Source organism: Mus musculus, chromosome 3 (assembly GCF_000001635.26).
Source record: "Mus musculus strain C57BL/6J chromosome 3, GRCm38.p6 C57BL/6J".
Classification (NCBI taxonomy): Eukaryota; Metazoa; Chordata; class Mammalia; order Rodentia; family Muridae; genus Mus; species Mus musculus.
In genome coordinates this window covers 117,060,258-117,132,346 of record NC_000069.6, presented here as the reverse complement: position 1 = coordinate 117,132,346, position 72,089 = coordinate 117,060,258, and the positions used below count along the sequence as shown (strand labels likewise).

General features: G+C 41.4%; 1 long non-coding RNA gene and 2 pseudogenes across 1 annotated transcript; all 3 read left to right on the top strand.

The window, feature by feature from the left end:
• Gm18430 (predicted gene, 18430) lies at positions 30,842–31,514 on the top strand (annotated as a pseudogene).
• 1700061I17Rik (RIKEN cDNA 1700061I17 gene) lies at positions 54,582–71,825 on the top strand. Its single transcript, NR_038029.1, has 9 exons — positions 54,582–54,954; positions 55,120–55,349; positions 63,288–63,375; positions 64,522–64,628; positions 65,197–65,528; positions 69,860–69,896; positions 70,665–70,867; positions 71,002–71,243; positions 71,476–71,825. It is a non-coding gene; the product is annotated as an RIKEN cDNA 1700061I17 gene (long non-coding RNA).
• Positions 57,532–58,235, top strand: Gm17896 (predicted gene, 17896; annotated as a pseudogene).
• Positions 71,826–72,089: the final 264 nt, after the last annotated feature.

Sequence of the window (72,089 nt, the reverse complement as noted above, 5' to 3'; positions counted from 1 at the left end):
CCTCCATTTTGTACAACTATGACAATAACAAAACTAAAGTAATTTGACTTCCAGACCTAAAGGTTTTTTGTTTTTTTGTTCTTTTTCAGATTTCTGCACCACTTACTCTGCAGACTGCAGTCACCCACTAACTAGAGAGATATTCAGAGATCTTTGGACACTCTTTTACCTGCCACTCACCTTCTGTCCCAAACCACAGGCAACCACAGCACAAAATAGGACAAGTCTCCTCCCCTAACTCGTTTCCCTTTGTCTGCCCTGTAACTATTACAGCCTTCAAGTAGACTGTGGCTCCCATTCACTCTTGGACTAGAGACCACCCACTTCTAACATCTATGGGAGTGAAGACTGCGCCATTGCTAGACCCTTGTCGCTTTATGCTCCTCACTGACCTTCCAGGCTCACCTAGGGCCAACCCAGGTGAAAAATCAAGGAGGCTTTGAACAGGCTCCCCCATCTTCACCCAGAAGTTGAAAAAGCACCATTTTGCCAATCTTAATATTAGTGACTTTAGTGCAAACCTTTGTCGTTTTATAAATATTAAAGTTATCACAGTCAAACTAATTTAAGCTGGACTTGGAAATATTTAAGCGTCATATAAAGTACTGACAACTATTCTTAGGACAGTGTTTTGCTCTTCTCTTCCTAGCTATAGCCCTCGATCCTCTGGAGCTACAGCTGCCATGCTAAATGTAATCCAGTTTAACAACACTGTCACTCTGAAATGCAGAGAAACCAGGCTTCTCTTGCCTAAGCCCTTCAGTCCCATCCCCTTAGCTCTCCTTATCTTAAAAATCAACCAACTCATAGGAGTAAGTACAAGGGCTAAAAGTATACTTATGAACAAGGGTCCTTCCTGCGTCCCTGTAGGTTTATTTACCAATCCGATATCCATCCATTCTATCACAGAGTCATCCTAACAACTTTGAAAGTAAGGTCTCCTGGTCTTCACGTGTACTCTTGCCACGCTTATCGGCCCTAACAATAAATCAAGCTCCAGCTGATGGCTGCCGTTTCCACCCAAGGGACATGGCCAGACATAGGTAATAAAATTCCTGTAGGCAGGCTATTAAAGGATCACTTATTTTCATTCTTTGCCCATATGACAAAGAGCTGATGAAACAAGCTAATACACCCATTGAAACGAAACCTTCCTCATTAGAAGTCTGCATTTCAAAGCAATGTAAAGGCCACATATAAAAATAGCAGGTGTGAAGGGTCTTAAGCCATCAGCAATTCAAAGACCACACACTCGAAACTATTCTGTAAATTGGAACTAGACATATTTCATTCTCCAAGTGAAAAATATTTTTGACTCACCAAGGGAAAATGGAAGACTGACAAGCCAGCTAACAGGGTAAGCTCAGATCTAAAGAAACAACTCAAATTACCTTCAGTTACAAGGGATATCAAGTTGAAAGTCACAATTTAGTTTCTGGAAATGGGAAATTTTTACCAATTTCTCAATGTTTGGGGGACTTTTACGTGGTAAAGCATTAAGAAAGGAGCAGAATAAAGAAATGTGTACAGACTTCAGAACAGAAATACAGAGAGATTTGTCTGACCTGTCAAAGTTTAATAAGGTGACAAAAATAAAGCAGACCTTTTCATTCAGTGCTAAGATAAGCAATGTTCTGGTGAGATCAAAAAAATATTTCTGAAGTATTTGAGGACATGGGATTAGTATGAAGAAAATTCTCACTAAGACTTCTTATGCTTAAACATCTGGTTCACAGATCTTGTTGAGTGCCTGAGAAATAGGTGAGTAGACAGTAGTAGTAAATCTATAATGCTCGCTACTCCCAAGATGCGCTTGCAAATGCGATGTGTCTGCTGAGTTTATAATAGCCTTATTAGACGTCTTCTGTTTCTTGCAATATACACACAGAGAAAGTAAAATACAGAAGTATCGAGTAACTTCAGCAAAGCCCCACCCCCTCCCGCCCACCCCACCCCCACCCACCCATAGCCTTGTGAAAATAGAGGTCAGAGTTAGATGGTGTGATTCTAGGGACTGTGTTCTTAACCCAAAAGTGAGAAAGTAGCAATGGGATAACACCTGAGCCGGTCTTCAGCTGTGTTATCAGGAATAAGAAGTGCTGGAGGCTGTGGGAAAATGGAGAATACATTTATTGGAGATTCACATTCATTCTTAAGCTGCACTGGCCAAAGTAGAACAGGATGGACACCAAAGTCTTGAGGATTGAGTGGAGGTAGACAAAGATGGGCTTTTATGGCTTGACTACCAGATGCCAATCTCCCATTCATAGCATCGTAGAAAGAATAGAGACCAAGATGTGGACAGCGACTTGGGTTCCTAGGGAAGTGGAAGGCAATAGAGTTTTGTCAAAAGACTTTTGGAGAGAGATACTACCTGAACACCTAGATGCTCTGCTTGTTAATCCTTTTCTAAATTAAAATTGAATTGATGCTTAAAACACAAGGACATTATATATAACTGAAGTAATATATTATTGCAATGCATGTGTAATGTTTAAATCAGGTTAAACGCCTCTGTCTTTCCAAACATTTGTCACCCCTTTATGATTAAAACCTTTCTAAAATCCTTCCACCAAGCTTGTCTAATATCCCAGGTCACTCACCGCCTCATCAGAAGCACAGCAGAACTACTTTCTTCTCTAGCTGAAACTTAATACCTATTGGTCACCCCCCTACCTAACACCGTCTTTCCACCCCACTATTTCTACTTTCTGGTTACCATCATTCTTCTCTTACATCTATGAGACCAGTACTTTATGCCCCCGCATCTCAGTGACAGATGCGGTACTTAGTTTCTGTGCTAAACTGGCAATAATGATCTTCTAGTTGTCACAAGTGAGAGAATATCCATCTTTTGTGAGGGTACTAGATTCTCTTTTTCTGTTTATCAGTGGATGGAGATTTTGGTTGTTTCCAGTTTAGAGCACTATGAATAGTGTCTAGATAAATATACTAGCACAGTATCTCTGTAGAATTCTGATTTCATTTCCAATAGATATACACCCAAAGATAGGATTGCTAACTCATGTGGTCGTTCCAGTTTTCCACATTGTTTTCCATAATTCTGTATTAAATTATATTCTTCCCAGCAGTGAACAACTGTTCTCTTATGTCTTCATCCTGCCCAGTATTTACTGAGTTGAGTCTCTCTGATACCAGCCATTCTTACTAGAGTAAGTGATGTTGCCTTGGGATTTTGATCCACATTTATATGATGATTAGTGGTTTAAAAAATGTTTTCATGTACCTGCAAAATATTTGTATGCCTTAGAAAATGTCTATTTAACTCTGCTGCCCAGTTTTTAATCAGACCATTTAAAGGGTTCTGAAATTGAGTTTTGGGGTTTCCTTATCTCTTCTGGATATCAAACCCTTGTCAAACACACAGTTTGAAAATACTTTTTCCCCATTCTATAGATTGTCTCTTGACTCTGGTGATTTGCTTCACTGTGCAGAAGATCCAAAATAGACAGAAGCACTTTGGAAAGTGTCCCATGGGTCCAGGGAGAGCAGTGAACTGTGAGGATAACTACAAACAGAGGCTAGAATTGCTCTCGAAAATCCAAAATTCGCAAGGAAAGAAAAAACAAGCCTCTCCCTGTAAAAATGAGTACTACTGGACATCATTGTGTGACGGGGAAAGCTGGAGTATCTGGAAGGGTGGAGCCCCTCTGCCTCCTCTTCCAGGAACATCTGTAGAACTGTGCCCCGGGCTTGTATTCAGCAGCTAGTTAGTATTGATTTGTAGAGACAACATTTAACTTTTTCTATCAAGAAATGTACATGAAATGTGCCATGTAGGGGTACATGTGAGTTCATGTGTGCATGAAGGTGTATAGGCATATGTGTATAAAGGCTAGGGGTGGGTTTCAAACACCTTCTCAATACCACTCCATTTTAGTTTTTGAAGTAGGATATCCCACATGACCTGGTGTCTCCACTTCAGCCATACTGAGTGATGAGTATGTGCTAGGGATCTATCTACCTCCCCCTGCACAGTGCTGGGATGACATGACTGTACATGTGGATGCAGAGATCTAAACTCAGGCTCGCTCGCTTACACTCCATTGACTGAGCCATCTCCCTAACCCAGTTGTGAATTTCTTATTTTTTCAATTTTTTTATTAGATATTTTCATTTACATTTCAAATGTTATCCCCTTTCCTAGTTTCCTTTCTGAAAATCCCCTATACCCTTCTCCCACCCTGCTCCCCAACCCACCCACTTCTGCTTCCTGGCCCTGGCATTTGCCTGTACTGGGGTATATAATTTTCAGAAGACCAAGGGCCTCACCTTCCATTGATAGCCAACTAGGCCATCCTCTGCTACATATACAGCTAGAGACACTAGCTCTGGGGGATACTGGTTAGTTCATATTGTTGATCCTCCTATAGGGTTCCAGACCCCTTTAGCTCCTTGGATACTTTCTCTAGCTCTCCATTAGGGGCCCTGTGTGCCATCCTATGACTGTGAGCATCCACTTCTGTATTTGCCAGGCACTGGCATAGCCTCACAAGAGACAGCTATATCAGGGTCCTGTCAGCAAAATCTTCCTGGCATATGCAATAGTGTCTGCATTTGGTGGCTGATTATGGGATGGATCCCCAGGTGGGGCAGTCTTTGGATGGTCCATCCTTTCGTCTCAGCTCCAAACTTTCTCTGTAACTCCTTCCATGGGTATTTTGTTCCCTATTCTAAGGAGGAATGAAGTATCCACCCATTGGTCTTCCTTCTTCTTGATTTTCTTGTATTTTGCAAATTGGATCTTGGGTGTTCTGTGTTTCTGGGCTAATACCCACTTATCAGTGGGTACATATCAAGTGACTTCTTTTGTGATTGGGTTACCTCACTCAGGATAATATCCTCCAGATACATCCATTTGCCTAAGAATTTAATAAATTCATTGTTTTTAATAGTTGAGTAGTACTCCATTGTGTAAGTGTACCACATTTTCTGTATCCATTCCTCTGTTGAGGGACATCTGGGTTCTTTCCAGCTTCTGGCTATTATAAATAAGGCTGCTATGAACATAGTGGAGGATGTGTCATACCTCAACCAGTTGGAACATCTTCTGGGTATATGCCCAGGAGAGGTATTGGGGGATCTTACGGCAGTACTATGTCCAATTTTCTGAGGAACCACCATAGTGATTTCCAGAGTGGATGTACAAGCTTGCAATCCCACCAGCAATGGAGCAGTGTTCCTCTTTCTCTATATCCTCACCAGAATCTGCTGTCACCTGAACTTTTGATCTTAGCCATTCTGACTGGTGTGAGGTGGAATCTCAGAGTTGTTTTGATTTGCATTTCCCTGATGATTAAGGATGTTGAACATTTTTTCAAGTGCTTCTCAGCCCTTAGGTATTCCTCAGTTGAGAATTCTTTGTTTAGCTCTGTACCCCATTTTTAATGGGGTTATTTGAATTTCCAGTGTCCAGCTTCTTGAGCCCTTATGAATTTCTTATATCTCATGTTTATGAAAAAGTATTATTTATTCACTGTAGATTTATGGATTATTTTCCACTATAAAGGACTTCTTTGACTTCACCTGTATCTCATGGATTTCTAAGTAACCAAGGAACTCAGCCAGTTAGCGGGAGAGCGAGTAAGAGAGACACTCTCAAACCTCACTCTCACAAGGTCAATATACTTATTCTTCACAGAAATTTTTATAAGATCAAAAGTGGCTGGTCATAGTTCTCAAATATGTTAGGCAATTGCTGTCCTTTTGTATGACTGCTTGGTACCCATGGATGCGGTTGTCCTGTGGAAGTCATTCCCACTTCCATCCATGTCCTCTATAGTCTCTCCCTCTGCTTTCAGAAGGCATCTGCTTCCATCCGGAGTTCCTTCCCATCCTTTGTGACCTCCGCAGGGAACAGCTCGAGATTCTCTCCCTACAGATTTTCTCTAACCATCATAAGAGAGCTCTCACCGAGACCCTGAGGCTTTTGCACACAGAGGAGGTAACTAGGATCATTTGCACTAAACTGACTTCGAGAAGGGAAACAACTTCCATGTGACGGATAGCTGACCTGTTGTGTTATGTGCTTCTGAGTCATTAGCGAGCATTCAAAGCACAAAGCTCCTACTAGCGATTTAGTCCAGCAACTCGGCTTCATTTATGTTTAGCATAAGTTGGAGAGACTAGTGTTACCTTTCTTGTTACAGCTTCAAAGTTTTAGTATCTTCATACTTCCAGTTCTGAAAAACAGTCCCTCCTCTCCTGGCTCTGAAGGAAATTGCTGAAAACAAGAAGAAAACTCCAGAAATAAGGATACTAAAATTTAACAAAAACTAACAGGTCACTTTTACTTACTTTTTTAATAGATTTTTTTTTGAGACACAGGACTCACGTAGTACAGACTAGCCTTGAACTCTCATTGTGTACATAAGACTCGCCTTGAACTCTTGATCCTTTTGCCTCTCTGTGTGATATTAAAAGTCCAGTATTCACCACTATGCCTAGTTGTATGCAGGGCTAGGAAATGTATTCTGCCAAGTTGACAATTCACACTAACTTTCATAAGTACCTTGAGATACTGCCCCCCAGGAAACTTGATCCTCCTCATTCAGTTAGGAATCAAGAAAATACACATACAGACTTTCATGCAAGCAAACTGATAGAGATTTTTCTCAGTTGATGCTCCTCTTCTCATTGTATTTTAGTTTGTGTCAAGTTGACACAAAACTTACCAGGCCACGTTCTTATAAAAGCTATTCATCATAAAATACATTCTGAATCATATGGATTAGGGAGGGTGCCAAAACAGGATTTATCAATATTTGTACTTTTCCTTCTTTCCTAGTTTGTTTTCTGTTGCTGTGATAAAGCATTCTGACAAAAAGAAAATTGAGGAACAAAATGTTTATTTTAGCTTACACATCTAAGACTTCATCATAATATTGCATCTCTCTCTCTCCAAACTTGAATAAATAAATGAAATGAAATTCTATAGTTCTACCCAGTGAGATCACAGAATTCTGGAGGTCCCCGTACTTGTAGTCTGTGCCCTTGATAATAGGGTATGGCAAGGAATTTTACAAAGAATTTGAATAACATAGTGGCTATTTCATAGAATATGAGAACACAGAGTGATTTTTAAAAATTATTATTTGCATATTTCCTTAATATCCAGAGAAAACGGTATAATCTTTAGAAACCAGAAGAAAGATATGGTCCTTTGATTTCTTCCCTCTTTCCTGTCTTTTCTTTGTTTTAAATGTATTTTGTTAATTTTTATACATTTGAATTAAAAGAAATTGCATCACTTTTCTCCTTCCCTGTCCTCCCTACAGTTCCCCCCAAGTCCCCACCCTCCAGCCCCTGCGCTCAGACTGATAGCAGTTCTTTTTCTTTACTATTGTTACATACATAAATATGCATGTATATTTGCATAAATGCATGTGTACATCTGAATAAATACATAAATACAACCCTCTGAGTCTGTTTATATTGCCTTTCTCAGCAGTCATTAGAAGCCTGCGGTTCTTGGTCTTAGTGTGTGTCTTAGCTAGGGTTTTACTGCTATGACAAGATACCTTGACCAGGGCAACTCTTATAAAGGACAACATTTAATTGGGGCTGGCTTATAGGTTCAGAGATGCAGTACATTATCATCAAGGCAGGAAGATGACAGCATCCAGGCAAATGTGGGGCTGGAGGAGCTGAGAGTTCTACATCTTCATCCAAAAGCATACAGAAGAAGACTGGTCTCTAGGCAGCTAGCACAAGGGTCTTAAAGCCCACACCCTTAGTGACATACTTTCTCCAACAAGACCACACCTCCAAATAGTGCCACTCTCTGGGCCAAGCATATTCAAACCACCAGTGTGTCTTAGTCAGAATTTCTATTCCTGTGATCAAACACCATGATCAACAACTGGAGGGAGGGAACATTTTTTAAACTCTCAGATTATAAATCCATCATCCATACTAATCAAAAAGGGAACTCAAGGAGGAATGTGGAGGTAATAACTGGTACAGAGGCCATGAAAGAGAGCTACTCACTGGCTTACTCTCCATGACTTGCTCAGCCTCCTCTCTTATATCACCTAGGACCATCATCCCAGAGGTGAATGGCCCACAATGGGCTGAGAATTCTCAAACCAATCACTAACTAAGAAAATGTACTACAGACTTGACTATAGGAAAATCTTATGGAAGCATCTTTTCAGTTGAGAGTCCCTTTTTCCAGATGATTCTAGCTTGTATCAAGTTGACATAAAACCAGCCAGAACAGAATAGAACCCCATGAGATTTTTCTCTACTTCTACACTAATGCATTTACTGCCATTGCTGTTGATCAGGTTTTGTTTGTGTAGCCATTTCTATGAGAGACTGTTTCATAGCAGACATCTTGATATTCTGACCCTTACAGTTTCCTGCCCCTTCTTCCATGATGTCCCCTGAACCACAAAGAAGCTGTGATATATGTGCATCCACTGAGAGTAGGATCCCAACAATCTATTGATCACTACACTGTGTCCAGTGGTGGTTTTCTGTGCTGATCTTTATTTGCCATTAAAAAAAAAAGTTTCTTTAATAAGGGTAGTAGCAATACTTATCTATGGGTATAACGATAAGATTTAGAATATAGGTAGAGATTATGCTGGCGTAGCAAAGTGGCAGAAGTAGATTCTTTTCCAAAACTCATGACTCTAGTTTTCCCAGGAATTTAGCTAAGTTTCTAGCACCAGCTGCCATTTTGCTCTTTTGGGTAGACCCTAAGTCCAATTAGATAACTGTAGTTTACCACATGTGAGTACCACTTATGAACTTTATGGTATCATGCCTTACTGGTCACTGTAGTTCATAATGTTTGTAGGAATATTAACCACTTCCCTCTCTTGGCAGTGTGCATGGTACCTTCCTAGGAACACAGAAGCAAGTGCACAGAAAAGAGGCCTTCGGGTGGATGTGCTTTAATGCTCAGATGCCAAGAATACTCTATTATAGTAGCTAGGTAAGACGTAAACCCAAGCCTAACAAATGAATTAAAATACCTTGTATTCTTCACAGTTGATGTTTTGCCATGAAAAAAGCAGCCATTATATGCACTAGGTTAAGATAGATGGATGGATAGATAGATAGATAGATAGATAGATAGATAGATAGCAATCCAGATTTCACTAGAAATAGCTTCTGTGAAATATCTAGAATTTAAATGAGACTTTGCACACTAATCTAGAACCCGAGAAAGAAGCTACAATCACTTGTGTCTTACCTTACAAAGAAATTTTATTTCTTCTTTTTTAAAAAAAATACCTAATATTCTATCTAGGGAGATGGATCCATCAGTAAAATGTCTTCTCCATAAGCATGAAACCCTGAGCTTGGATTCCCTGAGTCCATATAAAACATGCTGGACTGCGTGATATATGTCTAGAACTCCAGTCTTGGAGAGACAGTGGGGAGGAGACAAGGAGATCCCTGAAGCTCATTGGCCAGCCAACCTAACCAAATGGATGAGTTCACGTTTAGTGAGATACAGTCTCAGGCACAAATGTGTCAAGCAGTCAAGGAAAGATATCCAACCTCAATTTGGATCCTGCATGAACACATATGTAAGCACCTACAAACACATGTATGCACATATACAGACCACATACATACACAACATACACAAAAACTTTTATAAAAAACCTAATGTTAATGATACATTATATCTACTATTTAAAGTGTATAATATTAACAATATAACTTAAATTAATAGAGTATGTATGCATGTGTGACCCAGTTCAAAATAGAAAGCATCCACCCAGCAGTCACACATACTCACTCGGTGGAACAGAGTATCTTAAAATTTAAGCACATGCGAGCACCAATCGTACAGATGATACTGAAACCTAAAGCTTCTCTAGATTATGGAAATAAACCCCAACTCTGTGAATGAGCTCCTCCTTCATATAGGGAAAAAGAGGCAATATGCTTCACTCAAGACAGCAGATGCCAGAGGCCAAAATAGCTACATTCACAAGGGAGATCTCTCTGTGAAATCAGCAGATGGTGAAAGCTCCCCAGAAAATGGAGCTTTTTTTTTAAACACTGGTCCCTGAAAAGAAAAGTAAGATGTAGGTAATTGGAAAAGAAGGTTATAAGGTATTTGAGGTCATAGGAACTGTGTGGTTAAAAAAAAAAAAAAAAAAAAAGATAAGTCATGGAAGGCAGGAGTGTATAATGTACCTCCATTGAGCAATCTGTGCAATCAGCCTGGAAGGAGGGATTCAATGCAAAGAGCCAGAAGCATCCATCTAAAATGCTTGGCTGATAATGAAATCCTCAAGTTTTTAAAGGAACCAAGTTACTATAAGGAAAAATATTTTATCACTTTTAATGTTTAGCATTGCCAGCGCATGGTGATTGAGAAGTGAAGACTGAATTCAGTTAGCATTTAGAAGTATTTCTAAGTTCTCTAGACAATGAGCCTCCTTTGCCCTAGGTATCCATGCTCAGTTTAGGGAATGTTTAAGCAACTATTCCTGAAAAATGCAATGCTCAGGGCTGGGTAAATGGCTCAGTCAATAAAGTGCTTACTGCACAATCATGAAGATGTGACTTTGACCCTCAGCATGAACACTGCAAAAAGTCACGAAGTGGTGGGACAGAAACGATTCAGCAGTTAGGAGCACCTACTGCTTTGGCAGACGGCCCAAGTTAGGTTCCCAGCGCCCATATCAAGTGGCTTGCAATAATCATCCCTAACCCTAGTTCCAAGGGATCTGGTGCCACCTTTTGGCCCCTGTAGATATCAGCACTCATAGGCCCATACACAGAAAGCCAGAAAGCCTGCATGTGCGCACGCACACGCGCGCACACACACACACACACACACACACACACACACACACACACTAAAAATAAAATTTAAAATACAATCTTTAAAAGCCAAGTGCAGCAGGATATGCTTGTAATTACAACAGTGGATAAGTGGAAATAGATTTTCTGGTCGGTCAATCTAACTCAGTTAGAAAGCACCAGGTTCGGGGGAGACAATGTTTCAAGTAAAAATAAAAACCTGTCTGTCTGTCTGTCTATCTGTCTGTCTTGGAAAGGACTACTAATGCTGTGATGAAACACCATGACAAAAATCAAGTCGGAGAGGGATTATACTTCCACACCACTGTTCATCATCAAAGGATGCCAAGACAGGAAAATGGGGCAGGAAGCTGGAGGCTGGAGCTGATGCAGAGGTTGTGAAGGAGTGCGGCTTACTGGCTTGCTTTCTTGTAGAATCCAGGAACACCTGGCCATGAATCACCCCACTCATAATGGGCTGCACCCTCTGCCATCAATAATTCATTAAGAAAACGCCCTACTGGCTTGCCTATAGCCTGATTTTATGGAGACATTTTCTTAATTGAGGTTGCCTCCTCTCAGATGACGTTAGCTTGTGTCAAATTGACATAAAACTACTCATCATATATATCTCTATCTGTCTGTCTGCCTGCCTGTCCCTGAACTGCTTGTTTCCTAGGCATAGACTAAGCATATCACAGACATTTTCTCCCATAATCCCAAAACACTCCTGTAATTATGGTCATCCTCATTGTGTAGATGAGGAAATGAGGCTTAAAGAAATTAATCGGCTTGCCCAAGTTCATGCCGCCAGTGAGGATGGAAACAAGGCCAAAAGCAGGTATTTCTGGAACTAAACTGCATGTTCTTAACCGGTTTTCCTGATGGTGTTCTCATCACTAATTAGTAGTTTCATGTTTGGAAGCTGCCGTTGGTCCTGGCCTTCCTTGTGCATTCTATGCTGCCACCATCTGGTTTCTTTTGAGAAGTTCAGGCTTTTCCTCTGCAGTTATTCTCAGACTCATTGGAATCCTGCATTCCCTTGAAGAGAGGGCTGCAATGTGTGTGGATTCGGTGTACGTGACTTAAAAATCTCCAGCCTTGTCAGTATATTCCCTATTACACCAGTGTGATGTGTTAGGGCCACTGAGATTTGAATAAAAATTAACTCAGTGACCAAATTGTGCTAACAAAAGACAAATTCAAAGCCAGACAGCCATGGTGTGGAAAGGCTGCTGGAGGCAGGGCAACCCTGAATGCAGGGAGTAGAGGGAGCGTCATGCACATTCTCTGCTGTTGATGAGGAGATGCTGGACTTAGTCAGGACAGAAGAGCTGAGAAGGAGACGCAGGCTCCAAGGCAGCGGATTTTCAACCTTCCTAATGCTAGCAAGCAGGATATCTGATATGCAACCCCCCCCCAGGGGGTGATGACCTCCAAGTTCACGACCGCTGTCTGAGGTCACAGGGAAGACATTCAGAAGAGTCAGGAAGGAGCCAGTAGAGATTCGTTCCTTAGTCATTTGCTTGCGAAGGCTTACAACCACAACCTTATGAAAAATGAAACACCTTCGCATGTGTAACAATGATAATAGATCCTTTGCCAATGCCTTGCTGACATCCGGTTTCTTCTGCTAGTCTTCATGCCCCAGGGTGTATGAAGCCTGGTTTTCCCTGTATGGGAGGTAAGAGCAAGACAGAAGCGTGTTTCATCTCTATGGCAAAGTGAGGCAACATCTGATGTAGAATGGGCAAAGGTCGGCAGTTGGAAGCTCTACATTGTACTCTGACCTCTCTGCCCTCTGAGGGTTTGGGAGCCTTGAAGCTGGCCGACCTGCCAGAGCTATACAGTTCATGCACCTTGAATCTCTTGTTTGAGAGCATAGCCATAACACTTATCGAGATTCTTAGAACAACAAGACATGTGTTTAATGCCTGCTCAACTTCCCAGCACTACATTTATTACTTCAATCAGGATGACTGCCTTTTCAAGACCAACCCTGGGCTGCAGAGTGAGACCGTATTTCCAAAACAAGCAACTCCAAAACCACCAAATCTGTTGTGTTGTTTCACTAACTTGCACAAGGATGCTATAAAGTGTAGATTCAGCCCTCCCCCTAGTACTACATAACCGACAAATGATCTAACTCATCAGTCCTTGTGAACATGCTAAGAAGGTAGAGTCTGTCACTAGGCCTGAGAAGCTGAACAGCATTCAAGGTCAAACAGAACTGTGAAGCTGTCAGGTTTCATCTAGTCCCAAAAGCTATTAACCACACTGCACTCTGACACTTGTTCAATACCTGGGTGCCTCCCACACCTTATACATGCAGGTGCACATGTGTGACTGCCCTGGGTGCCTCCCACACCTTATACATGCAGGTGCACATGTGTGACTGCCCTGGGTGCCTCCCACACCTTATACATGCAGGTGCACATGTGTGACTGCCCTGGGTGCCTCCCACACCTTATACATGCAGGTGCACATGTGTGACTGCCCTGGGTGCCTCCCACACCTTATACATGCAGGTGCACATGTGTGACTGCCCTGGGTGCCTCCCACACCTTATACATGCAGGTGCACATGTGTGACTGCCCTGGGTGCCTCCCACACCTTATACATGCAGGTGCACATGTGTGACTGCCTTGGGTACCTCCCACACCTTATACATGCAGGTGCACATGTGTGACTGCCCTGGGTGCCTCCCACACCTTATCCACGCAGGTGCACATGTGTGACTGCACAGTCCTGTGTCTGCCCCTTACTCGGCAGTGGTCTGGCAGGAGGAAGAGATTCAGAGTTCATATGATCAGAAGCCCATCATTCAGTGCCCACTCTAACACCCCCTCCCCCTTCTGTCTACCTGACGAGGAGGAAAGTTTAACACAAGATGACAACGAAACTGACGAGCGGGAAGTTTCAATTACCAGCGTCTGGGATGCGTAGAGTCTCTCGGAAGAGACAGGATTGGTCTTTGAGTTTCTATAGTGATGGTTGTGAATGTTTCAACTAGCCATGGTTGTACTATGACAAGCTATGACAGGCTACATAGCTTACACTGCAGAAATGCATTTTCTCATAGTCCCAGAGGCTATAACTCTGGGGTCCATGTATTGGTAAGGTTGGTGTCTTCTCAGGCTTACCCTGCCTGGTAGGCTGTCATCTTCTCCACATTTTCCTGGGATCACTCTTCTGTATGTCTGTCTCTATCATACTCTCTTAGGAATTCTTCCGTCAAATATGATTAGTACTTTTTTTAACATCCTAATTTTAGAGCTGGGTGGTGGTGGCACTTACCTTTAATCTCAGCACTCAGGAGACAGAGACAGGAAGATACCCATTGTAACTTATTTATCTCCACGAAGATCTGTCTCCAAGTACAATATACTATATAGATTCTGTCTTCAAGTACAATCACAGTTTGAGAACTGACTTGGACACTAATGTATATAGAGGGAAGAGAATGGCTTATAACTGTCATTCACAATGACAGTTCCAGGAGATCTAGCACCCTCTTCTGGCCTCTGCAAGCACCAGGCCCTCACACAGTGCCCTTACATACAAGAAAAACACTCAAACATGTAAAATAAAAATAAATAAATCTTTAAAAATACTTGGCCCATTACTTATAATTTAAAAACATCTGTCAGTTGGGATTATAGGAAGTTTTGTTCAAAGCAAGTTGATTCTAATTACTTTGTTTCTTCTTATAATCACATTCGTGATTACTACTCCCACATTAAAAATAAGATTTTTTTTCAGACAAGTAGCATTATTATTTTGTCTAGAATATCCTAACAACATCCTGAGAAGAACTATGTATGTACCAATATATTCAAACACTTGAAATAAATTCCTGTTTTTCAAAATAAGTAAGACTCGGTAATCAGGTTTTTAATTAATTAAATACCCAGGCATATAATTACCAATTTTATACATTTTAAACTCTAGAGAAAATTAGCATCAAGTAGCAATTATAAGTCTAGTATATTTATACTTTATAAGTTTTCATTTGGAATATTCTTAGGAGTAGAAAACAGTTCATCAAAAAGTAGATTTTTACCCTAAGAACTCAAACAAAGTAACAGAAATAGTCTTTACTCTAGGGTTGATGATGGACCTCGCTGTGCATTCTGGAATTTGTTTTGTTCCTTTCTGTAACATCCCAGAAATAACAAAACATCTCAGTAAACACGGGGTGATTTGGTCACTCCTGGTGATGGTTCCAACATCTCTAAGCACAGTGATCTACTACTGCCACAAAATTACTACGTAGCATGGAAATTTTGTCTAAAATTCTGTCATGTCATTGCCCCACTCACTTTAATGAGAAGAACTGAAGCAAAAGCCCAAAGTCATGCCAATCAAATGAATATTAGCTCAAAATCTCTTGTTAGACTGTCAGTTTTCGTGTGCAGTGAGCTGAGGTTAAACATACGCTAAGCCAATGTTTCCTAGAACATAAGGTCTGCGACCCACGCTGAAAAACCAAGGACATCGAACTGGCCAGCATTCATCCTGCATCCCTAAGAGAAGATAATTATTGGCCCTGAGAGTGAACAACACTAGTCAAAAGTTCTTCAGGTGTAGAACCAAACCAATATTGTATAGATGAAGGGCCAAGACGATGAGTCAATAACTATACTCCCATTCTCCTGGAAGAGGCTAGTTGTGAATTCATAGAAATATCATTTAAGTGTTTTATGTTCCCTTCTAAGGATCAATTAAGAGAGAGACAAGTATAAGGAAAGATCAACTAAATGCACAAAGTATTGTGTCTCTTGCCATGCAAAGGTTTGAATGGCCACCGATGCATCTGTTAGGTGGCCAAACTACATTAATTATGATTATAGCCAAGCCTCGATCATACAATAAGGAAAACAAATTATTCAGATATTTTGTCCCACCTAGCAATTCTTTCATCAAGCTGCAAACAATTGTCATCAACATGAAAATGCAAACATTTGATATGGAGAATCAGGTCATGTTATGTTGAGTCACTGGTAAAAAGCATTTGATCCTCATTGAAGGCTGAACGTCATGGTTATTTAACATTGGGGGCTGATGGTGGAGTGGGATTGATGCGGGGGTGGCTATCACTCACTGTATTAGGCTAGTACAGGTTTTCTGTGATTTCCTGCATTTCACAATGCTACTTTAGCCACCTAGAAAAGGAACAGAAACTTTCCACTTCTCTTCCAAGTTCTTATTACATCACATGAGACCCTCCAACATGTAATCTTAAAGTGTCCCTGTGATAACACTTTTAGAACACTGCATTGTTCTTAAGTTCTGCATAATGAATCCTTAAAGACTATAGGTTATAGGGTTTTAAACAATTGTTTAACTTAGAGATCTCTTTTACAAAATAAGGTGTCTTCGTTTGCTTCTTTCTTACTAGGATAAATACCATGATCAAAAGCAAACGAGGAGGAAAGAATTAGTTGGCCTTACAGGTTATAGTCCGCCATCCTGAAAAGCCAGGGGAGAAAAATGGAGGCAGGAACTGGAGCAGAAAACAAGGAAAGCTACATACTGATTGTCTGTCTTTTCTTTCTTTCTTTCTTCTTTTTTTTTAAATTTTTTTCTTTTATTGGATATTTTCTTTATTTACATTTCAAATGTTATCCCCTTTCTACCTTTACCCTCTGGAAACCCCCCATCCCACCCCCTCCCCCTCTCTCTATGAGGGTGTCCCCCCAACCATCCACCCACCCCCACCTTCCCACTTTAGCATTCCCCTACACTAGGGCATCGAACCCCCACGGGATTAAGGGCCTCTCCTCCCACTGATGTCCAACAAGGCTACGTATGGGGCTGGAGCCATGGGTCCCTCCATGTGTACCCTTTGGTCCAGTCCCCAGGAGCTCCGGAGTGTCTGGTCGATTGACACTATTGCTCCCCCCAAGGAACTGCAAACCCCCTCAGCTCCTACAGTCCCTTCTCCAACTCCTCCACTGGGGACCCTGTGCTCAGTCCAAAGGTTAGCTGTGAACATCTGCCTCAGGTTCTGGCAGAGCCTCTGGCTTTCTATGATGTGGTCAGCTTGCCTGCTTTTTGTTTTGTTTTTAAATATCATTTCACATTTGTCGTTATTTAAGGAGACATTTTTTGTACGTGCTAATCTTCATGGAACTACCCAGGTTGCTTTTTTAAAATATACAATGTAGAGAAAGGCGTGGGACTGCCCACTATGGGCTGGACCATCTGACACTAGTTGCTAATCAAGAAAATTCCCCCACAGATCTGTAACCTGACTAATCTTCTGAGGGCAATTCCTCAATGGAGGTCCCCTCTTTCTAGGAGACTCCAATTTGTAACAAGTTGACAAAAACAAACAAACAAACCTAACCTGCTCAGGACACTCCTGTAGGTTCCCGCTCAATAAACATGGAGATCCAAACCCTGTAAGGTATAGGGGTTTTATATGAAAAGCTTTTATAGAAACAAGGAATTCGGGATACAGCCACTGTTGCTTTCTAAAGTAGGGACTGAGGTGAATGAACATGGCTCACTTTGTACTCTTTTTCTAGATCTTAAAGATATTTCTCTTCAGCTGTAGAAATGGCTTTGAGATGTATCATGACCAACCCATTTATCCTGCTTTATAAAAAAGCAAACATCACCAAGGTTCTGCTTGCTAACTCAGAAACCATACATGTTTACAAATGAGCTGTTGCCACAACTTCTGTCTTGGATGACCCACTGGGAAGTGGGAGAGGGTGGGTTGGTAAGCAGGGGGAGAGGGAGGGGATAAGGGGTTTTCCGAGGGGAATCCGGGAAAGGGGATAACATTTGAAATGTCAATAAAGAAAATATCTAATAAAAAAAGAAAGAAAACAACAACAAAAAAAAAAAGAAAGAAAGAAAAAGAAAAAGAAAAAAAAAAACCAAGGGGTGAAGTAGTAGCATCTTCATTTGAAGTCCTCTAGAAGACTTCCAGGCTTCCAGGCAGCTAGGACAGGGATATAAAAGCTGATGCTCACAGTGACACACCCACTCCAACAAGGCCACACCTCCTAATAGTGCCACTCCCTGGGCCAAGCATATTCAAACCATCACATTCCACTCCCTGGAACCCATAGGCCTGTCAAACACATGAGTCTATAGGGTCATACCTAGCCATAGCACAATAAAAAATGTATTTAGTCCAACTTCAAAAGTCCCCATAGTCTATAGCAGTCTCAACGAAGTTTAAAGTCCAAAGTTCGAAGTCTCTTCTGAGATCCATCCAATCACTTAACTGTAATCCCCAAAGCAAGAGAGGAAACCCTCTGGGCAAACTCCAAACTCTGCATCTCCATGTCTGATGTCAAAGCAATCTTCAGATCTCTAACTCCTTTTTCATCTTTGTTGACTGCAACAAATGTCTTTCTCCTGGGATGGTTCCACTCCCTGTTAGCAGCTTTCCTCAGCAGATTTTCCATGGCCCTGGCATCTCAAACATCTTGGGATTTCAAGGAAACTTCAAAGACACAGCTTCTTGTTCCAGTGTCTGGAATCCACACATGATCTTCTGGGCTCCTCCAAAGGGCTTGGTTCATATCTCTAGCTCTGCCCTCTGTAGCACTCTAGGCTCTAGTTGACTTCATTCCACTGCTGCTGCTGTTCTTTGTGATCATCCTATAGTACTGGCATCTCCAATATACTGTCTACCCCTGCAACTAGACTTCACCAATAGCCTCTCATAAGCTCTCTTCAGGTCTCCTCAATTCCTTTACAAGACCCCTTTAGTCATGGGCCATAAACTGCAACTGAGGCTGCCCCTTCACCAATGGCTTTTCCTGGCCTCTCACAAAGCCAAGCCTCGGTTGCTCTCCATGATCCCTTCATGCCTTCAAAATCAGTACCACCTGGGTGACTTACACATGACCAAGTTCAGCTACAGTACAAGGTACAACCTTAGGTATGTCTGGAATAAAACTTCTTTGTGCTCTCAGAAAACACTTCCCAGATTTCACCTCAGTGATGTTGGTCTCTTCTTAATCATTGCTAATTTCTTAGCTCCAGCTAACCAGCACCAATTATCCCAGTAGTCTCCTTATCTTCTTGATTATAAAGCCAGAACCAAATGGATAAAGCTGCAGAATTCTGCTGCTTGCTAGGGCTAGAACATGACCCCTTGTTCTATTACATTATCATCAGCTTTCTGTTTTCCAACTCCCTCACTGCCTAAGCTTGACTGTCCTGGAACTTGCTCTGTAGATTGACCTTGAACTCAAGAGATCTGCCCAGCACTATCTCTTAGGATTAAAGGTGTGTACCACCATGCCTGGATTTAAGCTTTTTTTCTTCACTTAGAACTTGCTCTGTCCCAGGCTGACCTTGAACTCGGAAATCTGCTTGGCCTTGTCTCCTGAGATTAAAGGTATGGAGCACCATGGCTGGATCTAAATTTAGCTGTGTGGGATCTTGCCCCAAAGTATCACTCCCTTGATCTGTTATCTCCTAGAACACAGGATTCTGCTTCATTCTACTTCCTGGTGCCCCTTTTACGCTTGAACCGTATATTTTCTATGTTTCTTTTCTCAGCTTGCTCTTTCTCATTAAATTATTCTTCATAAGAGTGAACTTTACTAACCACACAACAGAATTTATGCCAGGCTGTTTTGAGACTTCCTTTTTCAGAGTAATTAATCTCTTTATCTTGGTCTCGGGGAGACTTCAGACAATGGCAAAAAGCAGCCACATTCTTCACCAAAATACCACTAAAACAGTCTCTAAACCATATACTAAAATTTTCCACTGAAGCTTCTTGGGCCAGGTCTGCACAGTTCAAATCACTCTCAGCAACAACGTCTTCCATATTCCTACTAGGATGGCCCATTAAGTCTCACTTAAAGGATTCCACTGCTTTCCAAATCCAAAGTCCCTCAATCCGCATTCTTCCAACCAAAAGCATAGTCAAGACTATCACAGCACTACCCCAGTCCCTGGTACCAACTTCTGTCTTAGTCAGGGTTTTACTGATGTGAACAGACACCATGAGAACTGGGGAAGTTGGAAGTAACTGCATCATCTGTCTCCACTAGATTGGCCAGTATTCTAACCTGACGGTTCTGTGTTGGCCTTATTCATTTTTCTGCTTATGCTCTCACTGTGGCTCCAGCCGCCACAGTTTCAAGTCCAGTGGGGTTGTCTTAGTGTTCATCTGGCTCAGCCTCTGATCAGTTTGATAGTGCACTTTTTAAAACCTCTCCTGCCCATCGCTTCCCACTCCCTGTTTTAATCCCTTTCCCCCTCCTCATTCTTGTTCTCTAGCCATTCCTCGGTAAGTGGTCAGCACACACATTACCTGGCTGGTGTGCAGAAAGATTTTACCTTCATGGGAAGCTGTAGAGAGCACAGCGTTTAAGAATTGGACCCTTAGGCAGGCATAGTGGTGTATGCCTTTAATCCCAGCACTGGGAAGGTAGAAAGGCAGGTGGCTCTCTTTGAGTTCAAAGTCACCCTGGTGAGATCTAGGACAGCTAGAACTGTGTAGAGATACCCTGCCTCAAAAGAAGAAAAAGAAGGAGAAGTGGGGGTGGGGGAGAAGGAGGAGAAAAAAGAGGAGGAAGAAAAGGAGGAGGGGGAAATAAGACCTGAACTCTTGAAGCTAATGCTCATACACTTGACACAGACAGGCATCACTAGCATCACTAAGATGGTCTGAACACATATGCCCTTCCAAATTCACACACTCAGAACCTACTTCCAAGGCGGTAGAAAGGAGGATCTTCAGGAAAGGTAGGTCATGAGAGCTCTAGCCTTGTGAATAAGAGTGTTTCCTTTAGAAAAGAGATTTGAGGGGGTCCCTTGCCAGTTCTGGCATGTGAACACACTGCCACAAGGCACCTTCTGTGGCACAGGAGACCCAACCAGATATTACAGCTACTGAAACCTTGATATTGGACTTCATTCTCTCTAAAAGTGTCATCAGTGGATTTTGTGGTTTATAAATCACACAGTATATGGTATTTTGTTATAGTAGCTAGATAAGAATAAAGCAATCTTACTACAGTCATATACTTTATTTCTCAAGAGTTTCATTTCTCAAAGCTTCTATGAGAAGACTCAAGTGGTGTTTAAAGGACTCTTATGGAGAACTGGCAAGATGGCTCAACAGGTAAAGGCACTTTCCACCAAGCCTAACCACCTGAGTTCTACCCACAGGTCTCACACTGGAAGAGGAGAACCAATCAAACTCCCCAAACTGCTGTCTTACTCAGGGTTTCTATTCCTGTACAAAACATCCTGACCAAGAAGCAAATTGGGGAGGGAAGGGTTTATTCAGTTTATACTTCCACATTGTTGTTCATCACCAAAGGAAGTCAGGACTAGAACTCATGAAGGGCAGAACCTGGAGGCAGGAGCTGATGCAGAGGCCATGGAGAGGTGTTACTTGTTGTGTCCAGCCAGCAGATCACAGCCTGGGTTCTAGCCTGGAAAGGCATTTTGGAAACCTGGAAGAGAAGAGGGGCTAGGTGGTGAGAGAAAGAAATGCAACTAAGACAGGCATTCTGATCAAAGCTCAATTTTACTGTTCCGCACGCAGTTATGAAGCAGGGGAAGGGGCCTGATTCCCGCCAATTAATCTTGGAGTCCAATAGCAGGGTGACCACATGCACGGCTCCGAACAGCAAAGCGGCAGGTTCCAGCAGTGGGCATGGTAGAACGATTGAGCCGGCAAGCTCCACCCCTGAGCAAGCAGGTTTCAGGCTGGGGAAGGGGAGACTACAGTTACTAATGGCTTGCTTCCCCTGGCTTGCTCAGCCTGCTTTCTTATAGAACCCAAGACTCCCAGCCCAAGGATGGCAACACCCACAATGGGCCCTCCTCCACTGATCACTAATTGAGAAAATGCCTTACAGCTGGATCTCATGGAGGCATTTCCTCAACTGAAGCTCCTTTCTCTGTGATAACTCCAGCTTGTGTCAAGTTGACACAAAAAACCTGCCAGTACAATTGCTGAGTGCTCATGCACTCATGTACACACAAACACACACACACACAAACACACACACACACAAATTATAATTTTAAAAAATTAAGAGACTTATCAAGGGACTAGAGAGATGGATTGGCAGTTAGGAGCACTTGTCACTCTTCCAGAAGATCCAATCCAGTTCCTAACACGTACATTGGGCATCTCAGAACCAACTGTGACTCTAGTAACCCCACCATCCTCCTCTGGCCTCTGGGTGCACTTCTATGTCTACACCCTTCATCCTTCCACAGATAAAAATACACATAATTTTTTAAAGGCATTTACCAAGTTCATAGCACAGCTATTTCAGTAAATGTTACTATTATTTCTAATTTCAGCCTTTGATAGGTAGAATTGGAAATGGGCCTATGTTAGAGAGCTTGACCAAAGAGTAGCCAAGAGACAGCTGGGTTTTAATTTGCTTGAATAACATGACAAATCAGAGGCACTGAAAAAGATCTTTGCCTTCTGGGGAAGTCAGGCTATACCCTCTAGGATAAATATGCCCTATTTTGTATAAAAGGAATGATCAGGCCAGAGTGACACCCATTTATTTATTTGTTTCTTTTCTGTGGCTAATTTTGTGTTTCAACAGTCATGTTCACCAATTGTGAAGGAGGCCAGTCCTGTAATGCCTGAAATACCTTTGAGGAAAAGTCTGCTGGCCCTTAATCTAATCCATTGCCTTCATTTTCCTGATGAGAAAATTAAACAGAATCATTTACTTTGGAAGATGGCAAAGGAAATTTCCTAATATGTCATCTTTGCTAGGGTACAGGAAACTCATCTTCATGGCAACTATTTATTGACATAAGTAAAACCTACCTCATTAGCTGGTTTTGTTCTTTCCCTGGCACAGCATGGGAGCCCCCATACAACATGGAGTTTTATTCTAGCACTGTAAATCTAGTGCTCACAGCAGAAAGGAAAGCCATTCCCATTAGAACCAGGAAAATCTGAGGTTAAATAAGAGATGGTGTATGTTCAAGCCAAAAGCTCAGTTTCTCTTGATACACAGAGTGGTGCTGGCTTCCAATTTCAACAGCATAGTGCATCTAAGGCTGTAGAATGGCTGTCATCCAGAAACAGAGGCTAAGGAGCCCAAGCTCCTCTCTCCCCTCTTCCCTCTTCCCTCTCCTCTCTCTTCTTTCTCTCCTCTCTCCTCTTCTCTCTCTGCTCCTCTCTCCTCTCTCTCCCCTCTCCTCCTCTCCCTTCTTCCCTCTCACCTCTTCCCCCTCTCCCTGCCCCCATCCTGCCTTTGATTTGCTTCGATATTTCTTGGAAGGAGCATAGGCCTTTAGAGAAGTTAAAATGTTCTTATTTCCCGTTGCAAAGCTTGATCGCAGTCAATAAAACTAAACAAGACCCGGAAAAGGGTGGGCCCAGCATTTTTATCCGTGGCCTGGGAGGGTTATCAGTGGATTTTCCACTAAAAGAAACACTTCAGGGCTTCGGGGCAGAGGCTTTAATTTGCTCTGATTACTTTCACATTTTTTCCTAATTCGGCATGAACATTGAAAACAAATGCCGCCCCTTGGAATGTTGACAGTAAAGTTAGACATCAATCTAAACCTCCTACAACAGAAGAGTGAGCTGGTCCCCTCTTCCAACAGTGGAATCGAGCAGACTGCAGGAAGAAAAACACCATTTTCTTCATATGTGAATCAACTGTGTTTTATTTGATGCCATAAAGAATATTGTTCTTGCAATCATGAAAAATGTTTGGGGGGATGCACAAGCAACCACTCTTTGTGCTGTCAGAAAATTCCTCCTTATCCCTGTGATGTCGCTCTTCTCTTGCCACAGGTCATTCAGGATGGCCAGGGAGCTGTTTAAAGTGTATTCCCCACCCTTGCAGCTGGCACAGTGAGCCAGGACTTCCAGGTGTCTCACCGGGATATGCGCATTTTCAACAAGCCTCCTATAGAATTTTCATATGCATTCAAGTTTGGAACTGTGCGTTTATGGACAGGGGAATTAGCACTGCATGTAAACTCTGCCATGACCTACCTTGCGACTTTCGATGCTTTACTTGAAGTAAACACGATATACTATTATATCTTGCCAAACAACAATGAATGAGTTGTGAGAATTAAGAAGAGCCTGAGGTGCCATGTCAGGGCAAGATATAAAATGGCCTGGAAGATTAGCACACTGAGCTAAAAATGACTGTTCTCAGATGCAGAGGTATATGTTGTTTGAGAGCACTGTTTTCTTTTTAAAAGTCATACTCAAGGATATGTATGCATTTTCATTTCTGAAAATATTACCTCCACTTTCCCCTATACGTTGGATAGGGTAGCTTGCAGTCTACTATGTATTTTACATGAGAATGAAAAACATCTCGGAAATGACCAATTTGCAGACAACTCACGCCAGTGCTCCCAGCCCAATACGCTCTGCACAATTAGCGTGTCTCTGGGGCAAAGTCTGACCTCCCCTAGATGAGAAAGCATCTAAACATTTGAGTGCTGCTACAAACTAAACTAATGAATATTTGATTCTTGCCAGCTGCTTCATAATCCCCCTCCTGCCTAAAAGCCTCGAGATTACAAAGTCCAATTTTTGCTTTCTCTGGGGCTTTGCACCCCACATGTACAACAGCCAAATCCCTCTGGTGTTTTCCTCACAACAGCAACAAAGACAGTGAAGGCAGCTGTAAATGAAGTCACTTCTAAAAGATAGATCCAAAAGTTTATTCATTCTTTTCTGCAAGAACATGCAGTTCAAACGCTGCTCTTGCTCTGCCATCCCCTTAGGGCAGCTGAAGTGTGAGGTCCAAACTGAAGCCAGCAAGAGGAAGTCACAGGAAGACTGGAGGCTGAAGAAACTGGGGCTGATAACACATACTTTATTCGCTAACATACAGGCCAATCGTCTGGCAGATACTGGCAGGTATTCAGGCACACATCAGCACATACAGGCCACAGGCAAGTAGTAAGAGACACACATGCACATCAGCATACAGGACTCTCAGAGGTAGGCACATCTGTCTATAGGCAGGCACACACAGGCAGGCTGGCAAGGATGAGACCTCTGACCATAGTTAAACCCATACAAAGGTGGCATTCTGCTGGAGATCATTGCACAGCAAATTACATCATTGCCTACTCTTGAGTTCCCCAGGCATCTGGTGTCACCCATTTTGTGCTGACTCCCAGAACCACCTGGATATCCAGCGTTAACCATCTTGACCCATGCCAAATAGCAACATCAACACCACATTGTCTAAATGTGACTGACCGTTAAGGCCCTCAGAGTCCTATACATAGCCCCAGGGACCAAGAAACTAAGGATCCACCAAAATTAAAGTAGATGTTCTGGGAAAAAATCTTTAACAGCATTTCAGGTTAGATTAAAAGAAACCTGAACCCATTAGTAATAATAATAAAATAAAATGTTTTGATTATGTAACTCCTTATAGACTTTGAATGCATCCCTTAGTGGATCATTTGTTAATCATTGTGTCTAGATGTCTTGTTAACATCTAGAAATCATATCAATAGAAGGGTTATGCCTTTAAGTTGCATAGTAAGGTACTCACCAAATAAGGAAGGAAGGGAGGGAGAGAGGGAAGGGAGAGGGAGGGAGGAAGAAGGAGGAAGGAAGGAAGGAAGGAAGGAAGGAAGGAAGGAAGGAAGGAAGGAAGGAAGAGAGGGAGGGAGGAAGGAAGAGGAAAGGGGAGGAGAAGGTAGGGGAGGGGGAGGGGAGGAAAGGAAAAGAGGAAGGGAAGAAGGAAGGAAAGGAAGGGAGGGAAGGAAGGAGGGAGGGAGGGAGGGAAGGAAGGAAGGAAGGAAGGAAGGAAGGAAGGAAGGAAGGAAGGAAGGAAGGAAGGAAGGGGAAGGAAGGGAGGGGAAAGGAAGGGAGGGAGGGAGGAAGAGAGACCTCAGAAGTCAAAGGACTCACTCACTATGTCTTTAAAACACCAAGTCCTTCCTTTTAAAGGACAGTCATCAACACTATCCTCATGCCAACCTTCCACATTATCAACTCGTCACACATTACCTTGTGGCTATTAATAATTACAAAACCATAGCTTAAAAGTGTACTAATTGTGTGTGAAGTTGGGATTGAGGGGCATCCTATAAGCCCATCTCTGCTTTTGATATCTATTGTAAATTTGTATTCCTGGAGAACAGAGTTGGCTAGAGTAACTCATAAGAAAAGCACAAAGAAGTCATTAGAAGTTGTTTTACCCCCAAGTACGGTATAAAATAGAAGTTTCGCAGAATTCAAACCCAGGCAGGGAAGATGGGCACTCAAAAGAACCTTTTATTCATTAATTTATTTATTCACTTTACATCCCAATATCAGCCCCTCTCTCCTCCCACCCCCCAGCTCCTCTCCCCCCATTCCCTTAATGAGATCCATGCTGTTTCCATGTTCCCCTCCCCCCTGCTGTGGATTCATTAGCTCATGGCTTACCCATACAAAGGATGGTGATTTAGGGTTTTGTCAAATGAAAAAAATTTACCTGTGCCGTGGTGTTTCACATCTTTCCTGGGGAGTTGTGGGCAATTTTCCACCGTGGTTAGCAATTTCTAAATTCTCCAGAGATCAAGTTGAATCTATGTGATCCCACCAAAATTGGCACTGTTGGGCTATGTGACCCAGCCTGAAATCCCAGAAAGTGAAATCCTCGTGTGTGTGTGTGTGTGTGTGTGTGTGTGTGTGTGTGTGTGTGTGTGTGTATTTGTACGTATGTACAGGAGGCATGTACACATGTGCATGAATGCATGTAGAAGCCAGAAGTCAATGTTAGCTGTGTTCCTCATTCCTTTCCCACCTTATTTTTGGAGGCAAAATCTTTCACTGAACCTAGAGCTTAGTGAAGGTGAGGCTGCCCAGGTTGCTCCAAGGATCCACCTGCCTCTTCCACCCTCCAGCAAGGTGATTGCAAATGTACACTGCTACACTCAGCCCTTTTTATTTTGTGGGTGCTCAGGACTGAAAACTCAAATAGCCATGCTTGCAGGGCAAGCCATTTTCTTACTGAACCATCCCCCTGGCCCCTAATTTCTTTAATATACAAAATATTTAAATAAAGCCAAGATATTTTGAAAAACTTCTCTTCCCTTGCATATGCTTTCTGGAGTGGAGATCTGGAGCCCAGTTATAGGCGTGGTACCTGGTATGACCTGAGCATCAGTTTCCAGGCCTCTACCATTTCAGTCACTGGAGAAGCATAAACAAATGTGAAGTCACAAGTCTCACTTTGTGACTTGTGACTGGGTTAGGGGAGTAAATAAGGATTAGAGGCTTTGGTGACCATCGGTCTATCTCATTTTTTTTCCCTTACAGAACCAAGACTTAACTTCTAGCATGTTCCCAATTTCTATGCTGTGGTATTTCAATAACAACAAGCCCATGATATTCACTAGCTGGACCAAACTTTCAACTTCAGTGCAAACTCTGAAATCTCAGCATGTGACTAAATCTCTCCACCTCCTTTCTTAGCCATAGCTCCTAAAATTGCAATTTGCCAAAGCACAGTTCTACAAGCCAACCAGACTCCGGATGAAGTTTGTGTCAGATTTTGGCAATTCTCTCTCCTATACACTATCCCAGTGACTGTGGTGACTCCAGACACTGGTGTCTGTTTCCTCCCACAGTAAGACTGCCACCTTCTCCTTGGGTGCTGTTTTTCTTTGGTAACTGGAAAGGCATGCTTGGGAGAAATATGAGGGTCCTGTGTTTCCCTTGTCTTTAGGGATCTCAGTATTGCACTAGTTGATGCTCATTTCCTGAAAAATGAACTTACTTTTTTGTTGTTGTTGTATTTTATGTGTGCTTTGGTGAGAGGGAAAAAAAAGAAGAGTCAGATGCAAGCTACTCAGCCACAGTGTGTCTTGACCTTGCTATGTAGTTAGAATGAACCTGGGCTTCTGATGCTCCTGCCTCTGCCTCCTGAGTGGGGGGTTTACAGGACGTCACTGACACATCTGGCTTCTGTAGTGCCCAGAGTCAATCCCAAGACTTTTTGCATGTTAGACAAGCATTCTACTAACCTACATCCCTACCCTGACAAGGTTACACAGAATTAAGTCCTTAGGGGATGCTGCTGCTTCTCTGCTTTTCTATATCCTTTCTCTTCCCTCTTTTCTTGCAGTTCTAACTGTAACGTAATGTGGATAATTTCCATAACTAGCTGTAATGCATCTCAGGGAGAATCCCCGCATCCTAGAGGACGACTCCATAGCACAGGGACGGCACCAAATCATGGAGGATTAGAATCTAGAATTCTTACCTTTGTAAGGCTCTGTGGAGAACATATGGAATCACGGTTGCCTAATTACCTAAGTGCGTACTGTTGAAAAAAAAAACCAGACAAGGTGTCCAAACACAAACACTACAAATAACACAGGAAGCACAAGTCAAAATTCTTAAGTTAGGAAGGAAGCTAGCAGAAACCAGTTCTTGCACATCTCATATCCCACGAGACCAGTCTGTGCCTTCAGTTTTGTTCTAGGTACAAATAGGGACGCCCTGTTTTCTCTTTTCAGTGGGGCTAACCATAGGGACAAAACAGCCTCACTGGACAGCTGCAGTGGAGAGGGCCATATTCACTGTCACGTAGGCTGTGCAACCACACAGTTTTCAGCCTATAGAAACCTCAAAGCTCCCTTAGACAAGCCATGATATCTCATCTTCATGAAAGAGAAAACCAGATCATCTCTTCATAGACAGAAAATATCTGCCTTTAATTTATTAGTTCACAGGTATCATGAAGGTTTTGCATCAAGCTCTTTGTTCCTGGTCAGAAATGGTCTAAGTGAGAGAGGTGTGTACTAATCCCCTATAGTTCCGAATGTGGCCCTCAATGACTCCTTTTCCTGATACCTTATTTTGGTAGTTCAGAGAAGAGAGAGTCAAAAGCAATACCATGTCCAAAGAAAGAAAATCTTCCTACAAAGTAATGTGTGGGACAGAATTTGAAGATCTGAGAAAAATAGCTTTGGAGTAAGCATACACCAATGCTAACGTATTTGGTTGTCTGCATTGTACATCAGTAGAGTAGTATTGTGTATCACGTTTTACATGGTGGCTTCCAGTCTCAGGATAGGGAGAATTTTAATCTCCACATTCCTTCAGTAAATACCAAACTAATTATTCTAGACATGGAGGCCAAAGCAGCAAAGATATTTAAATCCCCAGCTGATCTCAATACGCAGCCATAGCTTGAAAATCATGAACTGTAGCTCTTTGCAGTTCAGCTCTTCTGTAGAACTGAAGCATCAGTGATGTGGCTGAGCACCTTCCAGCCGGAGCTCTGTAAATCCGCCATCAAGTTCCTTGCATCTGTGTTCTCCTTCCTGTGCTCAAAACAAAGAGAACAAAGGGTTCTCTTGGAGCTTCAGCTCCGAGACACTACTAAACACACGTAGTCTCCAAAGTTTATACTGCTTCACAAGAGGTTGGCCATCTCTGTTTGCCCAGTCATTCACAGAGGGGTGAAAAGTGGGAATGGGGAAGGAGAGGCTATTAGCTGTCCAAAGAAAAGGATGAGTCTAACATGAACTAATAAGAACAAAGATGTTAGAAATGGAAAGAATCCTTTTTGTAATCAGGGGAAACACCTGTTTATTAATGCCTCCCTGTTGGGGAAATTATGTCTGAATGTTTTCATAATTGCAGATTCATATCCCGTATATGTTAGGTAATAATTTCCATGATTCATTACTCATTTGCAAAGACCGTTGTAGCTTCTTGCTTTTGCCCTGACAGTGCTCCGTTCTCTTCGTTCTGTCTCCTCCAGAACAGATGTCTAATGAAATATACCAGAATCAGCTACATGAGCATTTACTGAAGGCTTTGGGAAGAAGAAAACCTAGAGTGGGGTCCACCTGCATAGCACACTCACATGCTGTGAGCCACTCCATCTATACACTGACTCTTCCCACAGCTCTTCCCATGTCACAGATGTTCTATCAAAAGGTCTATGTGATGTGCATGATACTCCAAATACAGTGAAGCAAGAGGCCATATAAGTACAGAATGTTTATCCTACCAGCAACTTGGAAGATGCCAAACCACCCACTAAGGTCAACTAGCTTGGAATCTGAAGCAACGTGGCTCTGCACAATAAAAGTAGTGTAATGCGGTCAGCCTCCTCGGGCCTTCAACACAGTCCTTTTATATTCTTGTGAAACACAGCTGAATATTCAGGTCTTCCCATCCTTTTGATTGCCTCCAGTTCAACAGCGTGACCTTCCATGATTTTTTCTGTCTTGTCTCCTGCTTCCTCGGTCCTTACATTCTCTATTAGAACACAGCCGGTTCAGATGGGGAGGAGTGCCATAAAATGCTATCTTCTGGATGTGACATGGCTTCTCACCTCACATGCTCACAGTAGTGGCTGTGGTCACCTGAACATGATCAAGTCAGCAAAGACTCCAGCATACACAGAGCTGATAATCCCCAGGTCTCACACCTTACTGAGTAGCTATTGACAGTTAACAACTGCTGGGGGAGGGAGAATCATTCTTTATTGAGGATGTAGCCTCTGGTAGTATCTCCACTCTCCAGTGAAAGTACTCACACCCAAACACATATAGATAACACTAACTGGACTTACTGAGTTATAACAATTTTTTACTTTTATTTTTTGCAAAGACACGAAGTTAAGAGGTGGATATATTAAAGAGGATCTGGGAGAAGCTGGATGGGGAAATGTGAAGTAAATACCATATTTTGTGCATACATGAGAAATTCTCAAGAACAAATTTAAATTTTTTTCTCATTCATTTATTTAGTTATTCACTCTGCATCCTGATGGGAGCCCCCCTCCCCTTCACATGGCTTCTCCCCCCATCTTCCCCTCTCCTTCATCTCTGAGAAGGGGAACCAACCCACCCTGGCACCTCAAGTCACTGAAGCACTAGGTACATCTTCTTCCACTGAGGCCAGACACAACAGCCCAGTTATGGGAGCAGTACCCACAGACAGGCAACAGAGTCAGGATAAGCTCCACTCCAGTTGATGGGGGACCTGCATGAAGACCAAGCTGCACATCTGCTACATATGTGTGGGGGACCTAGGTCCAGCCATTTTTGCTCTTTGGTTGGTGGTTCAGTCTCTGCTGCTTGCTTCTGTGTGCCTGAATACCAAGGCAGGCCTTGTGACTTGGAAGGGGATGAGTGGGCTTCTAATCCCTGCATGAATGAGGCTGTATACCTCAATGAGATAGGAAGATGCAGGTGTGTCTGTCTTCAAGTGTATTCTGGAGTGAACTGTGAGTTTGGAAATTGACGAATGTGGATCCCAGTCATGTCTACATGGTGCCATGTGTCAGGATACTCTTGGGGCTTACTTCTCTGACTGTGCGCCTGGATTCCTTGGAGACCACTGTCAACTCAACTTTGATGAATGTGCCAGTCATCCATGACTCCGTGGAGGTTTTTGTGTGGATGAAAGAAACAATTCCTAGTGTGACTGCACAGGCAGTGGATTCACAGGGACACAACACTGTGAGACTTCGATGCCTCTTTGTTGGTCAAAGCCTTGTCACAATGGTATAACATGCGAAGACTCTTGACAGCTATATTTGTCACTACTGACCTGGCTGCCCAGGTGCCCTGTGTGAGACAGACATAAATGAATGCAGTAGCAACCCCTGCCAATTTGGGGGGGGGGGGGTTGTGCCCAGCTGTCCTCACAGAATCAATACAGACACATTGCAGGCCTGCCTTCCTCCTTCGATGATCATGGAGCCTCGGGTTATGTTTATGTCTGGCAGCCTAGATTCACAGACAGACTCTCTTTTGGTTATTTCTCCCCATAGAGAGTTCTCCCTATGCTGAACCAAACTCCTTCCAGACTTTCTTGTCCCTCTGTTTTGAGTTTGGGTTCCTATTTTGGGGAAAGGGTCTCCCTTTATATCCTAAGCTGGCCTAGAACCGGCGGTGATTCCTCTGCCTCAGGCTCCCGAATGCTGAGATTACAGCTGGCAGCCACGACAAGCAGCGCTCACAGATTTATTTTTACCTGTTCACATATTCCTTAGTATTCATTTTTACATTCGTGTTTGACATTTGGATAATATGTTTTGTTTCTTTCTCTGAGCATGCTAAAGGCCTGTTAGGACCACACAACCACTCAACCAGCCTGAAGCAATTCATCCATCTTCTGGAGGCACACTCGGAAACTGCTCTTGTTTTTCAGTCTTGGGTAGATTGGGTTTTGTTACTCTTTCGTCACTGACTAACCACAGATATACTGCTTTAACTCAACCATCAATTAATCCTTCCCACTTGGTTAGAGTCCAAATGCAGGAATTAAGGACGAGAGGGTGAGAGGGTAAGAGGGCCCAGAAAGGTGCAATCAGAGACAAAGTTCACTACCTCTGGGGCATCTTAGGTTACAACAGTAAGATTGCTAAGAGGGATCAAACTAAGTAGAGCATTTGGGTTCTTATAACAAATAGAATGTTTGAGAAATTACTGGTTAGATAGCATCCCATGTGTTCACCAACCATTATACCTTCCAAACTGCTTTTAATAATCACTTCTGTCTTCTTTGTGTAGAATACTACAGAGCAAAATGAAGTACACAATGAGTTAACAGGATGTACACTTCAGGCATACTGATCACTTGGTCAGTCTGTGAAAAAACAATGAGTGAAAAAAAAATATTTACAAGTTCAGAAAGACAAACCTGAGGATCTAGGTAGTGCATAGTTTGATAGTTCTTTAAGGGGAAACAGGGAGTTATACAAATGGTACTTATGGGTAATGTGAAATAAATCTGACCATAAACGAGTTTTCAAGTTGGCACTGAGCTATTGGCGTGCTCCTTCCCCTGTCCCCAGACAGTCCATTTCCATCATAGCTCAGCTTTTTCAACCATAAGAGGAGGAGGGGCCATGTGCTGTGGCATCCAGAGTGTGCCATTACTGGCTCCACCTTTCTCCAGTGCTCCGCTGAGGATGATCAAGCTCATTTTTGGAAGCATACGATAGACTATGAAAAGAAAGAAGTTAGAGAGTGGAGTATCCCACCTTCTCACTCATCCTCAAACTCACCCTGACCGTCCACTCAGGACTCTGACATCAGCATATGATGAGGGAGACTGGAGTGTGAGAGTCAGCTCACTATTGTCTGCTGTTTCGGGGATGGGGAGGGGGACAGAGGGGGACTGTGAAGCATAGCCTTCCTTTATGTAAAGGTTTGCTTCCCTTTAACTATAGCAAACCTTTAAGTATACTTACTTTCTTCTCTCCTATGGTCTTATGGATGACTTGCGAAAACAATCCTTCAATTCAGCCAGAGAATCAAGATGTTTTATATAATAGATGTATTTCTTAAGCATGCAGAGCCTTTCTTCTGCACATAACTCCTACCTAGAATTTTAGTTAATATTTCCTATTTCTCTTTAATGCCTGTGATGCTTTCAAGAATTATAATGTAGGTTCCCGTTACTTCCCACCCTCTCTCTATAGACTGTCTGGCCGTACCACCTTATAAGTTAGTTATATGGAACATCATATGACCTATGTTCATGTTTCAGCCTTACCTTTCCTTATTTTGGGGACCTTGATGAGGCGAACCATCTTTTTGAATCTCAAAGCCTTTACCTACCAAAAGAAGACAAGCCCGTGCTCACTCTCAGCATGAGAGGGTTCCAGGTGCGAAGATGTGCAAAGCTATTTAACTGGCACATCTGCAGCATGCTGTATCGGGCAATGTGAAGTTTCCTTTCCTGTAGTTCTTTCTGCCCTATGAGCCTACAACCACTGCTGAGATTTTCATTTCTCTTTCCCTTTTTTGTAGTATATATGCAGGTCTTTTGTATGTATAAATTTAGTTTTTAAGTATAGCTATGTTATTATAATGTTATAATATTATATTATTATTAAATAATTATAATCACAATATAATTTATTGTATTATAATTATAAAATGTAAATATTATAATTTTATAACTGGAAATTCAATCTGTGTATATTTAGCAAAATATAAATTTCTTAATTATATGTTCTACAATTACATATAATATTATGTGTCTATCTATGATATTTATATATATGTAGATTAATCAAGGTCCTTTAAAAATGGTTAATAACACCTGGTATAATAAATCTGTTATCTGATTCTAGACACATGTGTACAGTATGGGGTTGTTTGAAATTATTTCCAGTTAGTGCATAATGGCACTATGAGAAGGTGTGGTGTGGAATGATTCTCCTGTAAGAGAGAATTGTAATTTATTTAATCATTTCCCCTTTTTTTATTAGCGTTTGTTTTCTGGTGTTTTTGAGATATGGTTTCTCTATATAGCCTGACTCTGCCTCCTGAATGCCAGGATTAAAGGTATGTGCCACCACCACCAGGTATGTGCCACCACCACCAGGATTCATCTCCCATTTTTAATCTATAAAAATACTTGTTCAGCAAGTTTTTATGGTTGTTGCTGTTATGACGTTACTTGGTTTATTTGCTATAACAAATAAAATGGTAAGAATAATCTCTGTGCAAAAAATGTATGGGCGTAAGGGAGATTTCTAGCATTGAAATGGCTGAATCAAAGGCCATCGAGCTTTCTAAGTCCTTTGTAAACCTGTCTTCAGTTTCTGTTTTGGAAATATTGTACCATTTAGATAATATGCAAATAACTCATTTTATGGTAGCCTTTTGAAATTACTATGCATTTTAATCACTATTGATTTCATGCACCAACAAATAACATCTCCTTTTTTATAGTCATGATTACCAGAGGAATTGAAGATTTGTTCTGCTTATTGTTTCTAATTATTTCCATTTTGAATTATTTCTTCTCTTGCTTGTTTCACTCAGCATTTTCCCTATTGATCAGTGTTATATATACCTTGAGTATCTCTTTTATCATAAAAACAGTTCAAATTTTTCATCTACTTATTGACATTACTTATGAATTTTATCTCTGTGCTTTAAGATTTTTTAAAGTTTTATCTTATTTTATTTTATTTTATTTTATTTTAACTTATTCACTTTACATCCTACTCACTGTCCCTCCCGGTCATCCCTACAATCTTTCCCTGATCCCCCTTCCCCTTCTTCTCTGAGCAGGTGGGGGCCCCCTGAGTATCCTCCCCACACCCTGGCACTTAAAGTCTCTTAAAGCTAGGCACTTCCTCTCACGCTGAGGCCAGACAAGGCAGCCCAGGCTAGAAGAACATATCCCACGTACAGGCAACAGCTTTTGGGCTAGCTCCCACTCCAGTAGCTCTGATTCCTCATGAAGGTCAAGCTGTACATCTGCTACATATGATGGGAAGTCCTAGGTCCAGCCCGTGTGTGCTCTTTGGTTGGTGGTTCAGACTCTGAGAAGTCCAGGTTAGTTGACTCTGTTGGTCTTCCTGTGGAGTTCCTATCCCGTTCAGGGCCGGCTTTAAGTTTTTGAAACTCTGGCTTGCTAGGCAATTTTTCCATCAAGTCCTTTCCTAAGTAAGTAAAGGGGACCCCTGCTGTATGCAGGCATCAGTTCTCAATCCAGAAATCAAGGCAGCGGTCCTGATGATTGACATTCTTTCCAGAAGCCCATTTGAAATATCCGCTGATGCAGGAGTTGGCCCTGACCCAGACACTTCGCTATGAGCAACCAAGGTGGAGATCTTACTGCAGCATCTAGCCAAGATGGCGACCTAGAAATCTAATACTTGGAAGGCTAGTGTGTCATGTATCTGAGGGGTTGGAGTCAGAGGGAGTAACATCCATCCTGAGGAGAACTGGACAGAGGATAGGATCACGCCAGAATCGATGCTGTTGTGAGGAACTGATTTGCGCATGCCCAAGACAGAGGCGCTAAACTGAGAAATGAGAGTATAAAAGGGGTTGCTCTAGGATGCACTTTGTTTCCTGACTGGTTTCAGCTGCATGCAGAGTAGAGGTAATGTCTTACTTGCTTTACATTTACACTCTACACCCTGACTTCCCATAAAACACAAAAGCTAATTGTGGCTGTTAGTATTTATACTTGACACCAAATAATGTCTGGATCCCGTCTGAAAGAAGCCTTTTGTATTCACTGTAGCTTTCAATCATTGAACTTCAGAAACTGTAGTTCCCTCCATGGTTAAAAGTGAAGAGATTGAGGTAAAGAACAGTTGAGTAATTGGCCCAAGGTGAAATCATCAATTCCATCTAAGACAGGATGGTTCTAGAAATGGCACCTTTATAATATTCCAAAATATTCTATATTTATCAATGTTTATAAATAAAAATTTGAGAACAAGTGTTAACTTTAATATGTATGTATAATTATGTAAATATGATTTATTTGTATACAGATTTTATTATGCCAGGAAATGTTAGTGATCCCCCAAAGAAGAAATATTAGCCAATCTAATGCAACTCACAGCAGGGTGTTTATTCTATTCGAGCTAGCTCCACTCCCCTACCCCAATGCACCACAGTCAAACAGGATGGCTTTGGTGGAGGGGGAACCCTGAATGTCCATCGCGACCAGACGTTATAGTAAGCAACAAGCAGACACGTGCAAGCATCTCATTGGAAAGCTCCTGTGGCCTTTAGCATAATCGGCTGGTGCTGGGAGTCATATCATAAACTTAACTTCTGCTCCTCTCTGCACTGGTGGTCATTAGGCAAGGTTACTGGGGTTCAGGTTTGTGGGGGGAAGACCTGAAGACACTGATCTTGTCGAGGGTGTAACCTGAAAATACTGGTCTTGTTGGGGATTAGCCTAGAAACTAGAGCTAGGTTTTCCCAGGGGGGTGGGGGGGCACTTGGAAGCTAATACTATACCAGTCTGTTAGTTTACCTGAGTTCAAACCTAGGTCAGGTTCTCTAACACGGAGTCTGAACTTAAAAGATTTGGCATCTCAGTTTTTCTGTATTCTGGTTGCTAGAGGAGGGTTAAAATGTATGTAGAAGAGGATTGGATTATTTAGGTTTCTGGCTTTCCCCCATCATTGGTGCTTCAAGAAAGAATCTGAGAGGGGAAACACAAATGCAACATATCGGAGGCAGTCTGAAGTTAGTTTTGCATGGGGTTAGCTTAAAAGAGACACAGGGTGCATGTACAGTCAACGTAAGATGGGTCCCATACTTATTATTCCTACCATTCTATGAGCACCTGTCTCCAACAGATCAGGGGAGGGTGCAGAGCAGAGGGTGGACTACCAGAAACAGAATATTTGACCCTTCTTCCAATAAACCTTCCCAGCCAAACGGGCATGAATCTTTTCCCTAGAAACGATTCTCTGTGGAGTTTATCATGGCTGCAACTTCAGAAGGATAGGTGGCCAGGTCGCTGCTTGAGGTTCCACACAGTAAACAAGAGAGCGGGACTCACTGCCCGCAAACTGCTTTTCGCCTCTTTCCCTCTACTCCACCTTCCACAGTACTACTAGGTTTATTTTTGGTGTGTGAATATAGTCTCATCTTTCCCCCTTATTCTTCTGTGCATTTCCATCCCCTATGGGAGACAAGGCGGCTTCCTAAATTTTTTCTGAGGACAATTCTTGATGGTCTAGCTCACCTAACTTGTTAATCCCTCTCCTTGGTCCCACTTGAACTTTCATAGCATTCCTGACTATGGGATATACTTGTAAACCTTCAAACATGCTTCATTTTTCCTGCCCCCCACCTTCTCTCCCCCCTCCCTCTTCCCCTCTCTCCCCCACCCCTTTCCTCTCTCTCAGTTACTCAACTTCTCTCTTTAGATAACTCCCAGCATCCTTCATCCACAATAATGCAGACACAAATGGTCCACAACTTTTGCCTCATTTCAAATACTGCCTTCTGTGTTGCTGGATCCGGCATGGCTACATAAAGGGAGGTGAGACACAGCTCCTAGCCCTGGAGCATCGCCAGGCTGTTGATCCTGCGCCTGCGCCCTGTGCCGATGGTCATTTTTGCCCTGAAGCTGATATGCTGTCTCTTCTGTTTTACTTTCCATCTCGCTTCCTGGGGAATATACTGCCCCCATTACTCAGAGCTAATCACACCATAATAAGTGAAACAGATGAGGTTCTCAGGATGAGGATCAGAGCTGGTCATGAGGCTGTGGAGGACAAGGAGCAGACCTTCTGCTTGGCCCTTAGGGCAATGGGAAAGGATCGAGACGACATAATCACAGAGGACTTAAAAGCCTAGAAATTGCTCCTTGCAAGGCTTGGCCTGAAATTTGGAATTATGAGGAGATACAGTATCCTCCAGTCCAATGATTGCTTCATTTATTAGCCAGCATGAACTTGGGGACATCAAGGATAGAGAGTTAAAATGGTCTTAAGAGGAGGAGGCATGGATAGGAAAAGAAATCTATAAAACACAAGCAAATGATAGATGGGTTTCTTTTACAGGAGAAAGACTTGTATATGACTTAGAAATAGTATTGGAAGGAGAGTACATGAGGCTATGAAATTGCTAGGATGGGAAACAAAGACTAGAGAATTAAAGGAATATATATATATATATATATATGCATATAAAAAGTTAGTACTTTGTTATCCTAGCTACTTGGAGTTTTGGAGATGACCATGCCTAGAGAGATATTAGAGAGAGCTAACTGCTTTACCTGCGTACATTTTAAAACTTTGTAAAAAATTATTTCAACCCTAGTAGTCTGTCACCTTTCTGCTCTTACATGAAGACAGTCCCTAAAGACTGCTGTCTGCTGTATCAGGAAACCACAAGAGCTGTGCCCAGCTACCCATGAAGAACGGGCTGTGTAAAAACTATGGAAATGTGCTTTTGCTTTGTGTTTAGTTTCTCTTTTAAGGAAGCAGGGGTTGGGACTAAGGATCTGGGATTTATGTAAGTTTAGGGAATTCTAAAAAAAAAAAAAATGTATTAACCGTGTTCAAAGCCTTAATGATATGGCTTTAGTGAATAAAAGACTGGGTTCAGGCTTTCTGGTCGGGAGAAGGCAAAAGAATGAAAAGGGAGAAGGGAAAGAGTGAGAAGGAGGAGGAAAGGAAAAAGAAGAATGATGCAAATCCTCGGGCAAGAAGAGAGCACTTGAACAGACAGCTCTGCCCACTAGTGATTTCAAGTCCTTATTTGCTACGTCCACTCCAGTGAAGTAGGCTTAAAGGCCTGGAGGCACTCACGAGCAAAGAGTTTCAAAGAAACTATGCCTCCTGGAACCTTGGCATTCTCATAGCCCGTATACTCAAACCCTGTCCCCGCGTTAGTCTGACATATGGATCTGTGTGCTTTCTTGTATTATAAGTATTTAAGGATTGATTTTTTTTTTTTTTTTGACATATAGCTAAGCCTCCACCAGTCTTCCAGTGGTTCCTAGAAAATCCTTGAAGCCAACTGTGAGCTTGGAATTCAGTAAGAATGTTACCTATTCAGTAGCATTCAAATTCACTTCTAGTAGAGACAGCAAAACCAATTAGGCATTACAAAGAACAGAGATGGAAAGGCTCAGGGCTAGTCTGCAGTGTGATTACTGCAATGTCTCACCCAAACATGGGAATAAACAATGGCCTAGGAAATAGGTGGGTTTGGTTCAGGTTTCTTCACTAGTCCCAAAGGAATAGCATAATCAGGTATTTACTAAGAACCCCTGGTGGTGGGTTTAACAACAGACTAGCATTACATCAGAGCATTCACCTGGCTCCATTTTAAGAGGTAAACTGGGCCTGGTCCCCCCCACACACACCCGCCATCTTTTGATGTATGCATTTCCTTTTTGTTTTGTGTCACTGTAACTTGGTTGATGTGTTCGTCTGGCTTTTCTTGTTTTTCTTCTGTATAAAAAAGTCTGGTGTTCTTTTGGACATTCTGATCCAACACACTCTCTCGTGCCTGCGTCTGTCTGTCATTTCTCGCTGACTCTATGCCCATCTGTTCGAGACTCTGATCCCCACAGATTGAGGGGTGCCGACTGAGCCCAGTCCTTGGCACTTAGTGACTCAGTGTGGCTCCCATACCGCCTTTCTCAGGACCCTCTTTCTGGTGAGGCTGGTCCTTAGCACTGGATGAAGCCTCTCTGGCTGCTTTTTGGTGCTTCACAGAGCTTAATTATGCTATCAACCTGCAATCCTTGGCCAGGGAGCTATTCAGTCCTGTGCTTGTTTCTCGCATAGATTATGAGCTCCGTCCAGAGAAGGAACACAAGTTTTAGCTCTATCTAGCACCTCCAGCCACTGAATAGGCTGGTGAGTGGGTTGACAAAAGATTGAATAGATGTTTGTTTTTGTTTTTTTTTTTTAAAGACTATATCAAGGTCCTGGACCATGATATAACTTTCTCTTGTGAGGCTATGCCAAGGCCTGGAAAATACAGAAGTGGATATGCTCATAGTCATCTATTGGAATGATGAAACACAGGGCCCCTAATGAAGGAGCTAGAGAACGTACCCAAGGAGCTAAAGGGGTCTGCAACCCTATAGGAAGAACAACAATATGAACTAACCAGTACCCCCCATAGTTGTGTCTCTAGATGCATATGTAGCAGAGGATGGCCTAGTCAGCCATCAATGGAAGGAGAGGCCCTTGGTCTTTCGAAGATCATATGCCCCAATGGGGAATGCCAGGGTCAGGAAGCAGGAGTGGGTGGGTTGGGGAGCAGGGCTGGGGAGGCTATAGGGGGCTTTGGGGATAGCATTTAAAATGTAAATGAAGAAAATATCTAATAAAAAATAAATAAAAAGAAAAAAGAGGCAAAATCTTTTACCACTGATAATTTCCTGTGTTTCTATTGGTCCTTAAAATTAGCAAAGAGGAGCTGGAGGGAAGACAACTTAGTGGCTAAGAACACATGCTGCTCTTGCATAAAAATGGAGTTTGGTTCCTAGCACCTACATCAGGCAGCTCAGAGCTGTCTGTGACTCCAGTTCCAGGATATTCATCACCCTCATCTGACCTGCACATGCACTGCAGTTACTGCATTACCTATGCAAACACATACACATAAGTAAAAATATTTTTTAAAAAATAAATAAAATTAGCAAAGATCATACATACACACAAACACACACATTTATATATATATATGTATATATATATATATATATATATATTCCTTAAAACATGATTACAAATCTCTGAGACAAGTAATTCAATGTTCAATGAGAAAATAGGTTCTGAGAGATTAAAATACTCAACAGAAATTACACGGTTTTAAAGTCACCAAAAATTGTTTACTTTCCAATACGTGGTAAATCTTTCTTACCATGTATTAAATTATTTAAGTTTACTTCTTTAATATTCCATTAATTTGTGACGATTTACAGTTGGAAGAGTTCTGAAACTTCATCTTTCCCACCAGAAACTTAAACAGCTGATATCCAGAGAGAAGAAATTGCCCAAATTTGTACCACTCACTAGGGACAGATACAGGGCAGGGAAATGGCTTTATGGCTCATGAGTTCAGCACTCTTTTAAGTCAGACCCCAAACCCTGCCACTCACTGGCCACACGGCTTTGGGTGTGGTAGTGTGGCTTACCCTTTCTGTACTTCAGCCTCACACACTGACAACTGTGCACACTAGGGATGAAAGGATTCAAGTGAGATGACCTTTAGGAAATCCCCCACAAAAGTGTATGATAATAATGACTTACAAGGACTAGGAAAATGGCTTAGTGGTTAAGAGCACTGTCACTGTCTGCTCTTCCAAAGGACCTGAGTTCAAATCCCAGCACCCATACAGCAGCTCACAACTGTCTATAACTCCAGTTCCAGGGGATCTGACACCCTCACACAGACATGCAGACAAAACACCAATGCACATAAAAAAAAAATACTGAATAAATGCTAAAGTGACTTACAAATATTTGGTACTAGCTGTCATCATTAGAGCAGAGTGTGTTTCTCCTCTTTCACAAATACATCACATTAAAGATGTGCCTGGTAGTGGTAGTAGCCAAGGAAAAATGCCAGAGGTAGCACAGTGCATATGGAAGGGGGGGGGCACAGGAAGTGATTAGAAGACAGAAAAAGTACTACTCAGAGGCCAGAGCCAGCTTTGTTGGCTTTTCCTTCCCTGTGGTGACATGCTTTCCGAGAGAGGAAAATTAACAGGTACTGCATTGCACAGTTGAAAAGAATAGCAAGCAGATATTTTAATTACTTATTTTCTTCCTTTCTAGTGAGTGGTTTCTTCCCGTATCGGGCAGCTGAAATAGATAAATGCATGTGAGGAGCTAAGAAGCAGAAGCAGCAGGAAGCACACTCTTATCAACTACAGGACTGATGGACTATACCTGCTGCTTCTCATGCGAGCTCCTTCCCAGCTGCTTTTCTGTCTAAGGAAGGATGCTCCACAGCTGTCATTAAGCAGCCTCATCAGAGTCCCAACTGTACCTTGACATCTCGCCAGTCCAGCTTTCAGTTGCTTCCCGATAAGGCAGAGCGCAAGTAACAAACACAATTGCATTAGCAGAGGCCCATTGCTCACTCAGGACCCATGGCATGGTGGATTGACCTCAGCTCTGCACGCACCCCTTCTCCTTCTGGGTGTAGACCAGTGGCTCTCAGCACTCCTAATGCTGTGACCCTTTAATAACAGTCCCTCATGCTGTGTGACCCCCCAAACATAAAATGACTTCACTGCTATTTCATAACTGTCACTTTGCTACTGTTATGAATTGCAAAGTGAATATCTGATACACAAAACATTTAATATGCGATCCCTGGAGGTGGGGTCGTGACCCACAGGCTGAGAACCACTGGTCTAGAGTGAGGCCAGTTTCTTTCTGAGATGCCGTGTACATTCCAGCAAACAGATAGGAGATGGATGACACAACCCTCAAATCTACTTGAATGGGACTCACATCCCTTCTACTACTCCTCATTGGCCAAAGCAAGTCACATGACTAAGCTTTGTCTTTGATAGGAAGGGGAAAATGTATTGATCAATGCTAATATGTCTGTCCCTCGTTTCTACCTCCTGTTATTAATGGTTCTTGGCTTTTCAGGGCAAATGTCATTGGTCTTTATCATATATCCTGCTGGCTTTTTGTGAGACTTGATTAGTTCTGTGGTTTGGTATTAACTTTAATTACCATCTCAAAGAGATAGGCAGTATGTATGTATGTACGTATGTTTGTAGGTATCCATTCGGATTTTGCCAAAATTAAATTTCCAGATCAGTACATGGATTTACTCTAAAGCAAAGCCTCACAAATTTTATATTGATAGTACAAAGACTCTTAACTGGTCCAATTGCTGACAAGAAGTGACTGTGAGCACTCAGACTTAAGCAGAACACCCATATCAACCATCCCTCCCCGGGACTTGGGAACGTCATGAAAGAGGGGTCAAAAAGAATTCAAGAGCTAGAAGATGGAAAGGGGAGCTGGGAGATGCTGTCTTCTGGTCGTGACATGGACGTTACACTCAAGAAGTCATAGCAGCTGTGGCTATCTACACAAGATCACTCCAGACAAAATTCCAGTGTGGAACTCCAAAACTCCAGACTCCTGAGCCCTACTAGCTGAAGACATGTTAATAATTATGGACTGTTGAGGGAGAGATAATCACTTTCCTTTGGTAACGTTGCCTATGCCCCATTGGATGGCTCCACACCCAGACACATACACGAGGCACTAATTGGACTCAGCTTTCTTATGTTTAAAAAAAGACAAGTAAAGAATATAAAGTTGGGTGGAGGAACCTGTTAGGGAATTCAGAGGGAAGTGAAGAGAAGGCAAGAGGGTAAATAAAATTTAAATACATTCTGTTAACTAAATAAGCAAATAAATATTTTTTTTAAATTATATTGTTTACCATTCCCTATTAGATACTATGTCTTTTAATCTGCTAAATTTTTTACTCATGGTACTTGGCATTTATAGTAATTAAATCTTTTATGTATCCACTAATCTTTGCTAATGAAAATGACTCAAATAAACTGAGTATGTCTCCTAGGATGAAAATGGCTCTGCACTGTAGTTCTGCTCCTAAACTGTCCTGTGATATTAAAAAGGGCAGGTCTATGTCTTGGGTTTGGAAGTTCATGATGTCATTCTTAATGGAATTGGTGAGACTGGAGAATGTTCATTATTTAATGACTGTAATGGGCTCTGAAAGCGTTCTGTACTCTGTGTGATTTTCAATGCCAAGCCACCAAAATCAAAGGGGAAAGAAAAATCACCTAGTTGCCATGGGAGTCAATCTCTCCATGAGTCAGGGAAACTCACCTCACATACAGCTTCCAAATTATGTTAACTATTTGAGTTTGTATTTTTACCCAAATTACCTTAAAACACCTCAAATCAGTACTCCAGCTTGGTGAAATGGTCTGGAATTGTATCTGAGGTAAGACAAGCTATTTTCTTCAGAGAGCTCTATTAAAAAAAAACAAAAAACAATCTGTCTGAATCAGAGAATCAGGCTTTCAGTCACAAACAGTCCCATTCCTATACTCTTAAAGAGTTTCCTGGAAACTATAGTGTACACTGTGACAAATGATTCCAGATCTTTCCTATTTCAAATTAAGGAAAATTATATTCATGTTCTTAAAACGGATATGCAAGTAATTTTGAGGTGGCATACACAGGCATGGAATGGGATACAACCAACTCCATTGTGGCTACAATCTGATACATCCACAGAGCCATATTACCACAAGAATCAGGTTCCCACAAACAAGATACAAAACAGCAAATAATCTAGAATCAATATGGTTCGCTTAGACTATTGGTAGCTGTTCTTGGCTTCATCACAGTGGTGTCTTCATGCCATTAGTCTTGCAAAACTGTCTGACCTCATTAATTATGTGACAGCATGTGCCACACCAGAAAACTGCACGTAAGAACAGAAAATGAGAGAAAACTGCATTCTGGGAAACCATGACTCATTACTGGAGTTCACTGCTTCCCACTATCTTAGCTCATGAATAATCCTCCCCCTCCTGTCTTAGTTAGGGATTCTATTGCTGTGAAGAGACACCATGGCCATGGGAACTCTTATAGAGGAAAGCATTTCACTGGGGCTGGCTTACAATTTCAGAGGTTTAGTCCATTATCATCATAGCAGGAACCATGGCAGCATCCAGGCAGATGCCAGGAGCCATCTAGGAAAGGCTAAAGTTTTCTGGAGATGGCCACTGCTTTGCATACCTACAATGGCTAAGCATGGCCTTCAGAGATTTTGTCCCAGAATTTCTTCTTGCTGCTGATATGCCTTTCCTGTCACTATTACATAGTCTAATGGTTCCTGGGTATTAGCTCATTCTATTGGACAGATTTCCTGCAGATCAACATAAAGATGAAGTTTCACAATGTGGCTGAGATGAATTCATTTTAGGAAGAACGTTTTAAGAGATGGTTTTAGTTGTTTTGCCAAAAGGATGTAATAATGTTAAAATCAAGAATAGAATGTGCCCACTCCTCATACAATAGTAAGTAGAGGCTGTATAATAAGGAATACAAAGGGCTGGAAAGATGGCTCAGAGGTTAAGAGCACTGACTGCCCTTCCAGAGGTCCTGAGTTCAATTCCCAGCTACCACATGGTACTCACAACCATCTGTAACAGGATCTGATGCCCTCTTCTGATATGTCTGAAGACAGCTTCAGTGTACTCACATATTTAAAATAAATAATTCTTTTAAAAAAATAAGGAATACAAAGAGCTTTCACAATGACACTAAAAAAGAGAAATAGGTTTGGGACAAATTTGTGAACAAGGAAAAACATTCATTCTGGGTCAGATCCAAGGATAAAGGCACAGATGTGCACTGTGATAAAGTGGGGCCATGTGAAACTGTTGCTTTGAACTTATACTGCTCTTACAGAATGAAACACTGCTTTGAAATGATTATCAACATCTATCTATAGTTACTTTTTGTGTAATATTTTATCCACGAAGTAATTTTGTAAAGAAATTTTGTCTAAGAAAATATAAAAAGACCAGAGAGAAAAATACAGTGTTGACGGCATCTAGGGCTCTGCCCCACCCAACAAATGTATATATGTATGTTTGTTTGTCTATATGTATGTACACTTAAGAGTTAAAAGAGTACAGAGTTTCTCACTGGTCATTCTTGCTAGCCCCAGATAATTCAGCTTTGTTCAGTAGGTAGTACTGGCCCTGTAAATCACCCATTACTGTCACTGGGACCCTGTCTGCTATCAGCATGACCTTAATCACCAACCCCATACCCTCTTTGGCTATCTGCTTCAGTTAAGCTGACCATTGGAAACCAGACAAGATGCTGGAGATATACCTGAGAGCTCTACATCTCGATCCACAGACAGCAGAAGGAAACTGTGTGCCATGTTGGGTGTACCTTAAGCATAAGAGACCTCAAAGCCTGCTCCAGAGTGACACACTTCTTTGAACATACTTCCTAATAGCACAATTGCCTGTTGGCCAAGCATTTGAAAACATGAGTCTATGTGACCTGTTCTTATTCAAACCACCACAGACCTCCTTAAAATATATCTCATAAAATAAGCTATCCATAGTCTAGTGGTGGCCTCTGTCTTGTGAAGCCCACACTCACGCACTGAGTATGTACCTTTGCCCTATAATAAAATTTATCACAATTCCTTAATTCTTCAGTTTCTTTCTGGTACAAGCCAGGAAACAGTACAAACTCCAACTTCTCACTCTGTATTTGAGAGCCCCCATCTACCAGCTATAGTGCCATGGTTCGGAGACAGGGACATAGATCAACAGGCTAGATCTTTATGTGTCTTCTGTTTCTATGTCTGAAGCTGGTTCTCCTCCAATATGTGCAAACACATTCCCTTTCCTCTCACTACCCTCTTCAAATGTGTGGATGGGTGGAGGGAAAGATACCTCTTCCCAGATCCTGTCTTTTCTCAGATAGAGAAGTGAAGATTGAGGAGACAATTGCCTAATATACTTTGGCAAGAGTGAACACCGAGGGATTTTCTGGGGAAACCATGCAGCCATTGTTGTGAGGCCAAAGGACATTTTCTTTTCTTTTCTTTTTTTCACATTACTGTTGTTGATATGATATACAATGGATTTAATTATTATAATTTATTTTTTACACTCCATATTCCATTCCCTGTCCCCCCCATCCACCCTCCAACTGCTCCACATCCCATACCTCCTCCCCACCCCACCCCACCCCTATCTCCACGTGGATGCCACCACCTCCCACTCCCACCCACCTGACCTCTAAACTCCCTGGGGCCTCCAGTTTCTTGAGAGTTAGGTGCATCATCTCTAGATAGACACAGACCCAGAAGTCCTCTACTGTATGTGTATTGGGGGCCTCATATCAGCTGGTATATGCTGTCTGCTTGGTGGTCCAGTGTTTGAGAGATATCAGGGGTCCAGATTGATTGAGACTGCTGGTCCTGAGGGCCAGCAGAAAGAATGGAAACAGACAACCTAAGGAAATAGGTTGGGGGGTGGGGGGGGAGCTTCCAGAATGTACCAGAGACCTGGGAGATAAAAGACTCTCAGTAATCAAAAGGAGTGACCTTAGATGAACTGCCCAACAGTAGGGAGAGGAAACTTATAGAGCCTACCTCCAGCAAGAAGACAGGACATCAAGTGAGGGATGAGGTTGCCATCCCACATTCACATCTCTGACCCATATTTGTTGCGGTTTGAAAAAATTACAGGGATGGAAATGGAGAGGAGCCTGAGGAAAAGAAGGTCCAGGGACAGGCCCAAAGTGGGATCCAGCTCAAGGGGAGGTCCCAAGACCTGACACTATTACTGAGGCTATGGAGCATTCACAAAAAGGGATCTATCACAACTGCCACCCCTAAAGACCAAACAAGCAGTTGAAAGAGTCAGATGCAAATATTTGCACCCAACCAATGGACAGAAGCAGCTGGCCCCTGTGGTTGAATTAGGGAAGGCAGAAAGAAGCTGAGGAGAGGAGTGATCCTGTAGAAGGGCCAAAGGACATTTTTATGTCTAAGGATTAACTCCCTGTAGACTTTTCAAACTAAAATGGCCTCTTAGACCAGCGGAGCTCTTAGACATTAAGCGTTGGTCCACGTTTTAGAGGGCGATTTTATTTTTCCTCTTTCTAAAGTTAAGACAAAAGATTTGAATCCTTAAGAAATAGTTTTAACTGTACATCTCCAGCCTCTTTCTTTTGGAATTAATGAACTGACATAATTGGGCTTCATTTCCCTTTGTGAAAAAATCTATTGCACATTTTATGTGTCCGCTACTTCACAAGGTAGCATTCCATTCACTTTGATGACATAATCTTCCAGCCAGTCATTGTTTATCCAAAGAGAAATAAAAGTGGTACTATAAGAGGATTACAAAATGTCCAAGGAGAGCACTTAAGCATTACAAGACGTTTTTCCCTAAACTGAAGCCAGATCATCCCATCCAGTACCTTTTATCCTTTCAGAGCTACAGTGCCCTCCCCTAGCTTGTCCCTTGCTTCCCTGTGTGTGTTTGTAGTTCTTTATGAGGGTCAGCATGCCTCATCAGCTCATCAGCTGGGGGTCTCCACCCTCATACCCTCACGGGGGAAGTCTCACTAAGCAGCAGCCTCTGCATTTCAAAAACACTGAATTAAGTGGGATAAATATGGATTTCATAAGTGAAAGAATTAATTATCTAAGTGAAAGGATTAAGTTTTAAAAAAACCTTTTTTTGTTGTTGTTGGTTTCTAGACACTAATCAATTAAGTAACTTTAATCAAATTTGTTCTTTTTTCTGTAAAGCAAAAATGATAAAAAGGTTTTTATATGACAAGGTGGAAAGAGGAAATCTCACCGGGGCCCTACCTCTACATGAAGACTACAACCAATGGCTACTAAGTGAAATAGTTTTCTCTAGGGATAAATTACCTGACAGGTTATCACATCAATTCTCAACTTGTGGGTCGCAACATGATAGACTACCCTTTGTAGGGGTTGCCTAAGACTATCCTACATATCAGATATTTACATTATGATTCATAACTGTAGCAAAATTACAGTTATGAAGTAGCAATGAAAATTACTTTATGTTTGAGGGGGTGGTCACCACAGTATTAAAGGGTCAAAGTCTTAGGAACGCTGAGAACCATTAGATTATCCAACTTCAAGTGGCTACCCGTTTCCTATCCCTAAGCCCAAGATCATAGAAACAACATTACATGGACTGAGAAGTGTTTGGGGTGCGTGCATGCATGAATGTGTGCATGTGCATATGTAGTAATAATTAAAGCAAAACAAAATCATGATTTGAGATGGACTAATGAACACAGGAAGAGCTGGAAGGGGAGAGGGAGCAGAACAATATAAATACAGTACTTGTGTATGGCATGCTCAAGAAAATAAAAATTTAAGTTTTTATTTAAACAAAAAAGGTCAAGGTCATGACCTGAAAGCCTGCTGCTCTTCATGAACATTGTTAGCTTCTCATGTGTACTGGATCATTCTCTCTCTAACCCTGAGTAAATATTTTTGACCCTATTTTATAGGTTACAAAATTCAAGTACAGAGAGAACACGCTATTGTTAGGAGAGCCCTTTTGTAAGTTGCTTCTCTGTCCTTCCCCACCTGCCTAAGGCATTCCTGATGGCCAATGGCTGGGCAGGAGAGGATAGGTGAGACTTGTGGGAGAGGAAGGTAAGAGAAGAGTCACCAGCCAGACAGTGGTGAAGTCAGATGTACAAGGGATGAAGGTAAGCAACAAGCCACTCAGCAGGATGGAGGTAGGTAGAAATGGGATCATTTGATTCATAGGAGCTAGTTGAGAACAAGCCTAAGCAAAGGCTTCAATTATTGATAATTAATGAAAAGTCTTTGTGTCATTATTGGGAGTTGGCACCTCAGGCACAGTATGGTTTTTACACTGTGTCAGGAATGGTACTGAGGAAATATCAATCAAAGAGTACAGAGTTTTTTATTAGGAAAGTTGTTAATTAGGGTACCTTAGGGTTTCTGTTGCTCTGAAGAGATACCATGACCATGACTACCTTTTTTTTAAAAACAAAATATTTAGTTAGGGTTGCCTTATAGTTCAGAGGCTTAGTCCATTATCATCATGGTGGGAAGCATGGTGGCATGCAGGCACACATAGTACTGGAGAAGGAGCTGAAAGTTCAATTTCTGGATCCCCAGATTGCAGGAAAAGAGGATGAGCTGCTTGCCCTGACTTGAGCTTCTGAAACCTCAAAGCCTACCCTGCCCCTGTAAACACACTACCTCCAACATGGCCACACCTCCTAATAATGCCACTTTCTTAGAGCCTAAGGGGCCATTCTCATTCAAACCACCACATTTCATTCTCTGGCCTCCCCAGGCTTGTAAACAGATCATAAAGCAAAATTCATTTAGTCCAACTTTGGACTAAATTGTTTAGAAGCATTGTTTAGAAGTCCAACGTTCAAAGTCTCGTCTGAGACCCATTCAGTCTCTTAACTGAAACCCCTATGAAATCAAAAAGCAGATCACATACCCCCAACAAAAAAATGGTACAGAATATACATTACTATTCCAAAATGGAGAAAAAAGAGCAGAGTGAGGAAATATAGAGACCAAAGCAAGACTGAAAAGCAGCTGGAAAAACTCCAAACTCTTCATCTTCATGTCTGATGTCAGAGTACCCTTCAGATCTCTAAGTCATTTCAGCTTTGTTGGCCACAGCACACATCTTTCAGTTAGGCTGGTTCCACATACAGTTAACAGCTTTCCTTGGCAGGTATCCCCATAGCTCTGGCATCTTGAACATTTTGGGGTCTCCAAGGCAATCCAGGCTTCACTTTCACAGTTTCATGCAATGTCCTTCCTGGGCATCCATACAAGGACATCTCAGACACATTTGGCCTCAGTGTCTTCTTTTGTTGTGGAGGGAGATTCCATAACCCCTTCCCTGTACCATGCAGCCAAAACCAGAACGATGCAGCCAAAACTGCTCATTTCTGCTGCTTGCCTGTGGTGGAGTATGGCCACCTAATCATTCAAATACATTTTCACCAGCTTTCTACTTTTTTGATGGTTTCTTTCACTGCTTAAGCTTGGCTGTCCTGGAACTTGATCTGTAGACAAGGCTGGCCTGGAACTCAAAGTTGCACCTGAGTCTGCCTCTGAGAGCTGGGATTAGAGGAGGCATGTGCCACCACGCCTGACCCTAAGCTTTTCTTTAATTCCTTCTCACAAGTTGGAAGCTTAGCTGCATCTTACCCTGAGGTCACCCCTCCCTTTACTTCATTTAGCATCAGGCTTTTTTTTTAATCTTTTATCTCCTTGAGCACAGGACTTAAATGTCTTAGTACCACTTTTTAGCTCTAACTGTACATTTTGTATTTCCCTTGCCCAGCTGGCTCCTTTTACTATAGATCTGCAGAAGTATGGCCACTGATAACCATACAACACAGTCAATATTAGGCTACTTTGAAGTATTCTCTGCCAATGGTGTAACCCATAACTCTTCAATTTAGCCAAAGGTAGGGTTTTGGTTTGGTTTTGGTTTTGGTTTTGGTTTTGGTTTGTTTCTGGACAATGGTAGAAAGCAGATACATTCTTCACCAAAATATCTCAATAACAGTCTCTGGTCTACATATTAATATTCTTCTCCTCTGAAACCTCTTGAGCCAGGCTCTCGCAGTTCCAATCATCCTCTGCACCACTGTCTTCCATGCTCCTAGTGTGGCCCATTATCCCCACTTAAAGCATTCAGCTGTTTTCCTAATCCAAAGTCCCAAAGTCCACATTCCTCCACACAAAAGCATGGTCCCGCCTATCACCTCAATACCTCAGTCCCTGCTACCAACTTCTGTCTTAGTTAGTGTTCCTATTGATGTAAAGAGACACCATGATCATGGCTAGTCTTATAAAAGAAAATGTTTGGGGCTGACTAAACAGGTTCAGAGATTTAGTCCATTATCCTCATGGTGGGAAGCATGGTAGCATGCAGGCACACTTGGTACTGGAGGAACAGAGAGTTTTACATCCATATCAGCATGCAGCAGGAAAAGAGAGTAAGCCACTGGGCCTGCTTTGAACTTCTGAAACCTCAAAGCCCACTCTTTAGGGACACACTTCCTCCAACAAGGCCACATCTCCTAATAGTGCCACTCTCTAGGGACCTCTGGGGACCATATCATTCAAACCACCACAATGCATGGTGTGCTGTCAAATATGATACATTAGTTGCTCTTCTCATCACTGACCCAAACTATGTGGCAGAAGCAACTTAAAGGAGAAAAAACTTATTTTGTTCCATGGGTTTAGTTCATAACAGAGGGAAGGCATGGCAGAACTCATGGTGGCAGAACTTGCAGTAGATATTCCTCACATCTTGGTGGATCAAGAAGTAGGTAACAGGAAATAGAGACAGAAAGATGCTTCTGATACCATATCTCTATGGATGCATCTCCTTCCTGTGACTTACTTCCCTCATCTAGTCTTCACCTCCAAAAGATTCCACATGCTCCCTGTACTGGCTAGTTTTGTGTCAACTTGACACAGCTGGAGTTATCACAGAGAGCTTCAGTTGAGGAAATGCCTCCATGAGATCCAGCTGTAAGGCATTTTCTCAATTAGTGATCAAGAGGGAAAAGGCCCCTTGTGGGTGGTACCATCTCGGGGCTGATAGTCTTGGTTCTATAAGAGAGCAGCCTGAGCAAGCCAGGGGAGGCAAGCCAGTAAAGAACATCCCTCCATGGCCTCTGCATCAGCTCCTGCTTTCTGACCTGCTTGAGTTCCAGTCCTGACTTCCTTGGTGATGAACAGCAGTATGGAAGTGTAAGCTGAATAAACCCTTTCCTCCCCAACTGCTTCTTGGTCATGATGTTTGTGCAGGAATAGAAACCCTGACTAAGACACTCCCAAAACAGCAACACCAGCTAGAGGCTTTGCAAACAACTGAGCTTGCAGGTCACATTCACATTCAAACCATAGCATGTTGTAATTATAATTACTGTAATAATGATATAATCATAATGTATACTTACAATGTGTTGACTGTATTATTAAATGTTCTTATACCAAAAATAATAAATATTTGTGTGATTAATATATGAATATTAATATATGAATTGATTATTTCACATTCCATACAGATATTAAAATACCACATTATACAAAATATATATATGTCATATTATATATTTAATGTATATTATGTATACTGTATAATGTGGTATTTTAATGTCTATTAATATCATTGTTATATACTATACATTATTATATATAATCACGATTATAATACAATATACATATATAATATATTATAACATGTATAATATATAATAATGGTATTATACATTACATATTATATGCTATACGTTATGTTTTATTATATATCATATCTTATGCCACATATTACACATTATATTACATATCACATGTCACACATCTCACATTGTACATAGCACATATAACATGTCATGTATTTATTATCCTAATAAAGCTGGGAAGCATACACACACACAGAGTAAGCAAATACTTATACCATTATTTAAACCAACACTCTTTATCATTATATAATACTATATCTCAATGTTTTGGGGGGCACTATTGCTACCATGAAAAGCCCACTTCCAGACTCACTGCAAACTTCCTGACTCTACCTTAGAAGCAGACAGAACCTACACAAGTTATTAGGCAGAATTCAGCAGATAAAGACAGAGCAGGACCTAGAGTGTAGTTCCATCTTACTCCTGTGGGATTCCAGGCAATTTATTTAATTGTCTTAAGTTTAATATTTTTCATTCCCAAATGGAAAGAAAAATAGAAACACATTTACTCAAAGGGTTATTTTAAGGATTCTAATCCTCATTAAGCATTTAATGTCTCCCATTTACATCTGTTATGGTAGTAATACTTGAAAACTGTCTCTTTAAGCTTTGTATTCCTGGTGCTCACTTAATAGGTGCCTTATGGTATGTTTTCAACATTTACTTGATGATTTGATGAAAATTGTATGGGCAAGGAGTATAAGCCTCTACCAAGCCCTATTCTATAGCAAACAAGATAGAGAAATACCCAGTGTGAGATACCCCAATAAAGAAAAGGAATGCATACACAAAATAAATCAGACTATTGGGCCTAAAAGAAAATCAAAGCCAAAACTGCTTGAAAATACAAAAGGAAGAAAGGAACATTAAGATATGGCTGTACATACCACCGTAAAAAAAAAAAAAGTGATTTCTTTACAGTTCTTGAAAACAAAATATTGACTGAGTACTTTCACACATCACACATAATAAATCATATTTTTATTAACCCAATAAAGCTGGGAAGCAAAGTATAACCAGAGTTGTACTGGGTGCTGTTACTACAATTAACAGTCATTAGAGTTATTTGATTACTATTGATTTCTTTGTCCTGCTAATTGAAACTGCAAAGCCGTCTGCCAATGAGATGAAAGGGATTTATCCTTGATGTCTGCTGAGGCAGCAGAATGTCCATTCAATATCAGATGCCAAAGTGCACGAGACAGATTGCCAAATGCAGAATGTGTCCCTACTAAGAAGTGCAGAATTATCTTCCTAATATGTTTTGCTCACTTTGAAAATATAAAAAGAGAAACAGTGAGGGGAAAAATGAAAATGATCTTGAGAAGAAATATCTCTGGTGAATGCTATGCTTTGGGTGTCTCCCCGTTTATCCATGTCAGAGGACCATCTCTCTGGTATCATGACAGACTTAAGCATTTGAAGAACTCGGTGTTTCTTCAAATGGGCATGAAACATTGAAATCCGGGCTAACTAAAGCAGTCCTTGGAAGGCTCCTACTCAAGTTGGTCTTATTTGGAATTAAATAATAATTAAATAATGGGTCGATGAGACAAGATGCATTAGGTATTTTTTGTGTTTCTGTTAAGGAAAAAAAAATGCCTGACAAAATCAACTTAAAGAGGGCTTAAAGAGGCTTGCTATAGCTCATGGTGTAAGAAATAATGTTGTCAATCATGGCACAGGAGGCATTATGACAAAGCTGTGAGGTGGTTGGTTTCATTGGGCTCACAGTTAGGCAGCAGAGAACGCAGTGCCCAGGCTCAGCTCAGCTCCTCCTTTTTAACTTAGTCCAGGACTCCACCCAATGGAAGAATGCCACCTCTTCAGTTAGACCTCTCTGGAAACACTCTCTCAGACATGCTAAAGGCATGTTTCATAGGTGATTCTAAATGCAATCAAGTTGACAAGGAAGATTGGCCTTCACACAATGCTTGTATATGTCTGGCACGTCATGTATCTGTGTCAGACACATCATATATAGATTTCCTTAGTAGAAAGAGCTGGCAAGAGATCAAGTTGTACTCTGTGAGGAAGACCTACCTGACATCTGACTCCTGAGGACTGAAGTTGGAAGTCACAAGTGGCTGAGAAACATGAAGATAAGTCTGACGAGGTTAATTAATATAATCTCCAGAAATAAGATTCTCAAAAGATTTGAGAAATTTCCACAAAAATTAAAAATGTCTATGTAATAACATAGACATATGGGAATGAGTTCAGCACCAGTCCATTTATGTTTTTTGTATCTTCTTCTTTCATCCTTTCCAAATCTCAAAAGCATCAGAAAGAAGGCCAGAAGCTTGGATGAGAAAATTAGTGTTTGGGGAGAACACAGCAGTGAAGGTGGAAGGCAACTATGACCATCGCCCATGGCTGCCAGCTTCAAAGAGACCAGTACTGAGAACAGGGATGCATCTAGCACTGACCCAAGCTCGGCTGGGATGAACATATTGTACTTGGCAGTGTTGCTCTATTCTCTGGAACCCAGCTTATTTCTTGAAAGACAAGGTAAGATATGCTAGCCTAAGTGTGAACGAGAAAACTATGGCACTCACCCAAGTTCTGACTAAAGCAGGAGATAGATTGCTTTCATCTGGTGTCTGAAAGGGGGCTGAAGGAAACAATACAAGGTTGTGTTTGGGTTATATGTCATGAGTCATATTTACATCACATGTCATGAGTCATGTTTTTCCACAGAGGTTTGAATATCACAACTAGTGTGTTTCAGTCTGATCTACTGTCTGTCCTTTTGTCTTTCTCTGTTTATCTCCTTCATTAAGTTCATCATTTAGAGTATGTCAGTGTGACCTTGTCTGTTGAATTGAGTCTGAATGACCTTGTTTGTCTGTTGTATTGAGTCTGAAACTGTGTCTACCTGAAGGCTTTCTTGTGAATCTGTATCTGTCCCTGTATATCTCTCTGTGTCTCCCTAACAAAGGGCTTTGTTCTCTCTTTTATTGACCAGCATGGGAGGAAGGGAAAGGACTGGGAGACATGTTAGGGAAATCTTTAACAGAATTTTCAAGATATTAAGTGGCTGACTCCAACTTACCTAGATAACAATCAAACTATTAAATAATATCCAAATACTGCTTTCAACATTCATAGTGGCTTTTCATTGCATAAAGCCATTTCCAGCCTATTTTCTGTTTCCAACAAATGATTATGGTTGCACTTTTGCAAATATATGTGCATTAGGGTCACAGCTTAGAATAATACATAATTTAAAATTATAGTCATGCCTTAGCTTAGGTGGTTAAAGTTGATTACCTGGGAAACCCACGGCAAGTAAGATTGATCACTGCATTGTTGTTCTCTTAAAAACAAATTAGGCTGAGTACACAGTAGGTCAGCACTCTTAGTGACTTCAAGATGAATTTCTGTAAAGTATTATATTTCTCCCCCAGCTGACACATGGACAACAAGAACATAAAGCCATTTGTTAAAGACAGAAACACAGACTCAGATACGCTGACACTCTGGCTATGAGGTCCAGCAAAGGTTCTAGTTTGTTACAATGTAAGAGATAATTATGTCATAAAAATGAATTACCACAAATAAGAATTGAACACTGATATTAAAACATGCTGAGATTACTAAACAACATTTTCAACACAAATTTTTACCTTCACTTATTCATTGTCCCTTTTTACCAAACAGAGAAGTCTACGTTAAGCACTTAACCAAACAGTGCCTTGAATGTAGAAAAAGTTCAATAAATAAAAATTACTGTTACATGTTACCTTTACACATGACTCTTGAACACTGATGAGGACAGCCTCTCAGACTAACGTCCATGTTTCTGCTTTATGTGCCGTCCTTCCTAGTGCTTCAGGAAGAACTCTGTTATGCATTCTCTTTCACTTCAAACCTTCTATTTGCAGACATAAAACTCATAAGGAATGATAAGTTATATTTGTGCACTTCAAATGCTGCAGAAATTTAAATATTTACAAAGTTCAAGATGGTGTATAAAACACCATTCATTGAGACAGACCCTGTAAGAAGCGTGTTTGTGGTGGTTTCAATGACAATGGCTCCCATAGGCTCATATATGTGAAGGGTTTCTTCCCAGTTGGTAGACTTGTTTGGGAAGGATTAGGAGGTGTGGCCTTGTTAGAGAGGGTGGGTCACTGGAGTTGGATTTGAGATTTTAAAAGCCCACATCATTCCCAGCTCGTCCCTCTCTGCCTCCTGGCTCCTGCTTGTGGATCAGAAATATGTTCTTACCTACTGCTCCAGCACCATGCTTCTCTGTCCACTACGGTGTTTCTTGAAATGATGATTATGAATCCTAATCTTATGAAATTATAAGCCTGAATAAACATTTTTTATGAATTACTTTGGTCATGGTACCTCTTCCCAGCAATTGAGAAATGACTAAAGTAGTGACTGATGGCCTCAGGGCCTGTGGGTGTGAGGAGAGGTCCAGTAGGAAATGCTGAGGTAACGCCAAGCATACTCTGAGCCTGGTTTTCATTTGTTTGCTTGTTTGTTTTTGGTAGTGGTGGTGGGTTTCGGTTTGTTTGTTGTTTGTCTGTTTGTTTTAGCTGTCCATGATGTCATTCAAATGAGTCAACAGCACTTGGTGAGGCAGCTGACCTCCATTTTCTCCTTTAGACTGGATGGAAATGGAACCAGCTCTAGGACACAAGCTGACAGGAGGGTACCTCTGCGTAGAATGAAGAAAATGTTTTAGAATCCTGTAGAAAATCAGAAAGATAGAGAAAATAGTAAAAAGACATTCTTGTGAATATTGGAGTTAATGACTACAGGTTGCTGCTGAAGGGCCTTCAAGGCTCAGATCCAAGAGAAAAGTACTCTCATAACTCAACATGGGAGACATTTCTCACTGGGAACCTTCTAGAAAGAAAGTGGGATCCCAAACAAAGCCATGCTATTAGGACTTTTACAGGTAGGTACTTGACAAAGATGTTCACTTCCCTCAAAAGTCATTTGCCTCATTACCACCCATATGAGGCTGAACAGCCCAGAGTCATGGACAAAGAAGGCACAATATTCTACACACATGTTCACAGGTCTGGAACCACATGATAAACCTTCCCAGTAAGTTGAGCTCATCCAGGAGCAGCATTGATCAGCTTCAAGTCTTTCAAGTACATATTTCCAAACATTTTGTTCTACAACCCAAAGACATATGTACTAGTGGCCCACTTTCAACACTTAACTAGTTCCTGTTTGGGGACACACACTGAGAAAATAGAGACGCAGCCAGAAAAAATAATAGAGAAGACCCCTCCATCTAACACACACTTCTATAAAAAGCATGCCATGGACAGCATCAGCCAGGATGCCCCGATGCATTTTCTTTGAATATCAGATGTGCATTAGGTCTTGGAGAAGAAGCCGAGGTTTGTGGATAGAGAATAAATACATCAGGTGGCCTGGGATTCTGAAGCAAGTACTAAACATTTAAAAAAATCAGCTTCCCACTTGGAGTGCACTGTACAGTCGACTAAACAAAGGAATGAAAAAAAGACAGAGCGACTGGTGGCTAGTGACAACTCCATCCAAGTCTTAGCATTAAACCCTGAAACTATGAAGATCTGTTATCATGAGAGAGAGAGAGACAGAGACAGAGACACTAATTTCTTGAAGATTATTTTTTTCATAATAGACCATTCCCTAATAGGAAGGAAATGAGACTCTTAACGTTCACCCTTGGTGTGGAAAGCTGATGTGGCTTCATTTGGGAAATAAAAGAAGACACGTTGATATGAAGACAATAAAACTCACGAGCTCTCTATTTCTAGGTGTTGATAGGTCTGAACTTAGGAATGCCAAACAGATTGAATGTTGACAATGAACCACAAAAATGTGTGAAAACATTAGGCCTGGAATCCAGACAGTGGTTTCCTGCTGACTTTGGATGCCTATCCAGCTCTGTGGTCCTATGTTAATGTCTGTGGCTCTTCGGGGTGATACAGGTGCTGGGAAAGACTCCTGTCAAGGAAGCGAACAGCACTCCAGATGGGCTATTTATTGCAGTTCAGTTGGTAACAGTTACTCTCAGTTTTTCCCCCCTTCATATAAATTAAATCTTTTAGTATGCCATGCATACCTTATTTTCCCAGTAGCATCATTATCAAATGGTGGAAAACTGAAATATAAAACTACTTGGGTTTTTTTTTTTTCACTTTAGGAAATTTCTGTTGGGGAATGCTTGTTTGATTAATCAGAAGTTACAGTGCTGCTCTCCCTGGACTTTGCAGGCAAATGCTAACGACCCAGTAGGCGCTTACAGCAGTGAGAACTTAGAAGTAGGAGGCTCCCTAAGGACACGGCACAATTTTCCACATTTACTTTTACTTATGCTGTGAATGCTACTGTTTATGAGATTATAATTTTGATTTATGACTTTTTAGGTTTGTCCTGACAGCTGTTTATTTTTAAATCATAATTCATAGAAAAACCAAATGTTTTCACTTACCAAAAAAAAAAAAAAAAATCCCTAGACTTAGGTCTGGTGCACAGCTCATAACCAAGTGTTATTTATTTTATAAAAAGTCTTTGTAGAAACAGAAAGACCTTCTGGTATAGACTTTCTGATACAATGCAGAGGCACTTCTCTTTGCAAGGACAAATAGCAAGCCTCTAGTGTCTTTAGAACAAACACTGGGAAATCATTCTCAAAACATCCCCTTGCCTGGACTCTGTAAACTAACGGAAGGTACCAGGCGACCCAGGCATGGAATTCCCGTCTCTGTAAGTGAATACTACTTGTAACAGAGTGTAGGTTTCAGGCACATAGCAAAGGGGTAGACCAGTAACTCGGAAATTATGTTTAGAAGAGATGGAGGTGGGTACGGCAGAGTTGGAGAAATGGGTCTTTCCTGATCCAGTTGTACAGATGAATGGTACTGAGGATTGCTGAAGAATCATCTTTGTGTCATTGTTTCATGGATTCCAACCCTCTTTGTTCCACACAATGCAAAATAACTTAAGATATCAGACTGGGAATACAGATCGGTCATTATATCACCCCATTGGTGATGTGCAGCAGAGGAGCCCCCCCACCTGCTCTTCCAGACAGTGGTGGTTTATGGAGTCCTGTAAGCTTTCTAGATGGCTTTTAAAATATTGCATGTAATTATTGTAATGTACGTATGCTGCAGTTGTGGTTATGATCTGTGACTATTGGTGTTTTTCATTTGTGAATTCTGAGAGAGCTTACTGGACTTTATTATCTTTTTAACTTACTGTTTTCAGGTTGTCTATTTTGAATTAAAAATCTACTATAACATGGAGTGTTCTTCATATAATTTAGAGAAAGACTATCGTGGATTCCTGATCAGCAACATACCAATAATCTTTCTGACCTTTAATGTTGTCACTGGTCTTTGCATGTTCATGGATTCATGAAAGGACAAAGTGCAACAACAGGAAGGGCTGAGTGAGGGTTCATGCATGCTCTAAAACTTTAACGGTGCCAAATACTATGTTATTGACTTTTCTTATTTCCAGTAACCAAATACTAGAGAAAGAATTTGTTTTGGATCACAGTTTCAGTGATGTCAGTCCAAAGTAGGAAGAAAGACTTGGCATAACAAAAAAAGTTCATATTATGGCCGGCCTGAAGCAGAGAAAGATACGACAGAAGAAGCCAAAGCGAGATATGACCCAAAGACACAGCCCCTGGTGACCCACTTTCTCTGAGCCCCAGGACCTACATTCCACCACTTCTCAATCATGCCATCAAGACATTAGTTCATCAGGGCCCTCACTATCCAATCATCCTTCAGGAAATGCCTATAAACATACTCAGAGGTGTGCTTCACTAATCCCCTAAAAGTTTTTTTTTTCTTTTGGGGCCAGTGGGAGCAAGTTTTGAGACAGGGTTTCTCTGTGTAGTTCTAGCTGTCCTGGAACTCATTCTGTAGACCTCAAACTCAAAGATTTACCTGCCTCTGCCTCCTGAGTGCTGGGATTAAAGGCATGTGTCATTACTACCTGGCGTCCCTTGAAGCTTCTTAACCTAGTGACAATGACACTTAAAGTTTCTTAATCTAGTGACAATGACAATCAAAATTAAACATCCCAACTTCTATGTCTAACTTTGTTTGCATCAGTTTTTATTTTTTCTCAGTTTCCCCAAAGAAAATATTTTCCACCCTTTAATCAAAGTTGGCCAACTATATGGATGTGGTCCAGCACTTAACACACATGGGGATCATTTCTTCATTATACTTACTGAGTAACCAATACATGTCTCAACTACCATGGATCCTGTTTTATAGACATCCTTGCAGCCTTCCAAGAAAAGTCATAAAACCACAAAGAGAGAGCATGGGTGGAGAGCAGATATTGCATGGCAACAAATCTTGCAAGGAAGCAGAGCTAATCTTGGCCTTTTTAAATGTGTGATTTGATGTAGATCCTGGTAGATACCATTTAAAAAGTCATCAATGCTATGGAGAGGTGATTGGGAAAATCCCATGCAAAAGCATGTGTAAGTATCTACAAGGTCATCACAGTACAGAACCACGGCAGCACCATATACTGAGTCTACAGTTGAACAGCCCTGGCTGAATTCTCTCTGGGAGTGAGAAGCTAGAGCTACAGTGTGGGCTGTTCTAGGAAGGTAAGGGATCCAGAGACATGGAGAGCTGTGATTGCACGTGAAGGGCTTTGTGCTCTAAAAACTTAAATACTGATACTCTAAGATGCTGTCAACGTGTGGTCCTCTGTAGTACTAAATGCTCCGTATACATATAGGAAAAGCCACTGTGTTTTCACCTGGAATAACAGTGACTGATAAACCTGACTCACCGGATAGACTGGACTCTTAATCTCACTCTCCCTACAGTACATAGTGTTTGTTGTCTTCCTGACATTCCTTAAAGATTATTCATCCTTTATCAGTTGTTCTGTGAGCTATTTAATTCCTTCTTCCCAAAGGCCTACAGTAAAAATATCTGCCTCTAAACATTATTTTACCCCTTCCCCTATTAACTACTTCTTTATCCTATTCCTACCTTGTATTAATTTTTATTTATAAATACAAAAGAATTTACCTTAAACTGCCTTTTCTTCTGAGCCCCACCCAACCCATGGGTATCATTTGTCCTTGCCCCAGCAGGTCTAAAATTCCATTCCCAGCGATGCCATAGGAAGCAATGTGGGAAGGAGAGAATTGATCTGGGCAAATGCATATAAATTAATGCCACTCATAGATAGATAGATAGATAGATAGATAGATAGATAGATAGATAGATAGATACCAATCATCCTTACAAAAATATTTGTGCTTAATGTGAAACCACTTTATACCCTCATTTTTCCCTCAGAATACTTTAAAATGATGATATCAAGATGCTTCTGATTTCTTAATGAATAATGAGGCCAAGATGCGGTTATTGTCTGGCAGCAAGAAGAAGTTTCACAGCAATAGCCTTCAGCCAATCACATTATTATGACAGTTAGAAAACAATACTATGCCTTCTCCCAGGCTTCAAACTTAATGCCTTGGGATTGGGAGGGGGGGTAATATTTCTCCTAACTACAAAACTCCTGCAGTATAAATATCATATATACAACCTATTTCCTTAATATAAAGCACATGAAATATGATGTATGTATTATTAGTAGTTTTTCTCACCACCTCAACATAATCCTAATAGAAGGAATCTGTGAGATGAAGGATTTGTTTTGGCTCATGATTCTAGTGAACACGGAGCATCGTGGTGTGTGTGATATGGCATTGGTGCTCTGTCCCTAATAGTAGAACCTTATGGCTTCTTTATATTGTAACCAAACAAGAAGCTAAATTACAACTTTTAAGGCCCTACAGTCTACATTTACCAGCAAAGCCCACTTTCCAAAAGATTCCATAATCTCCAATGCTGGTTAGACTTATCTATCTATCTATCTATCTATCTATCTATCTATCTATCTATCTATCTATTTATTATGGTCAACTTTGGCACAGCCAGGATCATCCAGGAAGAAAGAACTTAAAGAAAATACCTCCATCAGATTGGGCTATAGACATTTTCTTAATTAATGATTGGGAAGGCCCAGCCCCGTGTCCTGAATTGTGTAAGAACATAGACCGAGCAAGCCATAGGGAAGAAGGCAGTAAGCAGTGTTCCTCCATGACCTGGACTTCAGTTCTTGCTTGCCTTGACCTCCCTTCATCATAGACTATGGGCTATAAAATGAAATAAACCCTTTTCCTCCCCTAATTGCTTTTGCTCCTAGCATTTTATCACATCATTAGAAAGCAGTCTATGACACTTCCCAAAGCAGCATCACCATTAAGGGACCAGTTGGGGACACTGAATGTAATTGAACCCACCATCTTTTCCTTACTTCCATTTAGCTCTCTTCCAGGATCCAGACATAACTATTATAGCTTTTCTTTTCCACGTCTGGACTCCATCAAGATTATTAACTATCCAACAATGCTTTGTTTACCTCTTTCAGATACTCTAGGAAAAGGGCCTGGAAGAAACAAGTCATCCTATGTCTTCATCCTTGAAAATCCCTCTACATCCAAGGAAGCTACAAACAGGTCCAGGCTCATTTTACCACTTTTCTCACGCCCACAGTTTTGGCACAAACACTTAGATTTAGACCAAAATCAATCATCTATAGTTTAAAAAAATTAATATTACATCTTCTCCTTACTTCTTACTTCTCCTTACTTCAAAAGATTGATGCCTCTTCTTTTCTTTCTTTTTCTTCCATGACTCCTCTAAGTGTTCAAGGAACACAAAGGAAGACCTTACACATAGCATGTTTTTTCTTTTTAATGTGTTTGTGTGTATGTGTATGTAAATGTGGTATGTGTTTATGTGTGAGTGGTGTGTGTTTGTGTGTTTCCCATGTGTGTGCATGTCCACATGCCCACATGCACAAGAAAGCCAGAGTAAATATCGGGTCTACTAGGATTTCACTCTCTCCCTTGCTTCTTTGAGTCGGGATCTTTTCCCCACGCCTTAGGCCAAGCAAGCAGCCAGCAAACCCCACCCAGCTTCCTGTTCCTGCCCCCCACCCCTAGAGTTATGGGTGCATGAACAGACCTGGTTCTTTACATAGGTCCTGGGAATTCAAACCCAGATCTCCATACTGAAACAGAAATTACTCTTACCCACTGAGATATCTAACCAGCCCCACTTTTTCGGTAATCCCCAGATGTCGTTTAGCAGTTAACAAAGTAAACAGTGGCATTTCAACAGGGCGTCCTGAACAGAGGGTTGACTGTCTAAGGATTGGAGTCTAGAGCCAGGAGTTGACAGTCTAGGAGTTCAGGACCTTTCAAACAATGAACAAAGAATTGGGCACCCAGGAACAAAGAAAAGAAGACTGTGAGAGAGCGAAAGTAAGCAATTATTCAGAGCGGAAAGCATCCTCTGGGGCAGAGTAGGGTCTCAGGCCTTTTAGACTACCAAGTGGCCTCTAGGTTGGCCTTTTTATAGGGCTGCTTGGCCCTACCCCTCTGTCCCTCTGTTCCTCTCTCCCGCTTCTACATCTCCTCAGTCTAGATGGGTCTTGACACACAGAAATAACAAAGAGCAATGAGGTCACATCCCAGTCCAGGGGAGGGCGTGGTGCAGGAGGTGAGGGTGTGGTGCAAGCGTTAGCTCTCTTTGGATTCCAGCTGCTATGTGAGAATGTTACCTTTCTCACAGCCCTTGTCCCTGCCTGTCTCTTCCAGGCTCACTCCTCACAGCATTAGATTGTTCAAGGTCCAGCAATCAAATGCAGTAGTGTCACGTGTTTGGTTACCTCTGCCACGGCTGACATCAGATGTGCCCCTGAAAAGTATGTAACCACCCTCAGACTGTGTTGTATAGTAGGTCCCACCCAATTGAACTGTCCCCAACCTCACAAGAACAGAAACCAGAAAGATTACAAGGTTCCTCCCCTGTGGCTATAGAAGCAGAAAACAATTGCCAGGAAAAGAGACTCACCAGATGAGCTTCCTGGCGAGATTTTCCAACCAGTCTGCTGCCTGCAAGTTATGGAGAGAGCTCCGTGGTTGCAGTTTCTGAGTCTTCAGCCATGCTGGAGTGAGGATGTGGGTGATACAGCAGCCTTTGAGAGTATCTGCTTCACTAGATAGCCCATAGTCCTGTAATTAATTTTACTACTTAACAAGTTAGACAGTAATAGGAATATTACCTTGGCCTGTCTTGGGTTCCCTATCTAGGGTAACTAGATGTTTGTTCATGTCTATCTCACTGAACACAACCTTACATGGTCTATTAGTTCTGAAATAGCAGAAACACCTGTTTTAAATTCTCTCTAGAAAGAGTAACTGAGAAAGAACCACACATTAACTGTTCTCCCTGTCATATGTTCTTTCTTCCCTTTATTAATTTTTACCCAGAATCTGCATTTCTTTTATTTTTTGTGATCTTCAGTGTCTGTTCCTAACTTGAGCTGTGTCTGGAAATAAAAGTAGGTTCCAGAAGAAAAGGGTCGAGGGGGAACAAAAGAAGCCATGGCAGCAGAAGAATGGGAGCCACATGACTGGAGACATTTTCTTCCATGGAATGCTTTGGAAGAGCAGAAATGCTTGGCCATTGGTCTGCTGTCTCAAGAGGAATATTTTAGTACTGGGGGTTTCTCTGAAAAGTCACAACAGCTGCTGCCTTAGTTTACCACATGGAGTCATGCAGATTGTACAGACCTGCTTCAGGAATCATCCCAAAGGCAAAGGTAGGGTAAAACTATCGGTAATATGACTTACACAGAGAGAGAGAGAGAGAGAGAGAGAGAGAGAGAGAGAGAGAGAGATGCACAAACATGCACACATACACAAACATGCACACACACACATACAGAGACATACCTGCATATGCATATACACATGCACATACATGTGTACATGCCTAAAATAGAATTGCTTTTATTTGTACTCAACTCATTAGATCCCAAGCTCTACAGCCATGCATTCAACCAACCACAGGCCAAAAATATTCAGAAAAAAATACTGAAACAACACAGACTTATTTTCATTATCATGTCCTAAACAATACATGCAAGAAAAAAAAAACAATTTATGTCATAATTGCTTTGTGCCAGGCAGCATGAGTGATCTAGGGATGGCTTAACATGCATAGAAGGCTGTCTATAAATTTAAATTGCATGTCACATAAGGGACTTGACCATGTGCCTACACTGGTATCCATGGGTCCTAGAACCAGACTCCATAGACACTGAGGGACAATTTCAAATTTTGAACTTCTAAAGGTTTCCTTTAAAGGAAGCATTTCACTGTGTTGACGTGTGTGTCATATATGCATAACTGAATACATACATATTCTGCATCAATCCTCAACGTCTTTGTTTCACAAATGAAGAAGCTAAGATCAAAAACTTCTTCCAAGGCCACATGAAGGAGCAGATGACCAAAAACAGAACCTGGAGCCTCTAAAGCTCTTCTTACCCTTGATTAACATGCAGTCATTTTTCACTATATCAATCACCAACACTCATTCTTTTAACCACATCACTTTGTTTAAGGCAAGATAGCTTGCTATTAAACTGTTATTAACATGCATATATTAAGTAAATAAAAATCAAGTTTCTTCCTTCACAAATACTGCAAGATCCTAAATCCTTTGTTAGACTCTGCCTTCAGCTTTCTATCCTGACAGATGTCAGTGAGATCAGGAAGCAGCTCTGAAAGTTTATAACTCTTGACCCTCTGCTAACATCGTAGTAGTATGTGGTCAAAGAATGGTTCAGGCCACAATGGAAGTTTAAAAGACTGCATGTTCATTTTCCATTCTATGTATATGTGTGTGGGAGGGTACATGCACATGTATGTTCAGGGAACTTCAGAGGCCACAAGAGAGTGTTGACTCTTTTGGAGCTGGAGCTCAGGACAGCTGAGAGCCTTCAGATATGGGTGTTGGGATGCTAACTTGGGTCCTCTGAAGCAGTAAGCTACAGGTGATCTTAACCCTAGCCACTGAGCCATCTCTCCGGCCCCAGAGGAGATTTTTACCTTGACTCAATGGGTTCCTTAAAACAAGCCTTTGAGGGAGGAAAGGAAGGCTGTGACTACAGCTTAGGAAGATGAAATGTATGCTTCACTCCCAGTGTTGTCACCAAGTACTAACTAATCACGAGGAAGATAAAAACCCTTGCATTCCGGCCACTTTCCTGGAGAGTTCTGTTTCTTGTTGAAAAGAGATTTAGATACTAAGCAGTTTTGGAAGCCTTGCCGGCCAGAGGAACAAACTTGCTCTGTTTAAAATCAACAAGCCAGAAATACATAGGTGGGGTAGAACCCCAGTGAGACCTGAGAATGAGAGAAAACCATTGCAGGGATAAAACACACCTTTTAGTGCCATGATAATTGATGTCTGTAATAATGAAATGGTCTAGGAATGCCGGTTTCCTCTATCTCTTGCTAAAAGAAAGCACACAATTAGGAAGGCTTATGATGAGTGTACTCTATGCCCCACATTAATTTTAGCTTTTTCCTATACATTGTACATTGTGGAGTGGTTTGAATATGTTTCGCCCAGAGAGTGGCACTATTTGGAGGTGTGGCCTTGTTGGAGTAAGTGTGTCACTGTGGGCGTGGGCTCTAAGACCCTCTTCCTAGCTGCCTGGAAATCAGTCTTCAGCTAGCAGCCTTCAGATGAAGATGTAGAACTCTCAGCCCTTCCTGCACCATGCCTGCCTGGTTGCTGCCATGTTCCTATCTTGATGATACTGAACTAAATCTCTGAATATGTAAGCTAGCCCCAACTAAATGTTGTTTTTATAAACATTGCCTTAGTCATGGTGTCTGTTCACAACAGTAAAATACTAACTACGACGACACATTGTTTAGCATGATAAAAAAAAAAATGGGGGGCTGGTGAGATGGCTCAGTGGGTAAGAGCACCCGACTGCTCTTCCAAAGGTCCGAAGTTCAAATCCCAGCAACCACATGGTGGCCCACAACCACCCGTAATGAGATCTGATGCCCTCTTCTGGTGCGTCTGGAGACAACTACAGTGTACTTATATATAATAAATAAATAAATCTTTAAAAAAAATGTATTCAGGTGAGGAAACTGAGAAAAGAGTTAGAGATTTGTGGGGCCTGGATCATGATGTTCTTGAATCTCTGTGCACAGGGAGGTTCCCTCAAAGCCAGGTGGCCTAATGCACACTGCTAATCCCAACTCTTGGAAGGCAGAAGCAGGTAGATCTCTGTGGGTTCAAGGCTAGCCTAGTCTACATAGTGAGCTCCTGAGATAGACAAGAATACATAGAAAGAGACTGTCTCAAAACAAAACAAAACAAAAATTAAAAATAAATACATAGAGTTCCCACAAAATTCAGCTTTGGGTTTTTGTTTATTTGTTCTTTTGTTTGTGTTTTGTCGAAGTTGCATCTCATTCATATAACCTAGGCTGACCTTGAACCTGCTATGTAGCCAGCAATGACCTTAAACTTCTGATATTCCATCCTCCACTTCTGAGGTGCTGGGATTACAGGTATATACCACACCCCAGGCCAAAACTATTCATTTTAACAAAGAAAAATGTACAATAGGATAAACCATATGGAATTTAAGGCATAAAAATTATAGTGATATACTGGTATTTAGAAATGATTGAAAAATCTCTAACCAAATTAAACAGTTGAGAAGTGAATTAATGAACCTAAAACACAATAATAAAATTATCAACGTGGTACAGGGAAAGATCAACACAGAAAATACAAAAGAAATGGAAAGGATATAAAACATCTAGTGAGGCCAATATGCTGTGAAATCTCAACAAAAGAGGGCGGTGGTAGTGCACGCCTTTAATCCCAACACTTGGGAGGCAGAAGCAGAGGCAGACCGATTTCTGAGTTCAAGGCCAGCCTGGTCTACAGAGTGAGTTCCAGGACAGCCAGAGCTACACAGAGAAATCCTGTGTTGAAAAACAAAACAAAACAAAACAAAACAAAACAAAACAAATCTCAATAAAATATAAAAAGCTGAGAAATAGGCTGGCCTGTAATTCCACTTGGCCTGAAGGCTGACACACAGATCGTAAATTCAAGGCCAGACTAGACAACTTAAGGAGATCATGCCTGAACAATTAAAATGCACACACACACACACACACACACACACACACACACACACATACACACATACACACTGCAGAGAGAGAGAGAGAGAGAAAGAGAGAGAGAGAGAGAGAGAGAGAGAGAGAGAGAGAGAGAGAGAGAGAGAGAGAGAAGATTTTAAGATTTTAAAAGGAATTCCAAACTTACCACACAGGTTGACATCAGCTATTTTAGAAATAACTCCCCAACAATCAATATTAAAAAGAATACAAAATAATACAATTACCTATGGCCTCCAAATCTTAATTAACCAAGCCACCTTTCACTCAGATTTAGTGACACGCCACGGAAGTTATTCTCCCATGTCTAAATACATAAAGGTGTATTGAAGTATATGATTATTGCCTTAGTGGGTTTTACTTTCTTGGTGATAAAAAATGGCTTTATCCCATGACTGGTTTTTTTGGGGGGATGGGGAGGTTAAATAACTCTTCATAAAAAATTAAAGCAAAAAATATTCTCTCTCTTTTGTGTGTGTGTGTTTAGCTAGGCACTGAACCTTGAACCTTGCATATGGTTGAGCAAGTGTTCTACCACTGAATACTTTTAAAACAAAGAGCAATTGTTTCCTTGAGCTTTTAAATACTACTTAATTACTTAATTTTCAGAGAACAAGAGGTGGCAAATATTTGGGAGACTCCTCAGATGGTTTTCCTATCAACATAAATATGACCAAAAGGATGCTGGACTCTGGAACATTATCCTAGTGATGTGGTACTCAGTCATCAGAGAGAGAGAGAGAGAGAGAGAGAGAGAGAGACAGACAGACAGACAGACAGACAGACAGACCCTGGGGGAAATGCCTAGTTTTAAAAGCCAATCTTTGATGCATTTGAAGTTTATAAAGCGGATCTCTAAAGGTCGGCTGATAAAAATCTATGTATGCAGTTTCCCAGCCTTACTGAAAAGCTTCTCTTTGTACAGACTCTACGCGAGTGCGCATCTCCTGAAAGAGCCTAAGGTATGTTGAGATTCTACTTCCTCGATCATAAGATGAGTGTGGCTGGACTAGTGTGTGTCAAGTGTGTATGTTTGAATCTGGGAGAAATCTGATCATAAGTTGCTTTACTCATTTAACACTGAAGATAGTGAGCATGCTATTTGGTGCCGCAGTACCTCAAAGGACTCATTTCCTTCTAAAAAGAGTCCGTTACAGGCCACTCTCTAGGCAGATTATGCCAATGGTAGCAAATGTTTTTTCAAATTTTTCTTAGTAATATTGAATTTTTACAAGGTAAAGTTTATTTGTTATGAAGTAGGGGTTGTTTTGTTTTGTTTTTAGTAGTTTTTATTTTTATTTTGTATGTGGGTGTTTGATTTGCACCTACAAGGGTGCACCCCATGTATGCAGTACCTTCAGAGGCCAGAAGAGGGTGTCAGATTCCCTAGAAACTTGCATGACAGTTGGTTGTGAGCCACTGTGTAGGTTCTGGGAGTAGAACTCTGATCCTGTAAAGAGTTGCCAGTCTGCTTAAACACAGAGCCACCTATCCAGCACCCAGGCAAACAGTGCTCTTTAATAACTGCGCTTTTCTGACTTGATAAACTTTCTCCCCAATTAAAATACAAGTAATATGAAAATGTCTTTATAATCCTACTGTATTTTAAAAGTCACAGATTTGACTTTGTGACAGTCACCCAGGGTCCTTTTATATCATATGGCATTATCACTGTGGTGAGGGCAATAGAATTTAATGCTGAATTAATTATGTTGGCAACTGCATAACAGTGAAATTAGAAGCCACTCTCTTGGAACTGATCCTGGTGAACATGATTCGGATGAACTGATTCTCAAAGGCCATCAGAAGGAAGAGGAAAGGAAAGACCATTCTGAGCAGAGGAAAGCAAAGATCAAAGCTAGCCACGGAGCACAGTTCACAGAAACAGCAACAGGCCAGAGGTCGATGGCTCCAAAACTAACTTCAAAACAGGGTTTGCAAATTGGGACAAAAGTCAACCTTAAAAAAGGTGGTGGGTGGGGGTAGGGAGAGTAAGCAAGCCCTTTCAGATTTTCCACACATAAGCTGGACGCTTTTAGCTAGTGTTGGGCAATCCATCTCTTTCAGAAAGGAGAGCTGACCAATACCCTTGACCTTTAGAGGATGTCAGTGTGAGTCAACAGGTTACTCTGAACTCGTCAGTCAGAGCACCGCAACAGGCTTCTGAGTTCTGTCAGTACGGGCTCTCCAGGGCTATCTCAGTGACTTGGAATCAAGCCAAATCTCAAATAGTGGACAGAGACGGGGGACAAAGCAACCAATTAAAGGCATCTTTCCTTGGATTTGACTTACTAAATAACATCACTTCGGTGAGTACTTAGTGTGTATTCTGTGAACAAAAGCTAGGGCAACAGAGGCATGCCGCCACTACCATGTTTTAGGTAATCACCCTGCAGAGACGTTAGCGGTGATCAGCTTTTCTCTGACCCCTGCTTGAGAGGTCCACCTTCTGCTTGAAAAGACTTCCAAAGAACAAAACTGAAAAACTCTATGGCTGCCTGTTTTCACTTTTCTTCTCTCTTCTTTTCTTTTCTTTTACAGATACTTGGCTTGGGAGTACATTCAGAGATCAAAGTGTACCGTTTTACTAGCAAAACTCCACCCATGGTCCTATCTGTGCAGTTGTGTGAGCACACTACTCACACCACTATACTCCTTCCTGTGGAGTGAGCAAGATGGCTCTATGGATAAAGGAGCTTGCTGCCTAGCCCAAAGATCTGAGTTTGATCCCTGGGGTGCAGGAGGTAGAAGAAATAACTCCCACAATGACTTTACACATAGACTGTATTATATGTGCCCAAGCACGTGCATGCACACAAACTCACACAAAGAAATCAATGAAAGCATAACAAATTCACACAAAAAAAATCAATAAAAGCATAATAAAATTTAAAAATGAAATCTCTGAGTATCATCAAAAAATTATTGCATAGAAAGACAAATGCAAATATATTTTCCCAATTTCTTTTTGAAAAAAAAAAAAACCTCTCCTCTTATGAGATGTTTATCTACTGTGATCTTACTTTGGTTCTTTCTACTGAACAGAGAAGTTGCAGAAGCACTGTTAGAAGACGCTAAATAATACAAACCCCAGTCATGCCTAGGTTTATGCAGTTGTCTAAATATCTTGTAGATTCATACCACCTTGTCCATAA